Consider the following 72,089-nt stretch of genomic DNA (forward strand, 5'->3'; position numbering starts at 1 on the left):
AGAACCGACCTGGGGTGCGATTTCGAATCCCCCAGACCTAGTTTTTGGGTTTTATTTTTATAATTTCATTTTTTAATAAATGTTTACCATTATTATACATGCATAACATTAAATAAACATTGTTTTTAAAATTGAACCCCGAAACAACTCATTTATTTTCATATTCATGTATTTGTCTAAATTTTGTAATTGAGTATATATATATATACATATATATATAAAATTATATATATTATACACATACATTTAATAACTAAGGTAAGAATAATTTCTTTTTACCATTCGCTTAATGGAACAAATTTTCTTAGATGTTCAAAATAAACTTTATTTCAACTTTTTTTGTTAATATGGTGTTATTTATTTTATTTATCAAAATTAAATGCAAATTAACAATTGAAAGAACGTGTACGTTTATGATTGATACACCGAGTTTACAATCTACTTTTCAACATAATGAGCGGAAATCATTATGAGATAAAATGCACAAGATAGATTTACTTTTAATATACTTTATGTTCCTTGAAAACAAATATCAGTACATAGAGTATGACAAATTTTAGCACAGTACACAATTTGGAAATCTAGACCACTAATGAGAATGGACGTATATGTCTATATATATTGACATTGACATATCCTCTCTGTATGTCATATATACAACGTATATGTACATATATGTCGTATATATACATATCTGTTGGATATGACTTATACGCCCACATTACATTTAAACTTATTTCCAACTCTGTTTTAATACAAAATACAAGATCCTAGCATTAGACATTATGTATTAACAAACTCCCCATTGGATATTGCTAGATCTTGATTGTCTTCATTCTGTCATCCCAAACACTCTTGCTCTGATTATATAACTTGTCAATATACAAAAATTTGATCATATAAACTTCACATTTTGGGTCTATCAAAATAACCATGGATGCTTGATAGTACCCCAACCACTGGTTGAATCAATTATATTGATGGTGAACAAAATTTTTCAAAAGAACACCATCATAGATTCCGATCAAACACAATATATTCGGACAAATTGTATTATGGGAACAATTTCACAATCATCCGGAAATTAGATACAAGACAGAGTAGAGTAATCTTTTCAACCTTTCCTTGTTAATCTTTGAATCATCATTATCTTCATCATCGTCCAAATCATTTTCTTCCTTTGAACCAGACAACATCATCTGCAATAGTAAACACAAACAATGAAAATTGATATGACAATGGAAGACTAATATGATAAATTTTTTTTTTCATAAAATCTCAAATTTTGACTTTTTTAAGAACTTAGACTAATCAATCTAACAAAGTTTAGTGACAATGAAGTTCAAAGACCATTAACCATGTTCAAATACATCAATTTCGTCAAAAAATCATTCAAAATTTCAACATAATCAGTTCAGTTTTGACTTTTCAAATAATGTTTGAAAACTTGTTTTCATCTTAATCAAGAACAACCTTATTTTTGTAAATCAATATTGATAAAGTATCAAATATAATACAAAATCATCAGCATACCTGGAATTGAAGTACAAACAATGATACACAGATTTTCTTATTTTCAGATGAGTAAAATTGAATTGTAAACCTAATTTGCAGAGTAAATAACAAAAACACAGATATTTAATACTGCACCAACTAATATGTCGGCAATCCTCAGAAAAATCCCGTTTACAGTCACCCCACTAGGCACTTTGTAGAATATTATATTTGACAGATATAGCCAAAAATATATGTTCGGATATCTAACATATATGCATTACTTATTTGCCGTATATGTAAAATAGTTATACGCCATATATGTTGGAAAACAAATACGCTGAATGTTTAAACATATATGATGGATATGTCAAAAGTACATATCATGTAAAATTCACAATTTCGAGTTCGATCAAGTCCAAATTAATGACCTTGATTGAACAAATATAACTTAAATCTCATTTTGAAAAATTGTTAATCAAATCAAATTCAAATTAATGACCTTGATTAACCAATTCACATTTAGCCCTTTGTAAATGAAATAAGAACATCAACTCAGTTTGTCATTCTAGGTATTCAATCCCAGTAGATAGTAACCTACTCATCTAGAGTTGAAAATAACTCAGAAATGTAAAATCAAATTGTCTTTTAAAGAAATGCAAAAACTTAAGGCAATGAACTATTTTCAAAATTGTACTCATACATATTTTTGTGAGTTTGAGCAGGGAATCATATTGATCAAATCGCCCTTCCATCACAGATTTATATTTAAGCATTATTATTACTAGTGTTAAGTCAGTCATTGGTATTGTTGTCCACTTAAGTTTTTAAACAAAAATTTCAGTGATATGATTAATTTGGTTCAATTAATCACGAACCATATGTGGCCCCCATCTTTCAGACACAATAAGAATATCTCATACAGTGAAGTTTAACATGTATGTTATTTTTTGTTTCTTAAAAAGAATTAGCTGTGACTCGTGCAAAAATAATAAAGTAAAACAACTTAGATAGTTAAAATTTTCACTTAGGATCAGTATTAGTACACGTATATAAGGTTCCATTTTAACAAAATAAAAAGATAAAATAAGTTGAAATTGTACATGGCCTTAACCTCCAATTCGATACATGACTTTCACACATTTATGCTTATAGTATACGCTGAGAAGGCCAAAGGCTTGTACGAAACACCAAGAAAATAAAGGTGAATACTTAGGTCTTAACCCTCAGATCGGTATTACTACACGCAAAGAGGATCCAAGACTAAAGCAAAAATAAAGAAAAAATAAGTTGAATTTCTTTGCAAAATAAAAAGACAAATAAAATTGAATTTCTTTGTAAAATGAACACATCCACACACAACAATCTTTTAAACATTTTGATACTTAAACATACATTAACTATGCTTCAAGAAGTTAATCCACTAGATTCGGCTAGATTTTATGTTTATATCACTTACTTTTCCTTACTTGTTTCTTTTAAAGCCTACCAATGCACTAATACATTTAAGCACACAAACTTTTAAACCTATTTCTTACTGGATTTGAGACTAGATGATCAATGTACTATCATATTCCCTTTTTGCTTTAAAAACTCTTTTCGAGGAGCAATTTTTTAATGTTTTTGACTTTTTGAAATATTTGAATGATTTTGGGTTTTTTGAAATATTTGAATGTTTCTGGATTTTCAACAAAATATCTTCCCATAAAACCAAAAACCAATTTGAAAAGATAACATATTTACAAACAAATTTGACTCAGATGAATTGTTACTCAAGATCGAAATCCGTAACCTTAGGATCATTCTCTTTCCCACTACCAAATTTCTTCATACCGTTAAGCTTTAGCAAATAAAAAATTTGTTTTTATCAAAAGCTTTAGTAAAAAGATCTATTTTTGCTCGTCAGTGTGAATTTTATTAATGGTTATCTGTATCTTTTCGTAGCAATCAAGAATGAAGTGATACTGTATTTCTATATGTTTCGTTTTAGAATGATTTATCGGGTTTTTCGTTATGAAATAACTGCATAATTATCTACAAAAATAGGAGTGGTCAGAAAATGCAAACGGTAGTCGCGAATCTACTATTGAATCCAAAGAACCTAAGAACAACAACTGGAGGAAGCTACATACTTAGCATCACAAGTTGATAGAGACCCAAACATGAGATTCCATAGACCGATTACAGGACATCCTTTAAGATACTTCATTATCCTCTTCGCTGTCATGAGATGCGAGACTTTGAGATAGGATTGATATCGAGCACACAAACATGTTAAGTACATTAGAGAGCCAATCATGGAACGGTAGAACGTTTGATCAACCTTCTCCCTGGTGGGATCAGGACCAATTCCATGATTTAATGGTAAATGTTGGGTATTATATTTTGGACTGACGCATCGAATCGTTACACATTTATAATAAGAAATTAACGAAAGAAAACAATATATTATAACGAGTAATTGAAGCATTTGACGGGTGAAATATTATATTATATTTTATTCCTTTGGTATTATCCAAGTGGCGGTGGAGTGAACACCAATGCCCAAGATTAGTATAAATAGATGATTTAGGTCATTTATTTAGGTTATGTGTGCATTGTGAGATTTTTCATTGAGTTGAGAGTTTGCCCCCGGGGAAGAGCTCTCCCCGGGTGACCGTTCCTTTATGATTATGTATGTATGAATGTATGTATGAGTGTTCTTGATGAAAATCATTCGGTTAATGAAATCATACTTCTACATCTATCTTTTGTGTTTTGATTACAATTGTTCATCCTATTATTGATTGTTAATCAAATCGAACTCTTCACTTTCGTCCATTATTATCGTTCAATAGTGAATACGTTTTATGATTCGATCCATGAACCGAGCTCGTTTATACATGTCCATTCACGACACACGCTTCCGCACCGGGGCTCGGTTCTGTTAGTTGGTATCAGAGCGGGTTACCAAATCGTTCAGACTAACCGCTAAACTAGATTCAATTCACTCATGAATCCGCCATGGACGTTAAACTTGAAGTTCGTAGAAGTTTATGTGGGTTTTGCATGGATTTGGCTGAACTTTTATGATTGAAGGATGATATATGTGAAATGATGTTTGGATCGATGATTTGTTCAGAGATTCAACATCAATTACATGTTTATGTATTCAGTTTTGTCAACATTTACAATATTCAGTTCGTTTTTGTACAAACTCGCTTTTGTTTGATGCTTTGAATTTGAGTATTTGATGAAATGGATGGTATATTGATGATAGAATGTTGATTTGCATCAATTTTATTGCTAAATTTCGTGTAATCTGTGTTTATTTACTGCTTTGAGAATTTAGGACTCTTATGTTCAAATTTGGGGAAAAGTCTAAATCAGATGATTATCACCTAATGATGACTGTTTGGCGAATTTGTGAAGATAAAGATTTGTTTTTGTGTTCAAGCATTCATTAGAATAAATGAGATAAGTGTTCGGACTGTTAGTGATTTTTCACGTGGCTATTCACGATCAGATTAAAGGATTCAAAGCAGATGTTGTTCCATGTGTTCGTCAGTAGCTTGATATGTTTCTGAGTTAACTCAGCTACTGAATTTCTATAATGTTGAGTTTGTTGGAGCTGAGTTTTAATAGGTTGCTGATATGTTTGTAAACTCATGTGCTGAGTTTGTTGTAGTAGCCGATGTGAAATTAACCAGGGACAGATTTGGAAATAGATGCTGATACTGTTTTTAAACAGATAATAAGATTGCAGATCGGTGTCTTTGCTGTTGAAATAATATGATTACGATATTGATCATGCTGTTCATGGGAAGTTGCTGAATTATTTGTGTCAGTTGGCTGCTAATACTACTGATTAGTCATGAACAAATTATATTCCATATATTAACGAACAGTTGCTACAAGTCTCAGAAAGGTTGTTGTTGATCTTAACGAACAAGGGGCGGAATATTGTTGTTGCATATTGGTATTCAAGACTATTCACAAGCAGATGAAGGCTGCTGCTGCTGCACTATAATAATTGTTGCTGATATGAGGTTACTAAAAAGTAGTTTGCAACTGCTGTTTATTATTCACAAGTACATAATTGTTATAGTTGCAGCAATTGGGAGAAAGATAATACATAATTCAGCAAGGGTATTATGGTCCCGGACACCTAGTTGTTGTTAGTTGTTTATATGTTTGCTACAACAACATAATGGGCTGCTTTGAAATTATTTTTGCTGCTATTTCAGATACCTTGCAGGGGTGTTAGGGTCATTTTGAAGCTGAAACAAGTTTAATGTGTAGAAAAGTTAAGTATTGATTATCTGAGCACATCTCTTGAAGCCCCGAACACTTAAGTTTTGTTTCGAGCACAAAGTTTTCTAGCCCCAAGCACAAGGATATAATTTTAAGGCCTCGAGCATATCATGTCTAATCTCGAGCACATAATCTTTGTCTCGAGTACATGTAAGATCCCCTAGCACATTTCTCCCGAACATATCTTTAACCCGAGCACCATTCATACTCAAGCACAACTCTCTTTATCTCGACATTGTCTTGTTAAGGTTTGTAAAGAAAAATGTTAAGGCATATTCACGAGCATGTCCTTTGCTCGAGAGAATGTCCTTTGCTTAAAGAGCATGCCTAGTTGACTTTCAAAGTCAAACGAGCCAAGATGAACAAAATGATGTATATTTGCTTAACCGTTGACTTTTTGACCGTGTGTTCTTAATGAAAAATGTTTGCCCAAATATGAGTGACCGTTTGGATGTGAATATTCTGGTCAACTCAGTCGTTGACTGTGTTGGGTCAACGAGGGGTATTAGGTCATTTTTGAAGATTTTTGAGCAAAAATTGGGCAAAAATAACGAAAATTTCACAACTTCAACAAGGTTCTTACAAGAACAAGATGGTTGATTTATCCGGATCATTTCAAGAGTTGACCATGTCAAATGTCAACTTTCAACTACAAAAGGTTAAATAGTTTAGTTTGTTTATTTCGAATTTTATCAACAATTCTTGATATGGATGGTCAAGATTGTTTGAATTGAAGATGTTCACCCGCACTTGATTTAAAGACACATTCGTTTATGACATTGCAACGAAATTGGGGGAGAAATATTATATGGAATTTCATTGCAAATTTTGGTCGAATCAAGTGAAAGACTCATTTTAAAGAAAATTTTGAGTTTATTTCCTTTTGTGGTTTCGGATTAACTCGTAGTTGATCATTGAAGTTTGAATCCTTGATCTTATGCCTATACAACTATATCCGAAGAGATAAAGAGAAGATGATTTGAAATAAAAAATGGGAGACGCTTATTGTGAAGGGGAGAATTTCTATGAAAGGCATCAAGTTATGAGGTTATTGTGAAAGTGATTCGATGGCATCGGTCTAAGGGGGAGATTGTTGGGTATTATATTTTAGACCGACGCATCGAATCGTTACTCGTTTATAATAAGAAATTTAAGAAAGACAACAAGATATTATAAAGAGTAATTGAAGCATATGACGGGTGAAATATTATATTATATTTTATTCCTTTAGTCTTATCCAAGTGGCGGTGGAGTGAAGACCAAGGCACAAGACTAGTATAAATAAATCATTTAGGTCATTTATTTAGGTTATGTGTGCATTATGAGATTTTTCATTGAGTTGAGAGTTTTCCCCCGGGGTAGAGCTCTCCTCGGGTGGCCGTTCCTTTATGATTGTGTATGTATGAGTGTTCTTGATGAAAATCATTCGGTTAATGAAATCATACTTCTACATCTATCTTTTGTGTTTTGGTTACAATTGTTCATCCTATTATTGATTGTTAATCAAATCGAACTCTTCACATCCGTCCATTATTATCGTTCAAGAGTGAATACATGTTATAGATCGATCCTGAACCGAGCTCGTTTATACATGTCTGTTCACGACACACTCTTCCGCACCGGGGCTCGGTTTTGTCAGTAAAGTAGTGCTAATTGTCGTTGAATAAGCCATGGGTGAATTTTGCTAAGATGTCATTGACGTACTTTGTTTGGTGAATAAAGATATCGTCGGGTAATTGCTCCACCTGAAGACCTAGAAAATACTTCATCTTCCCCATTGCGCTCATCTCGAACTTTGACTTCATAACATCTTCAAAATCTTTGCACAAATTGTCATTTGTAGACCCAAAATGATATCATACACATAAACTTGAACTATCAATAGATGCCCATCCAACTCATTGGTAAATAGTGTACAATCAATCGTTCCTCTAATAAAGTGATTATCCAATAGATGTTGAGATAAAGTTTCATACCAAGCTCTCTGGGCTTGATGTAAACCATACGGTGCTTTATCCAGTAAGTACACCTTGTCCTTATGGACCGGATCGACGAACCCAGTGGCTGTCCCACGTAGACTTCTTCACCAAGTTTTCCATTAAGGAAGGCAGATTTGACATCCAGTTGATATACTTTAAAATCCTTCCACGAAGCAAATGCCAGAAAAATTCAAATCGCTTCAAGACTTGAACTGGTGCATATACTTCATTGTAGTCGATTCCTTCTTGATGATTGAATCCGAGAATGACTAACCGAGCCTTGTTTCTTACGACAATTCCATTTTCATCACGCTTGCACTTGAACACCCATTTTGTATTAATACTCTTCTTGTCTTCGGGTAAGTCTACAAGCTTCCAAACCCCTAACTTCTAAAACTGTTGAAGTTCTAATTTCTTAGCATTAACCCAACTATCCTCGGTTAGCGACTCTTTGTATGTCTTCGGGTCTATTTGTGAAATAAAACATTTGAATGAGAACCAGTTTTGCAATGGAGACACCTGTGTATAGAAACATCAGAGGATTTGGTCAATTTGACTTCTTGTACGAACCCATGTGTTTAGTTCTCCAATTATTTTTCCTCAGGATGATATGACACAGTTCGAGGAATGACTTCACTCGACACACTCAGATCATGTTGCCGGTTTGTAACATTCTCTTCTCCATTTACTTCATTAAAACTTGGAGTAACTGACTGAACCAACGTTTCAATCACATCTTCATGAGATTCTCCATCATCATCAAATAGAGGACTAGATGGATTAGCAACAGGATCAAGAACACTTTCATAGTATGAGTTTCCTGATTGAATGTTGGGGGAATATCAGTTGATGCAGATTCTTTAGAATAATCATCGCTCAAGTGCTATTTAAGCAATAACGAAGCAGCTTCATCTGATAAATCATCTTCAAATAAGTTGAAGCTCTTCCAAAGGTTATCATAATCAAACAACCATGCATCTCCTTGTTTTGGTCAAAAATCGGTTTAAGGATAATGTAACCAAATCTGATTTAGTGAGGTAGAGTGCTTGAACAAAAATGGTTATTAGGTAAACGAAATAAGGATGAACACAAGGATTTGTTATGAGGAAAAGCCCTTCAATATAAATACAAAAATAATATAACTAATAAGTCCTATTTTACGCCACTATTCCACTATAGCCATTTGCTTGCATTTGACCACGTGCCAACTATCTTGGACTGCGAATTAATAGGATAGACCAAGTCATCAGTCGTTAGACCTGCCAATACATTGATATACAAACAGAACAATCGTTAGTAAATAATAAGTACTGAGGATCCTTGATCTTGATAGAATCTGGAACATATATTAAGGATAACTGATCCATAAATCATGTAAAGCTAACGTATCCTCAGCATAGAATATCCGTGCCCTAACACTCTCGGTCTTTGAGTTGGTACACTGTATCTCTGAAAATCCACATGCTGTACTTGCACGATTCGGTTGACGTTTGGAACAAATACTCTTGTTAACGGGCTTGCATAACGCACAAAGAATCCCACCACTGATTTTACACCAAACTTACCATCAGGATCCAGAACCGTACATTTTGACCCAAATGCTTCGTGCCAATTCAGATTCGGATTTTTTCGGTTCAAGAATTCAAAGGAAGTTTTCCCAAATTTCTTAACTGTGAGAACACGGTTTAGTGTATAACATGCATAAGCCACAACTTCGGTCCAAACACTAACAAGTAGCTTTGAATCGGCTAACATGGCTCTAGCAGTCTCTATAAGAGTTCTGTTGTTTCGTTCAGATACCCCATTTTGTTGTGGAGTGTAGGGTGCACTAAATTAATGAAGAATACCATGTTCGTTGCAGTAATCCAACATATTGTTGTTCTTGAACTCAGATCCATTGTCACTTTGAATTCTTCGAATCAGCAAATTGTACAAATTCTCCAATTTTTTAAACAAAATCATTAAGTTTTGAAATGTCGTATCTTCATATTCTAAGAATATTACCCACGATAACCTTGAAAAATCATCAATAACCACTAAGAAATAGAGTTCACCAGTGATACTTTTGACATTCACGGGTCCGAACAAATCCATATGGACTCTCTCGAACGGTAAGTTGATAGAATTTAACCCTTTTGATGGATGAGGCTTCTTTTTCTATTTTCCCTTTTTACAACTCAAGCATTCGTCACTCAAATGAAATACTTTCACATTCACCCCATTAACAAGTTGATTGTGAACTAAGCAGTTCATCTTTCTTACATGAATGTGACCCATTCTCCCATGCCATAATATTGATTCCTTCTCTGATGCTTTAGAAATAAAACATTGAATAGTCTTGGTAATCGTGCTAGCTACACTTATGTTGAGAACATACAAGTCACAAATTTGTGATATGCTCAACAAATTGTTCTCCAATTCTATGATGCAATTGACCTTATCAAACATTACTGTGTCGTTTGGCAGTATTCCTTAACCAACTATTTGACCCCCTTGGTTATCAGCAAATCCGACATAGCCTCCTTTAATTGATTTGACATCTTTCAATAAATGAAGAGTACCGGTCACGGGTCTAGAAACTCCACTATCCATTATCCAATGTGAATCATCGGATCTTGGAAGCCCCTACACACCAAGTAACCACTCAGCGAAACAAGGAACCAAGCCTTATTGGTCTTGCGTTTCATACAACATTTCCTCAAAAAATTCATCACATTCACTATCCATTGATTAATTATCAACATATGAACAAACACTAGAACATTACACACATTAGGTATCTTACCAGGTCGAGATCGATTCTCAACTCAATCACGTTGTTGTGTTTGTTTGAAAAACTCTTCATTACTTTGTTTTCCAAAAATAATATCCTTTTCTGATTCAGTCTTTTTAACACAAACACAATCATTTTATATGGCTTAACTTGAGTCTTGTGATAAAAACCTGTTTTAGCAAATCTTTTGCTCTCAGTTTTAAACTCGATAAGCACACAAGTTTTACCCTCATCACTTTTAACAGGTACATTCTCATTCAAAACCTTTTCAGCAACTTGAACACATACCTCACTCTCACACTCGAAACTATTTGCAGATTCTTCAAATTTAACATCTATCGAATCAGGAAAACATGTTTTGGAATCACTCTGTGGAGAATTAATCCCTAAGATCTACATCTTATGAAAACCTTTTGGTTCTTTTTGGAATGTATGAATTTCAAATTGGAGGTGCAACGGAGTGATAATCTAAACCAGTTTGTTTTTTACCTCCACAATTCTTTGTAGGAATTATGTGATAAAAAACATACGATGAGGCCGAATAACTCTTTAGCTTTTGTCCAACGCTTTCAGTTTCAAGCTTGACAGATTGTAACTCTTGCTTAAGAATGGCATTCTCGTCAATATGCCGATTAATGGCAACCTGTTTATCTTCTAGAGTGTGTTTAGGCATGAGAATGGTTTTCTCATCTTGTTGAATTCGTTTCCACAAACTTTTTTCACACTTTTGTAATTTCTCAAAAGCTACTTTTACTTTATTAAATTCTTTATCAACGTTAAGTGTTTTTAATTTCACATTCTTCACAAACTAAATCACATTCGTCACAGTTAAACACATTAGATTGTGAACATACCTGGTTTGCCATAAATGCATGTTGATCAATATTTTCAACATCTTCTAGGTTTTCCTTTATTGATTCCTTATCATCTCTTGATTCCTTCTCTTGAGATTGAACCTTCTCCTACTCAATTTCTTCATCGTCTTCCCCAAAATCTATTTTGGCATGAGGCACTTCTTCTCCATTGAACCAAGATGCAAAACTTTCTACAATATCAGGTGATAAATAGATTGGAAATAATCAGAGGGAATAGAATGAATCCTTTCATATGTGCGCGGTTCATCATCTTCAAGTTCTTTCTTATTTCATCAGCATCCAACTCCTCATTCTGGTTTGCCTCAACAACTTTTCCAACAATCATATCCGCCTCAACAGAAAAAAAACACCATTTCAATCTCTACTTTCTTAGCTACCTCATCAACCGGCACCTCCTATACTATTTCTTCAACGTCTTGAAAACTTTCAACAATCCTAGCAATATCCTCAAATACCTTAGCAACATTCTCTTGTTGGACAAAGTTGTTCTAGTTGAACACCTCATCCATTTGAGTTGCATGGTATACTTTTGAAGTTGAAGCATCAGTTGGTTTCTTTCCATCATCAGAGGACTTGTTCGGAGAGCTTTGGTGGTAAATAGGTTGCTGATTGTAACCTCTTTCAAAAGGATTGTCACTACTATCACCAACTTCTTTGTTCGTACATTCTCTTTTGAAATGCCCATTTTCTTTGCATCTGAAGCATCTCACTTTGGATTTATCAAAACCCAATTTTGAAGATGTACCATCAAAAAAGTTTTTCCCGGTGATCTATTTAAACCTTTGAGCTCTTCTGATAACACTTTCCATACACCATTTAATGTCTAGTATCTCCATTTCTTCTGGGTATATTTGATCGTAGTTGGGTACTCGTATTGATCTAAGCACCGCTTATCACCCGCAAACCGATGGTCAATCCAAGCGAACAATTCAAACTCCCAAAGATATGCTCCGCTCTTGTGTACTTGATTTTGGTGGAAATCGGGATACTCACTTACCACTTGTGGAGTTTTCCTACAATAATAGTTTTCACACTGGTATTGGCATGACACTCTTTGAAGCTCTCTATGGCCGAAAATGTCGTTCTCCCAACTTGTTGGAACGAGGTTGGTGAATCGCAAATCACCTGTCCCGAGCTTTTTCAAGAAACTTCCGATCGGATCGCTCTTATCCGTCAAAATCTTCTTGTCGCTCGTAGCCGTCAAAAGAGTTACGACGATAAGTGGCGTAAACCTCTCGAGGTCAATGTTGGTGATCGATTTCTCCTTAAAGTATCTCCTTGGAAAGGGGTAGTTCGTTTTGGTAAAAGGAATAAGCTATCTCCTTGTTTTGTTGGCCCATTTGAGATCGTCGAAAGGGTTAGTAGAGATACGTATCGGCTCGATATGCCCATGCAATGTTCATCCGACTTTTCATGTTTCCAATATCAAAAAGTGCTTAGCCGAGGGGAATCTCCATATACCTCTCAAAGATGTACAAATTGATGAATCTATGCGCGCTATCGAGAAAACTAGTTGAAATCGTGGATCATATGGACAAGGAAACCAAGCGTAGTCGTATTCCGCTTGTAAAGGTTTGTTGGGAAGGGCGTGGTCCGAGTTCACTTGGGAAAGAGAAGACCAAATGAAGACCAAGCACCCGCACCTCTTCTTACGGCTTAATCTCTAATTTCGGGACAAAATTTCCAAAAGTAAGGAATGTTGTAACAATTCGGTATTCCGTTTCTTGTTTTGTAACCGTTACCCAACCCGTCTTGAATTCGGGTAATTTATCAATAAAAACTCGCGTTTATTATTCTATTTATTCCAATTATTTGTAATTAAATAAATTAACTATGAAATATGTGCAAAAACACCCCTTAACTAAAGATAATCCACTTATGTACCTACAACTAAAGTTCAAGGACTTGCTTGTAAAATAAAAAAAAGTATTTCTTCCTATCCTCCCCCACCTATTGGCGCCGATTCCGCCCCCCTCCCTTTTTGAACCTTAATTCATAGAACGATTAATAAAACTGTTCTTACCAGATCATATATTTACCTTAAACACGTCACACCGACACTCTAATATTGGTAAACGATTAACTATTCACAACTAATTTTCCAAAATATGAACCGCGGATTTTGCACTCTTAATGCACTATATAAACACGATTAGAATTAAATTAAACTCGCACACACCATCCTTACTACCAAATGAACCCAAACCCTAACCCAATTTCAGTTTGCAAAGCCATCTAGACCCGTTCTGAGTTTAGGTCAGAGCCAAACCTTATTGTTCTTCGTTTCCTGTCAATTCATTACCATAGCAGGTAATTAAAACATGTGCTATGATCATTTTTAACCAACTAAGGATAACCCCAGAACATCAAAAAATTAAATGGATTTTATTTCTAGGGTTTGTATTTAAAGCTAATTGGGGAAGAACAAGAACCAAAACTTGTGTTTATTAATTTTCGTTTTCATCTATTAAACAAGTCAAGGCGCTGGCCTGCTGGCTAGCGCGTGTTATGTTAGAGTTTGAGAAGCGGCATGGGGCGCGGGCTTGAATCCCTGAGGCCAAGTTTTTGGGTTTTATTTTTATTAATAAGTTTTTACTATTATTACACATGCATCACATTAAATGAACATTGTTTTGATACACCGAACCCCGAAACAACTTATTTTATTCATATATGTATGTATGTATATATATGTGTCTAATTTTATAATTGAGTATATATATATATATATATATATAACTATATATATATTATACGCATACATTTCATAACTATGATACAAAAAAGATATAATAATTCTTTTTACCACTCGCATAACGAAACAAAATTTCTTAGATGTTCAAAATAAACTTTCTTTCAAGTTTTCCGTTGATATATAATGTTATTTTTTTTATCAAACTTAAATGCAGATTAATAATTTATCATAATAGTACCAATAATAATAATGACCACAATAATTATGATAATTAAGATAATAATAATTTTAATCTTTACTTGAAACCCTATTAACTCTCAACTTCGTGATAAGTCTTGTAAATGAAATTCAATTTTTTTATAGTTATTTTTATATTATCGTTAACAAATAGGGCATTTCGTCGACGTATCCCGAGGAGCTCTTACACATTTTATTTGATTATATCGTCGCCAGATCTTCAATTATCCTACTCTATCAGGTGAGTAATTCACATCCCCCCTTTTTATTGTCTTATATTTTGGGGGCGTTATACGTTCACAACCTAAATAGCTTATCATATTCACTACATTTCTATTAATTGTGTTTGAATTATAGTGCTCAAGTAGTTATACATGCGAATGTGACTATGTTTTTATTGTAATGTTTGGTGGTTGGTATCTCATCTTCATCCTCATTAGTATGATTATACGCCGCCGGAGTAACTCGACCCGTTTGGGACGAGGGAAGTGGCTTATTATATGATTGTTATGCTAGTTGTTGTAATTCGTTTTATCGCAAGGAATTGTCATTTTTAATATTATTATGTACAAAAATTGTGATTACTTGCTCAACTTTATATTGACAAACCTATATATATTCACGCATGCCGTAGACGGCTTTATTGGATGAAGAAAGTATTGAAGTTTAGATGATACCTTAGGTTGCTATGATGAATGAAGAACAAATTTATTTTTAAGTTTATTTATGTTTTGAATATTTATTTGTAACGATATTTCTTTTGAGACCATGTTTGTGCTTTTGCAACTTGATATATGAATGAATAATTTAGATATTGACACTTGTATTTTACTTAGTGTCTTCTGATCTATGATACAAAATTGTCGTGCCCTGGTATGTTCCGTTGTAGGATGGAGTGTGACAGCGTGTCATGCCATAATTTTAGCCTACCCGTTTTACGTTAAAAGTCCGGTCAGCATTACATATTTACACATACAGACTTTATGCACGTCTACTGCTGTATTAAGTGCATGTCCCCTCAGGAAAATATAATGATCAATATAATATATGTAACACCTTGGGTGCCACACTGTATACGCCATGCAAATACATGATTAATCATATACCAAATAGTTTTATGAGCATGTATTAGAGGTTTGAAAATGTCAGGATCGATATTCTTTCTCTATCAAACTCGTAACCCACAAATTAATGTTGACAATATGGATTACGAAATAACCAAAGTAATGACCCCTTGATTACTAAAGGCGGAATCAACAATAATCAGGATGTTGCTATTAATAACACAAAATTAACAAACACGCAAGAGACTCAAAAGATTTCCATTGATATTAATCAATAATACAAAGAAATAGAATGTCAGGTGCAGCTGCTTTCCGTACAAAATATTCTGTATGCTTGGAAAGTGTGTAATTAGCCGTTGTCATAAATATGACCTAGTCTTTCCTTATATAGCCACATCTGAGACCTTCTCGTTAAAACATTTTCAAATGTATTCAAAATAACTACAAGTGTCACATAGGTCTTCGAGTAAGATTTTGTCTTTATCGAGCAGACCTTAATCCATAAGTGTGTTGGAACAGTTCTCCTAGCAAGCATTTACTTTGAATATTTTCCTTAGAAAATATTCTTCAAGCAGACTTCAATCTTAATGATATAATCAAACTTTGCTAAAGAATATCCCACGAGCAAACTTGTTTTTCTTGATCTCTTCAACCTTTTGTCAAATACTTATTCTAGCGAACTAAGTGTGCTTTGGGTACTGTAGCTTGCTCAAGGTTGAACCTTGCTCGTAAAAATCCTTATTATAATTCCTTTAACTTCCTACAAGTGTGCTCTATCTTTATTGAAACCTTGCTCGACCCACCAAATTACTTGGTTTAAGCTTGGCTAAGTCAAGGGTTTGCTCTGAAACAAACCTTGATCGGCTAAAGAACAACCATGCTTAATGAAGTGTAGTTTGCTCGAACTTAACACTTAGAAGAATTCCAGAAGATAACCTTACTCGAAATAATATACCTTGCTTGAATAGGTATTAGGATTCCAGAACGAGTAATCAAATTATACGAGAAAGTTCTACTGATCTAGATGTAACACAAAAATACAAGCAGGTTTAATGCGAAAATTGTTATGGATTAAATTATAAGAAATTTTTTAAATAAAAAATGAATCTTTGTGAACAATGTGGATATCATTTGAAAAAGAGTAGTTCAGATAGAATCGAACTTTTGATCAATTAGGCTTCCTTAAAGTGCTTGGTTTGCTCGAATTCCGTACTTAGCATATTTCTGAGGAGGTTGAGAAGATTCCAATTTTCCTTGATCATTTTTTTAGTCCCAACAATAACCCCCCTAGATTGGAAAAAAACTCAGATACACCAAAACACCTAAAGATTACATACACTGGTTTCAAAATACACATCAAAGACTTAAAAGCAATAAATTACATTACTTAAAAGAAAATTTACATATTCAGATTAAAATTCATAATTTAAATCATCAGTTAAGACTCATGAATCAAACCAAAAATCACAAGTTTAGGAACTATTTGTTATTCAGTATTGTCTCTTGCTTCTTAGTTGGTTGATTATTGGATCTACTAGTTCAACTGCATTTTCTTGGAACAAGAAAATTTCAAAATAAATGGGATGGTCACAAGGTAGGTTCCATCTCTTTATGTTGATAAGGTCTTCCAAGTGCAAAATTTTCAAATCACTGTCATGTGATATTTTATCGAGTATCATCCTTTCAGAGTTTCTCAGCAAGAACTTTCCATTCTTGTTATCCTAAATAATTTTAGCAATTCTTCCATTTCTTCGAACTTGTGAGATTGTTCGAGTCATCACCCTTCTCATGTTGATACATTCTTTCATAGTGGAACAAGTTTGCTTGATGCTGCATTAACTCTAGGTCTTTCTGTAATACTGAGCCTTTTTGCATTTTTAGGTTGCACAAAAGAGTAGGGTGTAAGTCTGATTTTCATTAACTTCTCATCCCTCCTACCTAATTTTGCCTCAGTTCCATCCAATCTTCTCCTTTTATTCAGAAAGGGAAATCCCAACCTTGCTTGTTCCCTCAAATATCTTAATAACTCATTTTGATGTGCACTAACAGACCTATGTCTCTTCTGATAATCAAAATGGTGCAATATTGCCATTTCAGTCAATTGTTCTAGAGTAAAGTCACTGAAATCGTCTTTGGATATGATTGACCTTATTTCTCCATCCACTGTCCTTCAATCATAAAATAATCCGTTTGGTGCATTCTTATTATTGACTGAATGACTTTCTTTTGCAACTTTTGCTCCTTTTGTAGGATCAGGCTCCTTAGAAGTTGTTTGTCTTTTAAAAGATGATTTTGATTTTCTTGGGGTATGACCTGACCTTTTCTTTTTTCCTTTCATCAATTAGTTTAGACGATGAAGATTTTGACTTATCTTGAGATATTTTCTTTCCAGAACTCATATGCTTTGATTGATAAGTCTTCTTCTGTGACACCTTCTTGTTCATTTCATTACTGAGTTGAGCAGTTGCTTTTTCTTCTGTAAAGAGTCTTCCTTTTATTTTTTTGAATTTTACCATTTCTTTCTTTGTCATGGATTTCACAGTTTCAAAGGGAACTCCATTGTCCACAAGATATTTAGGTTTTCCACTATATCTGCACATAAACTTTTCTTTTTCAATTTTCTCTTTATATTCATTTGTTCTCTTAGTCTTTCTCCTCTTGCAAACCTTTTTTTCTGTCTTTTCTTATCCAAAACATAGTCAATATCCTTTTCATTTCGATCCTTGATCACACCAGATTGGTATTTTTCTTCAATTATAACTAATTCTTTTACTCTTTCACTTGCTGAATCATCATTCTTGATAGTCTTTTGATCATTTTTATCATATGATGCCTTGGTGACCTTTTCAAACACATTGTTTAGATTTTCTTTTACAATCTTTTCTGTTTCTTCATTTAATTTAACGTTAGTAGTGACACAACCACTCCATGTGGGATCTCTTCATCATTTAATAATGTTCCACTTACTTCTTTTGGGATCTCCTCATCATCTCATTGTTACCTTCATCAATTAATCTCCCAATCTCAATATGTTCCTTTATAATTCTTTGCTCTTCCATCTCTTTCTCAGACAACATCTGGTTCAGGAATTTTCTGTCACATATCGTTGTTAATCTTTGTTCATAATCGATTCTTGCATTTTTGGCAGATTCATCAAACAACAGTTTTCCTTCATGATTGATTGGAGTATTTATGTGCCTCATTTGATCATCTTTGGTTGTAATACCCTTTCCATTGGATTTCCTTCTTTTCTCCTCAACATTCATATGTTTAGAAGTCCCAATTTCATTCATCCTTGGAGTAGACAAATTCTTTACTACAGATGCCTCCTAGTTTTCATTTGAGATTCTTTCATAGAATGACATAATGTTGTCAAGATCACCATACAATAAGTCCAAGTCATATTGAAAATATGGATCTTAAATCTCCATATCACTTGTATTTTTCTCAACATCTTCTATATAAACCACTATATAATCATCTTTTTCATGAGTTATTTCATTTTTTTCTTTATGCATGACTTCATTAGTTCCACTTGAAATTATTTTTTTTGATGTATCATTATAAACATTCAACAAATGTAGCATTCTCCTCTACATCAACTATTTCATGATCTAAATCATCATTTTCATACACATACATAATTTTTAATGCATTCTCTCCATGTTTTGATGCATCTGAGGTCTTCTCAACCTCAAATTTCAGAGTTTGAACCTCTTTCATTGCCTCTTTCAGTTCATGTTCCAATTTTGTTACGTGATTTATGTATGAAATTTCTGTATTAAATTTCTCCTTCATATGCTGATTGTTTCTAGTTTACTGAAGCAAATCACATAGGTTGTTCTTGGAAACAGAGTTGTTAGCCATTGTGATATGCATAATTAACGGTAAAATATGATCAAAATATGGATTAGCCAATTTAGTATCATTATTTGATAAAAAAATGATGAAAAATAAAAGATAAATCCTTTTGAAACCTATTCTTCGACAATGTGTACATACATGAATACCCAACAATCCCATTTTCAAATTTCTAAACACAAAGCTTGCTCGAGCTACTATTTCACCAAAGCTTGCTCGAAAACAAAGTTTGCTTGATTTTAATTTTTATTAGAAATATACAAGATGGCTCGAGACGTTAATCACAAGTCACATAATCAAGTATAGTTGTTCAAATAGACTAATTTGCTTGAGATCAATAATGTTCTTAATAAAATAACTTAGAGATATTCCTAAATGCCAAACTTTACTCGAATAGTATAAACTTTTGATTTTACTCGAAAGAGCTTAATTAAGCAAAGAGTTAACTTTGTTCAAAGATATACAACCAAGTGTATTCTAAGAAAAAATTTTAGTCGAAGGTACTACAAAAACATCAGTATGCTTGAGGACACTTAGAATGTCAAATCTTACAATAAAAGTTTTCTCTAAGCATAAAGTGCACTCGAGAATCAAAGTTTGCTTGAAAACACTTATGTTTCAAAAGTTGGGATAAAAAATGATCAAGGAAGATTGGAATTCTCAACCTCCTCAAGAAATATGCTAAGTATGGAATACGAGCAAACGAGGCACTTCGAGCAAGCCTAATACTTATTCAAGCAAGGTATCTTACATCGGGTAAGGTTATCTTCTGGAATTCTTCTAAGTGTTTAGCTCGAGCAAACTACACTTCATCAAGCAAGGTTGTTCTACAATCGAGCAAGGTTTGTTTTAGAGCAAACTCTTGACCATAACCAGGCTTAAACCAAGTAATTTGGTGGGTCGATCAAGGTTTCAATAAGGTTGATCTCAAGCACATGCACTTGCAGGAAGTTAATGGAATTATATTAAGGACTTCTACGAGCAAGGTTCAACCTCAAGGAAGCTACAGTTTCACATGTACACTTAGCTTGCTAGAATAAGTTAGTAGCAAAAGTTTGAAGATATCAAGAAGAACAAGTTTGCTTGTGGGATATTATCGAGTAAAGTTTGATTATATCATGAATATTGAAGTCTGCTTGAAGAATATTTTCTAAGGAAAATATTTAAAGTAATATCTTGCTCGGAGAACTGTTCCAGCACACTTATGGATTACAAGGTCTGCTCGATAAAGACAAAAGCTTACTCGAAGACCATTTGACACTTGTAATTATTTTAAATATGTTTGAAAATGTTTTAACAATCATTAGGGTTTCTAGAAGGTCTCAGGTATGCCTATATAAGGAAAGACTAGGTCATATTTATGACAACAATGCAAACAGTGAAAAACGGCATATTACACTTTCTTAGCAGATATAATATCTTTGTATGGAAATAAGCCGCACATGACATTCCACCTAGAAACCCTAAAGATATTCCTTTGTTTTATTTTTTAATTTCAATGGAAATCTTTCAAGTCTCTTGAGTGTTTGTCATCTTTGTTTTATTTTAGCAACATCTTGTTTACTATTGATTCCGCCTATAGTAATTTCTAGGTCTTTACATTAGATTATTCGTAACCATCTTGTCAACATTATGTTGTTGGTTATGAGGTTGATAGTGAGATAAATCGATCTTGACAAGTGGTATAAGAGTTGTGTTGTGCTCTTGTGAAGACCGACGTGTTGCTATGAAGATTGATTGTGAAGCTTTTTACCAAATATTATTTGATTTTAAAGATGAAGATGATGAGATCAGCACAACACTGCTACATTGAAATGTGACTTCAGCTGAAAAGTTCTTTATTCTTCAGATCTGAAATCATTTAAGGTTTAAAAGTATTCTAATTATTGTGTGTTTTGAGTGTAGATCTTGGTTTAATCCATATATTTTCATCATATTCAAGCATTTTATCCTCAGATCTGAGTATTTTCAAAGTCTGTTTAAAAGTTTAAGTGATTTTCATTTCAAAAGCTTATTAAAGTACCAAAAATATTTTCAAACAAATGGATGACCAAGAAGTGTCTACTAACAAAATTCCAAGATTGTTAGGTCAATAATATTATATCAAGTGGAAGGTTTTATTGAAGGCTGTTGTTTGCTACAATAATACTGAGATGTGGAACTTTATAAAAAATGGTCCATATGTTCCCACTAAAGGTGCAAACAACAACCTAGCTATTGAAAGACAAATGAAGAAAAGGGATTAAAAGTCTATCTCTATGTTGAATATGGGTTTGTCATGGGAAATATTTACAAGTGTGAACCATCACACAATTTCAAAGGCAATGTATGAAGGAGTGGTAGAAATGTTTGAAGGCAACACTTAATTGAAAGACATCAAGAAAGATAGGCTGAAGCAACAACTTGACATATTTAAGTTCAAAGAGGGAGAAAGGCTGAAGTCAGTCCTGCAAATATTTGTAACAATAGTCAATGAAATTATGACAACTGATCTCTAAACAAGAAACTGCTTTTCTCATTATCTGGTGAATGGTATACAACAAGCAATTTTATCAAAGAAAACACAAATTTTCCCAACTTTAATTTGGATGATGTTATATGTTTTCTATAAGCTGCTGAACATGAAATGATTGAAAACCACATGATCAAAGAAGAGAAGCCAAGTTTCCAAGTGGAAAATGCCCTAATTTCTCTATTGGGAAATAGGTCAACCAAACAACAAATTCCTATCATTGAAGAGCCTAGTGACTTTAATTTTAAAACTAGAAGAGTGTATGCGGCAAGCCAATCCGGGAGCCAATCTGGATAGCAAAGATTTAATATCCAAATAATAGATGATGGTGATACATCTTCTTTGGAAAGTGGACATGCTCCATATGTTCCTGGAAATTCAAGTCAAGGAAATAAATATCAAGCATCGTTTTCAGTGTTTACTAAATCTGATAATGATTTGTGGCTAAGAACTTGATTCATACAAGTGTTATACAAGAATAATTGGAGCAGATTGATGTTGATGATCTTGAAGATATGGATTTGAAATCGCAAGCTGCCGTGTTAGTTGTGAGAAGTAAAAGGTTGTACAATAGGACTAGAAGGTCTACATTCTCTGGACCAAATGACAGGATTTGACAAATTCAAAGCAATTTTCTACAATTGTCAACAACCTGGTCACTTTGCAAGAGAATGCAACCAACCAAGACAATTCCAAAAGAACAACAACAACAATCTTCAAAGAAATTTATCCCAATATCAGAATAAAGGTCAAGGTCAACAACAGAGAGAGTTCTAAAATAACAAAACCAACAACAAAAGCAACAACAAATCATTCCCCAACAACAAAAAATCCAAAGAAACCAAGAAAACCCTCCTCACGGTCTTGCAAATCAGAACAGAAACAATGGTACTCAACCAAGAAATCAAGGAAATGTTGTTGTAGCTCAACAACCACAAGATGGTTTGTTTGACTAGAGTAATCATGCTGAAGAGATTGAAAAGAGTTTGGTAAGTTGCAAAATGAATGCTTCAAGTAAGAAAGCATAATCAATGCTTTTGAAATCAGTGAGATAACTTATGAAAACTAGATCAAGGGTCTAGAAAATGACTGTTTGGATAGTTATGAAACTCAATCAAGGTATACCACAAAAATAGAAGGTTTGAAAATAATGTATTTAGAAGAAAGATTGTCTCAAATTAGTAACACTTGAAGAAAATATAACTTCAATTTGAAGTTGAGTTTCTGAAGAACATTGTCTCAACAGATAACATTTGCGGGAATCTGATGAAGATTAAAGAATAAGACAATTATAAAGTTGTTCCGCCACCTTTTAATGACAATTACTCAATAAAAGTTTACAAGGAGAAAATAGATGCTTATCTAAAACAGTTCATTAAGGTTTTCAAGGAAAACGAAGAATTTGTTGAAAATTACAAGATGGTTGGTGTTAATCAAGAAGGAGAGTTTGGTTAATAGATGATGACTTAAAAGAAGATGAAAATGATAAAGCTGGTGTATGTGAAACTCTTTGGAAGATCAAGAATCAAATTATTCATTTGAAGACAACTCAAGTATCTCAAGTGGAAAGTGTTCAAGTTGTGGAAGTATCAAAGGTAAAGAACATAAAAGAAATAATTCAAAGGACAAAATTCCTAGATTACCCGAGATAACACCTAAAATGAAGTAGCATCATGAGAATATGAGAAAAGAACATACATAGTTTGACATCTGTGATGGTACCTAAAGACAATCAAACAAAGTTTTCTCAGAGTCAATGATCCAAGATAACAGAAGAATGAAGTCTCTAAAGAATCCAAATTCCAATAGTGAATAAACAAAGAGAGATTAGTATTATCTACCAATTTTCTAATCATGAGTTATTTGATATTGGGGATGTGGAAGATTACTCAAGAAAATGGTCAAGACCAGCAAAAGAAAGGAACTCAAGTGAAAGTTCTTTAAAATTGGAAAAGATCATTTTTGTAAAAGGGTCAAGTGACAGAAGTTCAGAAATGATTGAAGAATTTTAAACCTTTTCAATCAATTTCAATGAAATCACTTACCAAAAGACAATAGGAATTGATCCTACAAGACATAGTGAAAGATTCAAGAAGGGAAACTCCATGTCAATTCTTAAAAGTCAAGTGTTGTGCAAAACCTGTGATACTTATGGGCATCACGCTGACATATGTTAAGATACATTTTCCCCTGCACCATTCCATGGATCAGATTGTACCAAGTTTGGTCAAGATTTGGTTTTGTATAACCAAAAGTATTCTGAATACTTAAACAAGGGAAAGAAGAAGAAAGAAGAGCTGGTTGAGAAAAAGGAAGAGTTAGTTGAAAAGAAAGAAGAGTTAGTTAAGAAGCAAGATGAAGTGTTAAAAGAGAAAGAAATGTTGATTGTAACAACTGATAAGAAAAGAGAAATCCATAGGAAAGTTCTCAAAAAGAAACAAGGGAAAGAATTGAATGGTGATGAAAAGTTCTTGCTGAAACACGGTTATGAACCGGGTTTCTTTGGAAGCCCAAATATGATATTCCAAGAAAAGAAACAATAATTGGAGAATGCACAAACATAATTCCCTAATGCGGAAATTTGTTTGAAATTGGTTATGAGACTGATGAGTCTTGTGAACTAGTTTATGAAGATCCAAAACCAATTGAAACTTTACTTGTAGTTGCTAATGATTTACAAGCCAACATGGCTTGTGATTCATCATTTAACTAATTACTTTGTTTTTAACTATGCATGAACAATCCACTGAAGTCAATTACGTATGGTATGTGGATAGTGGATGTTACAATCCACTGAACAATCCACATGACCTGTGATAAAAGATCAATGGTTAATTATGAAGACAAATTTGAGGCCCAGTTGCTTTTGGAAGTGATGAGAATGTAGAGAAAATTGTGAGCAAAGGCATACTTGCAAATGAAAAAGTTTCGTTTGATAATGTTTTTCATGTTGAAGGCCTCAAATATAACCTTTTGAGCATCTCTTGAATGTGTGATAAAGATTATAAAGTTGATTTTGATGAATCCCATTGTTTCATTTTAAAACCTAAGTTATTTATTCCACCTGAAATAATAATGATGATGGCACCAATAAATGGTAACTTGTATGAATTAAAGATAAAAGATGCTGTTTCTAGAGGTGATACTTTCTTTGTTTCAAAAGCTTCTGAAATGAAACTAGGGAATGGCACATAAAATTATGTCATATGAATCTAAAGAACATGAACAAACTTATTATAGGTGAACATGCTATTGGTTTGCCAACGAGAGAGTTCAAGCTTGATGACAATTGTGTTTCATGCCATAATGGAAAACAACATAAATCATCTCACAAAGCGAAACTTGTAAACTCTATTGATCAAGTGCTTGAAATGCTTCATATGGTTTTTTTTGGTCATGTAAGTGTTCCAAGTATTGGCAAAAAGAGGTATTGTTTGGTGATAATAGATGATTACTCAAGATTCACTTGGGTGTATTTCTTGAATTCAAAGGATGAAGCTGCATAACTGATGAAGAGTTGTGTGACCATAATTGAGAATAAATTGGATGCAAGCGTAAAAGTAATGAGAAGTGACAATGGATCTGAATAAAAAATGGGGTTATGACTGAATTTTGTCTTGCAAAAGGAACATTTCAACAATTCAGTGCTCCTAAAACTCCTGAATAGAATGGTGTTGCAGAAAGAAGAAATAGAACTATTGAAACAACTTACAAGCCAAGATCTAGCCGCTAACACGATACATCAATATGTTACAAGATGAATACGTTAAATAAATACTTTATTGAATATCTTATAGTGAATACATTATGGTGGATAACTTATGGAGATCTAGAGAGAATCCGGCACGGTAATGACACATGATAAATTTAGGCTCGGATCTCTACCTAATTATGAATAGGAATTGCCTACATATAGGCTATCAGCTACATTCGTTAAATTAACCCCATTCGTTAGAACGTGTTTCATTCGTTATATTATAGTAACGAATGAGAAACCATTCATTATGTCTCCATAATGAATGGGTAAATACCTTAACGTATGAGCATCCATTTGTTATATTTCCATAATGAATGGGCTCCTAACTTAACGAATAGCCTAGTCTATAATGAATGGACCCATTCTATATACAATCCATATCGAGTGGCCATATTACATTAAATATAAAGACTAGTCTATCTATAACTTATTCGATCGGCTACGGACACCAAATCATGCACTTACAAGAACATTAATAGAGGCTGCAGGAACCATGCTTGTAGATGCTTATCTGCCTGTAACATTTTAGGCATGATCAATCAACACTACATGCTATGTTAAAAACATGGTCCTTCTCAACAAAAGACAAAACAAAACTCCTTATGAGATTTTGTAAAAAAGAAAACCATACATCAAGTTTCTCAAACCTTTTGGAAGCAAATGCTCTCTATTAAACACCGAAGATTACTTGAACAAGTTTCAATCAAAGTCCTTAGATTATTTCTTTGTTGGATCATCTGAGTGTAGTTGAATCATCTGATATCATCTTCAATGAGAATCAGTTTAATACTGTTGATGGAGCCAGTTAGTTGTTTGATTTAGAGAAATTGATTAAGTCATTCAAGATTTATGCTGATGACATTGAAGAATGTTTCTATAAAACAAGTGTTCCTGTAGCAACTTCTAACAAGAAAATTGATTTAGACAAGTTATGGTCTAAAGTTGTTGATGAAGATACTATGTTCTCTTGTAAGAAGAAGACTTCTGAAGACATTGAAGATGAGTACAATGAACAAAATGGTAACACACAAGAACAAGAGGGCACAAAAACAACTGGTGATCAAAATGATAATCAACAAGACCAAACTCAACATGACAAACAATCAATGTTTGAAAATTTGTTTCAAAATCTGAATATTTCAAATGATGTAGGATCAACATCCAATCAGAATGTTGAAGAAGAAATAATGAACAATGATGCACAAGATTTAAGCATTGAAGAACCTGATCAAAATGGTTCAAAGCTGGATCCTATTGAAAACTTCTTTGTTCAAAGAAATCATCTTATTTAAAACATCATTGGTGACCTGCATGAAAGAGTGACCATAAGTGCCTCTGAAACTCCAAACATTTGTTTATATTCCTGCTATCTATCCCAAATAGAACCAAAGAACATTGTTCAAGCACTAAAGGACAACAACTGAGTAGAAGCAATGTAGGAAGAATTAGCTCAGTTTAGAAGCTTAGAAGTCTAAGAACTAGTTGATAAGCCAAGAGGAAAATATGCTATATGCACCAAGTGAGTTTTCATAAACAAGAGGTATGAGAGAGGGATTGTAATGAAAAACAAGGCAAGATTAGTTGCTCTTGGTTTCTTACAAGAAGAAGGAATTGATTTTGAAGAATTGTTTGCTCCTGTAGCAAGGTTGAAAGCAATTAGAATCTTCTTGGCATATGCTGCATCAAAGAATAAGAGTGTTTCAGTTGGATGTTCTGCTTTCTTGAATGGAAAATAGAAGAGGATGTGCAAGTAACTCAACCTCTAGGTTTTGAGGATCCGGATTATCCAAATAGAGTGTTTAAGGTAAACAAAGCTCTATTTGGATTATGTCAAGCTCAAAGAGCTTGGTATGATGAGTTGTCAAACCATCTATTTGGAAATCGCTTTCAAAGAAGGGCCATCGATAAGACTTTATTCTACAAGAAAAGAGGAAGATATTTACTTCTACTTCAAGTTTATGTTTATGATATAATCTTTGGATCTACAAATAAACAAATGTGTTTAGAGTTTGAAGAGGTCATGAAGTCAAAATACAGTATGAATTCTATGGGAGAGATGAATTTCTTCTTAGAATTGCAAGTTCAAAAGAAGATGAATAGAATATTCATTAGTCAATCCAAGTATGTACAAGACATCTTAACCAAGTTCAAATGCCAAAATTTGAAGACTGCTTCTACTCCAATGGACACACATGAAAAGATGATAGTGGATGAAAAGGGGGAATGGGCTATAGATCAACGTGAATATAGAGCTTAGATTGGATCGCTAGTGTATCTGACGGCTTCCAGACCAGATATCATGTTCGTTGTTTGTGTGTGTGAATGATTCCAAGCTAATACTAAATTTTCACATATGATACTTGTCAAGAGAATCTTCAGATACTTGAAGAGAAAGACAGATTTGGGATTTTTGGTATCCAAAGAACACTGCGTTTAATCTTCTTGCCTACACTAACAGTGACTATGATGGGTGCAATATGAACATGAAGTCAACATCTGGTGGTTGTCAATTCTTGGGAGACAGGCTGGTTTCATGGCAATGCAAAAAGCAAACAACTGTGTCAATTTCAACTGCCGAAGCTAAATACATTGTTGCATCGGATTGTTGTGCTCAAGTCCTCTGGATTTAGAATCAACTACTTGACTATGGTCTGAATTTCTTGAGCACTCCAATTCTCGTTGATATAATTGTTGCTTTATTCATTGTGAAAATTCCAGTTCACCACTCAAAGACCAAACATATTGAAATCAGACACCATTTTGTTAGAGATTGCAACAACCTTTGAATCCACTGTAAGGGCAACCACATAGTGTACTAAGAGCAGGGTAATCATTAATCATCCATAAACACAACCGCACGTAGTGTAAACATTTCTTGTTTATATGCATCATATGTTGGCTCCCCAACCTCAAATGAATTTGCCAGATCGTCAATTGAAGGCTGTAAAAACACATTAATATTGTTTCCTGGCACTCCAGATATCAATAAGGAAAGCATGATGAACTTTATTTTCATACACATACAAGGTGGAAGGTTGTAAATTACTGCTAAAATAGGCCACACAATGTAGTTTCTGTTGCCTTTATGTATGTCGACCCCATCAGTGTAAATCCCTAGACGAAGATTTCTTGGATCACTTCTGATGGTATCGGAGTACCTGTCATCTATGGCTTTCCATGTTGGTGGATCTAACGAGTGGTGTAAAACACCGGGTTTATTGGTACTCGTGGCGTGCCTTGTTAAATTCTATGTTGTGTTCTTTGATTGAAAGAGGTGCTTGAATCGTGGAATAGTGGGAAAGTACCACGGTACCTTAGCGGGCATATTTATGTAAGTTTTGTTAGTCTTCTCATCCACCTTCCATCTTGACTTGTTACAAACTGGACATGCTTCCAAATCCTTGTAATCCTTATAGCAAATAATGCATTCATTGATACACACATGTATCTTTTCGTATCCTGAGTCCATTACCTTCATCATCATTTTGCCCTCATACATATTATTTAACATTTCGTTATCTGTAGGTAGCATATTTTTCAACAATTTTAGAAGTTCATCAAAGAACTTATTAGATACCTCATGCTTGCTCTTCAAGTTGAGTAGTTGACTAATGCAGGCAACTTGGTGAAGTCAGGACATCCTTTATACGGGGGCTTCTCAGTGTCAGCAAGTAGTTGTAGAAACTGTTGATGCTTCTTGTCTCCTTTGAAATTGTCTTTTGTAACATTTACCATTTCTACAGTTTCACAGGCATCTGGTGGAATGTTGGTGTCAACAAACCTAGTATTATTATCAGTCACGTTAGTTAGATTGTTCGTGTCAACAAACCCATTATTATTATCATTAGTTGGAATGTTTATGCAAGCAAACCCAGTAATATTAACATTAGTTAGAATGTTGGTTTCGGCTTCTCCATGTTTTATCCAAGTAGTATAATTCTTATCAATTCCAAACATGTACAAGTCATGTTCTACATCGTATTAAGCTAAGTGATACGTGGTTCACACACCAAACACATGGACATGAAATAGAAATTGGTGGTGATATTTCCTTGAAATTACGAACTTTATAATCTAGAAATGCCTTAACACCATCTTTATATGCTTTACTGCACCTGTCGCCTACTGACATCCAAGACCTATACATCTTCAAAGGATTTTTTGTTAACTGCACCTGAGATTAATGAAGCTTTTTGGTAGGATTGAGTAGCTGACAACAGATTTATCAGGGTTTGGTGAGATTGTGAGATTTTATTTGCTCAGAGTTCAATTAATTGATGAGAGTTCAATTAAAAATATTAGAAGAGGTTCTATTATGTTCTCAGGGTGTAGCTGAAACAGTTGAGGTGTTTGTGATTAAACATAGATTGCAATTGTCGCGGGTTCGAAACTCAGGAACATATTTTTATTAGAATTTTATATTAACCTTTTTGCAGCTACATTAAAGCCCTAAAATTAATTAACAAAACTTATGGAAATACAGTTTGTTACAAAACTAATTAAAAGCCCTAAATACAACAAGCACAAAAAAATATAGTTTCTTAGATTTTTACTCACATTATAAAATTAATTAAAAGCCCTAAAAACAACAAGAAGCAAATAAAATACAATTTCTTCATTTTTTATTCTGATTCAATCCGTGAAGCTACTCTCCTTGCAAGTTGATCCTCTAATGAGTTATTTGCCCTTATCAAGATACGAATTATGCCTGTACATCTTGTGCACACATCAGATCTTGTGGACGAAACACAATCAGACCATATAAAGAAGTCACATTTTTTGCCCTAAGTTAAAAAATATAGAGTTTAGGGTCAACAATCAACATAAAGACGGGATGAATTCCAACTTTATTTTCAATTTCACTTACCTGAGTTGCACAATTGAGAACCTCCGACCTGGATTTTTGGAGGTCCTTGATGTTCTTAGAATGGCTTCTTGACTACAAAAACAATAAACCTGAGATCGATTGTTTCTGTTATTGGATGTTGAGATCGAATCCATGGAGATCTAAAAGTGGTTATTTTAAGTGTTTTATTTTAGTCTTTATGGGGGTGAAATAGGATTTTTTAGTTTTTACTAAACCGAGGCATTTATTTATATATATATATTAGTGGGTGGTGGTGGGTTCGTAGTGGCAGATGTGTAGTGGTGGGTGGTGGTAGCGGGGTAGTGGGTGGTGGTGGTGGAGGTCGGTGGTGGTGGTGGCGGAGGTGGGTGGTGGCGGCGGTGGTGGCGAGTGGGTGGTGATGGTGCGCGGAGGTGTGGTAGGTGGTTCTAGTGGAGTTGGGTGGTGGTGGTGGTGGATGGTTGTGGTTGGTGCTGAACATCTTTGTGGTTGGTGCTAGAGGTGGTGGTGGTTGGTGCCAGTGGTTGTGGCGAATGTGGTCGGTGGATGGTGGCAGTGGGTGGTGTGTAGTAAGATTGAGAATATGTAACCCATGAGACGATGATGGTGCTATCCCGTATGATGCCCAATTATGATGATGACGATGCTAATATAATGATACCCACATGAATATATGGATAAGACAACCCGTGTTGGTGGTGATTATCATAATGATGCTGATAACCTATATGGTACAGTTTAATGATATGTAACCCATATGATCAACGACAACCATGATGACGTATACGATAGTCATACTGATGGTAGCCCGTACGACTGATGATGTCGTTTGATGACGACAACAATTCATAAGATTGTTCCGATAGTGATCGCTAATATTGGGCGTTTTGTTTACGAGATAACCCATACGATGCTGACTACATCCCGTACATGGTAATAGGCCATATATATGTTGGTGTTGATGATGATGACACTAATAACGAGATATATGTTACCCGTATGATCGACGCCGAATACGATAGCCTATACAATGTCCACGTTGATTACCCGCACGACTGATGATGATGATGTCGTTTCGTGGTGATGGTGATGGTGATCGATGATTATGATGATGATAACCACTATAACACATGATAATGATGAAAACTCTACGATGTTGATCATCTGCTAACACATATGGTGATAATGATAACCTAGAAGATGATAATGACGACAACGATGATGATGATTCCGATAATTAAGATGATGATAATGATTATTATAGCCATATATATATCGGGATGACGATACGATAATGCCTTAGTCGTGTAGTATATACCATATATAAAACATGTCACCCATAGGTCACATCCAATAAACTGACTGATAGTGCGATCTCGACATCTATAAACCTAGCTTACAGGTCTTATGGTCCATGGGTGCTATAGGATGTTTTAACACATGGTCATGTGTTATAAGCTATATTATGTAACGCTTTTATGTAACTTTGTGTATAATGTTATATATATGTTAAATTTATTATTATTATTTTCTAGTGTTAACAATGTGGTTCATGTTATATTTTTATTTATTTCTAGTTAAGGTATACTATAAAGTTTATAACATGTCCATTGGTAATATTGTGTTTTTATAACTTATTGAGGATAAAAAGGGAGGCAAAAGCTCAAATTAGTCCAAATTAGTTCAAATTAGCTCCAAATTAGTTCAAATTAGTCCAAATTATTCAAAAACTCCAAAATATTTGGCGGTAGAATTATTTTTGTATTAACACTCCAAATTATTAAAACTTTTCCACTCCACAATTCAAATTCTTGCACTCAAATCCTTACAGAAGAAACAATCGAAGATGAAGCTTATTGATGAAAAAATCAGTGAAGAACATGATTTATACTCCGATACGGATGCTCAATCAGACGACACTGGAGGCTACTCCAGCGAGGAACCCAACGATGACGACGCTCAAGGAGATGACGATATGGCGATGAAGGCTATCGAACCCATAAACAGTTTGGATGCTATTGAACCCATCAACAATTTGGCTACTACGAAAAAACCTACAAGGGGGTTGACGAGGTTAGCTAAGCTACGTACCGATTATGAAAACTCTGGTGGTGTCAAACTGGTAGTGGAGTTTGATAATCTAGGTAGGTTCACTAGCCAAACCAGATCAAAATTTCCAAGTTTTTTAGGGGATGTTGTAAGGGAAATGGTTGGCCAAGTTTTTTAGGGGATGTTTCCAAGACATTTAAGTTGGAGGAAGGTTACAAAAGAGCTTAGAGAAAAGCTGCGGGAACAAATAACGGTTATTCTTTATTTTTATTTGTGCATTTTATGTTGTTTGATGATTCATTTTTGTAGCCTCTTACGTTTGTTTTGCCCAAAGTTAAAGGATTTTTGAAAAGGACTCCTTTTCCCAATACTTTTTTTAATTTTTAAAAATCATTTATGTTTGGTAAAAGTGGTTTTCCAAAAATCTATGTAGAAATATTTTGAGAAGTAATTTATGTTTCATGAGCTGAGCCACTGTTTGCAAAAGTAACTTACCTTCACTGTATTATATTATACAAAAATATTTTGAGACTGAGGCGTGTCACAGGCCTTCTGTGATGAATCGGCTCGGACACCTTCTTCGGAATTTCTGATGAAAAATGTATGCCAAATACATTATGCCGAACATTGGTAAACCTCTGAAGCTGAAGGCAATACCCAACGGACACCACGATGATCAAGCAAGAAGACTGGGATCGCTTCGTTGAGTACACACAATTAAAGCAGTTTCAGGTATAAATCATCTACTCTGCAAACGTAGATTGATCACTATATAAGGTTTATGTTTTTTTTAAATATAATGAAGTGATTATAATGTGTGGTTGAAGAAACACTCGGCTTCAACAAAGGGAGCTCGAGCAAACAATGTTTTTCATCATCATATGGGACGAGGGGGTTATTCCTACCTTCGAGCGATACTGGTAATCACCTCATTCTCTATTTCAATGATTTGTTGGTTATGTGTCTAATGCATGATCGTCAGCTGCTTTCTCTTGAATATTTTACAAGGTAAAAAACAATGAACTTGCACCGGATGAGATGCCCGGCCATGCATTAATGTGGAGGAAAGCAAGGGAGGACAAAATGGTGCATACAAGAATGCTGTTGTCGAAGACGTGGCAACCAAATTAGTATGTTTTAGTATTAAAATTTTTAAATCATGTTAAAGTCAATTCATTGACACACACAGACCCTTATAGTGGCGTCAAACAAACTTGAGTCTGTCTAACTTGTCTCAACACTTGATGTGGATACAACTAATGGTTAGAATGGTCAACAGTAGTACTACCAAACCAATAGTTGTTTATTTATTTACAGTAGTTTATCAAGTACTAGGGATATTAGACGGGATATTTTTTACTGGGTGTGATTGGTTTATTTTGTTAAACAAGTACTAGTATCATTTCACTAACATGAAAGAAATGCACAGAACTGCTGTTTTTTAAGAACTGCTGGTTAACAGCTTCAACAGCAGTTCTTGAAATTTGACGTTTTATGCTTGTAAGGAATTGGCAGTTTGACATTTGTTTTCTTGCAGGTTCAACATGAACAGCAGATCCCCTCCGGAGCCCTGACACTTGAACCGTGCACAGATTTCGTCACCTTAGTACTTGGCAAAGAGAAAGGTGGGTTTTTAAAAAGGTTTGGGTACAAATTGACAGCAGGTAAATATTTTGGGTGTGAGTTGAGTAAAATGCTCGTTTAAGGAACGGATTGCCCAACTTAAGTATGAGGTGGCGCAGAGAGATGAAGTGGTGAATAAGTTGACGGTTCTACTTGATACCACGATTGCTATACTAGCAAGCCGTGATAAGGACCGGTTAGCATTTGAGGCCAGGTATAGACATCTCGAAGGAATGTTGCCGCAAATGTCTGAAAGTCAAGTAAGTGACGTATGTTACATATAAGCATATTAATTAATGCATTCAGCATACATAATTGGCACTGTTTGTTGTCACAATTCGTAGGTAAATCTTGTTCCCATTCTGGTTGGTTCTAAACAAAGTACTAGTGCTGTGGGACAAAATAAAATGCCAGCACCAGTAAGTATTTGACAGTTTTTCTTTGTTTATTACAACTTTCCATGTGAATTTTCATTTTCCATAACCTATAAATTGATTTGCAGGCCAGTTTTGTGGGAAACATCCTTACCTCAGGTGAGGCTGTGCAACAAGAATCCGCTCCTCAGGTAAGCATTTGACAATTTGATTCATTTTTTAATAATTAACTTTCCATGTGAGTGTGCTGATTTTACGTAAGTTAATTGTAGACCAAGTCTATGGATAAAATAGTTGTCCAAACGGTACTCACTTCCCAGAGCGCGACATCAGTAAGTATTTAACATTTTCGGTACTTTTTATAATTTGTTTCCAATGTGAGTGTGCTCATTTTCTATTACCGAATTGTAGGCGAAGTCGTGGACAAAAATGTTGATCAAATGGTAATCGATCCCTAGAGCGCGACATCAATAAGGCCATTTTAGTTTTTATATTTTATAACCTAATAAGTCTAACAATTCCAATTTCTTTTATATTACCAAGGAAGCCTGTAGAGAACAATGTTGACCAAACATAAACACAACTACACCACACTCCGGATAGTCACGGCTCCAACAAACCAACAGTACTTGACAGTTTCATATTTTTTGTTCTGAGTTTTCCATTTAATTGTTGATTGATTTCCATCCATAAGTTGATTTATTGAATGGTTTTTAGGTAAAACGGAGAAGCTATAAAAGAAAAGGTGATGTATCTACGAATGAAGCTTCCCCACCTCCTGAAATAAAGGTAAGTACTGTGCGAAACATTGTTAATTTCCCACCATCATGGTATATCCATGGGTACTTACTTATATATTGACTTCAACTAAGCCATCTTAATTTCCCATGCTTGTTTATAGGTGTATGAGTGTGGTTTATGTCTGAATTCGTTGGTCACCGGTTCCACAACAGTTGCATGGAAAAGCAATCCCAGAGGGTTGCTATAAAAGTTAGTATTGATGAAGCCATAAAGGAACATCCAATTATTCCGTGTGTGTCAGGTGAAATTATGACTGTTGGTGACGCAACTGGTACTTTTGTTGCTTGGCCAGAATACCTAATCACATGTGACCAGGAGGTTTGTTCCCTTTTATTTCTATTCAAGTACAAATATAAGGGGTGTTCACGGTTCGGTTTAAAACCGTTCAAACCGGTCATCAGTTTGGTTTCATGGTTGGTTTTTATCATAACTATCGGTCGGTCGGTTTCAAAAGATTCAAATCGTAGCGAACAGTTTGGTTTACTGTTTACAACAAAACCAACCGTATAGACCGGACCGGACCGTGTATTAATTTATTTATACTTTTGTGTATATATATGTATTCAAATATAATACTAGACATAATTAACTTAAAATTGTTTTATATAAGCGAGCTGTATTGCTAAACAGTATATACTAAACAATTTAGAAAGGGATGGGCAAAGCCCAAATACCTACTATATTGAACTTAACAATTTGTGGCTAGATTGTGTTTACTTGTGTGTATACTTGTTAAAATTTACAAATACTTGATAACTTTACTATAATATATCATACGCTAATTTTGATATCTTGTATAAAACCCGAACAAGCCCAAACCATGAAACCACACTGGAACCAAACCGTTACTAACGGTTTGTTTCGGTTCGGTTTAAGAGTCCTACGGTTCGGTGTTGGTTTATAAAAAAAAAAACCGTTAACAACGGTTTGGTTCATGGTTTGACTCAAAATCCGTGAAAACCGAACCGTGAACACCCCTAACAAATATCACAAGAGAGCCTATCTTTTGTGACACGAAGGTTTGTTCCTATTTTGGTCTATTCAATTACAAAATATCACAAGAGAGCATATCTTTAGTGACACGAAGGTTTGTTCCTATTTTGTTCTATTCAATTACAAAAATATGACATTAATTATACATATTTTTTTTTCATATTCTGTTATTCCAACTACCACCACAAAGGTAAAGTACACAATGATAGACAGGGTGAACAAACAGAATACAAGGAGCAGTGCCATGAAACCGACGCCTTAGCTAGTCTATAGGTAGTCGTTATTTTGTATATATATATATGTATAGCTTATTTTGCATATATCTTACAAAAGGATGGATAAATTTGCTTAAGTGTATATTATTGTTAATATAATTTGTTTCTTATTTTGTTTTGTCATGCTTGTTTACAGCTATTTTATATTACTACACAAATAATAAAAATAATTATATATTGCCTAATTCCACGGTATTGGCCACATAGAATCACATTAAATAGGTGTGGCTAAAAGTAAGAAAGTAGCCACACTTCAAATTACAAAACTTCGAGTCTATAAATGACCATTAGCCACATCACAAACATTGTTGTGTGACGGAATGATAGTAAAGTTGATGGAGATAACAAATTATGTGTCACTAAAAGTGTGACATAGCCACACCGAAAACACAAAAAATCGTGTGGCTATAAATACCATTACCCACCCCATGCTTGCTTCGTTTTTGTGTATGTGATGGAATCATATAAAACATCATATAAAGAAATCACTAAGTGTGACCAAATGGCATAAAATAACCACACTCTACATATTTCCGTGTGTCCATCACTAGCCATTGGCCACACTTTCATCACTTGGTTTTTGTTTGTGTGGCAGAACGAGATCAAACGTCATTGGAAAAAATCACTATGTGTGACCAAAAGTATGATAATAGCCACACTTTATATTACAAAAGCATTATGTGCGACAAACGGTACGACAATGGCCACACCATAAACTACAAAAGAGTGTTTGAGTGGTAAGCTCACATTTTTAGCCACATTGACAATAACCTCCAGTGTCTATATGATACGATTAGCCACACAATACATCACTATGTGTGACGAAAAGTTTGACAATTTCCACACTTTAAATTAAGAAAAGCATTATGTGTGACAAACGGTAAGACAATGGCCACACCACAAACTACAAAAGAGTGTTTGAGTGGCAAGTTCACATTTTTAGCCAATTGACAATAACCTCCGGTGTCTATATGATATGATTAGCCACACAATACATCACTATGTGTGATGTAAAGTTTGAAAATAGCCACACTTTAAATTATGAAAAGCATTATGTGTAACAAACGGTAAGAAAATAGCCACATTATAATCTATAAAGGTGTGTTTGAGTGGAAAGTAAACATTTTTAGCCACATTTAATGTAACATCCAGTGTCTATATGATATAATTAGCCACACTATTATTAAATTCAAGTGATCATTGCTTTGCTATAGCCACACATTATAGGTCACAATGCTCGCTTACCACAACCCTATTGGTCACATTATTATAAAATTCATGTGGCTGAAAAATGAATTCATGTAGCTCTATACGTGCAATGGTCACACCTAGTAAATAGTCATGTGACCATTTTCTACCTTTTCAACCACACTTATTGGAGAGGCTTCTTGATGGCCAGCAACTAATGCCGGTACCCTTCAACCACACTTATTACCACATAAGGCCACTAAAAAATGTGTGTGGCCATATGATACCTAGGATGTCGCGACCTTTGGTCACACATGACCTGAACCAAACGTGTGTGGCTAAAGGCCTACGGCCACATTTTTTTCGTGTGACCGAAGGTCATTTTTCACATAGTGTAAAGCGAATGGAGATTTGGGTTTGAAGGTCCATATGCTGAACTAGTCAGCCTATGACGAGTGTTTTGAAGAAGCCATTTCCTGTCCAGTCGGCGAATTGCTTGGCGAATAGGAAGTCCATTTGCCTAGTGATTTGGCGAATGGCTCCTACTACTATTTAAAATTTGTAAGTTATGATTATGGTAAGGAATCGAGCTATTATTATTGAATCATGTCCAAACTCTGTCCGATTCTCTCTAGAAGACACACAGTACACACACTTAACCCTAATTGATCTATTAACAATATCATAGAACTAAATCATAAATATCTTTACATTTGACCTCGTCACACATCTTCATGAACAACTCAATCATTCAGCATCTTTCGCTTCGGTTTTCCCTCTCTTGATAATGTATATCCTAAAATATCACTCTTTGAAAGTTCCTCTACATCCCATTCGCTTAGATGCACAACTGTCTTTGGCATATGATACATAGATACAACCTCTATTAATTAATCCTGAACGATCTGATTCCTCAATAAGATCAACTCGTTCAACAATTGTCCCTTTCAACATAAGTAATCTGCCGAATACTTGTAGCCAACATTGTCAGAATAAAAGTCCTTCAAAAAGAAGTAAACGAATAGAAACTTGTAGCTTACATAATCAGGTTCCAATCTCGAACAAATCAATCAACAATCGAAGAACAATTGCAGTCTTGAATTAAGTCAAATGTAGCTTTGCAATCATGAGTGACCACCCGAATTGCAATAATTTTTTAAGAAACCATTGCAAATGTAGGAAGACAACAATCAAAATAAACTCCTTGAAAGTTTTTGTAACGATTCCGACGAAACCCGGTATACCCTAACCGGTAGACAATAGTTACGTCATATTTAATGTCGGAAACATGAATTACCATGGTAATTATACGAGAATACATGGCTCACTGTATTGATTGTACGTGAATATGTAATTCATCGTATTGATTATGCGATTAATCGATCGGTAGTTATTGAAACCCGAACGAATCGAGGGTTCAATTATAGACGATATCTATAATATTTAGTGATGTTACGAAGCATTAATGCTTCGGGATAAGTAAAGTACGGCACAGAAAAAAAAATTTCGATTTAATGGTACGTCGGTACATTAAACGAAACCTTCAATACCAAACCGAGCAAGAGATGATCGATCAAGCCGAAAAAGATGCGCAATAATTAATAATATGATGTTTTAAGTTAATAAATGTCATGGTTTGAGTTTTTAAAGTTTTTAAATCGGTTTTATATAAATTTCATTTTTAAGCCGAAAAACGACCGTTTTAGCCTCGTTTTAAGCCGAATTAAACATTTAACCTAGAAACGAGCTGAACCAGATTATCCAAAACATTATCCGGATTCCCGAAATCCAAACATGTGGCTAAGATTGGAGAAGTGGGTCCCACCCCACCCCTCCTAAATCCCGATCGGACTAAGGTGAGGGTATAACCCCCTCATTTCTTTTTTTACAACAAGCCATGGCAACATCCATCAATCCTCTCCACACTTTGATCAAAAACCGAGATTTGTATCAAGAAAACCGAGGTAAAAAGTCGAGTTATTTACATTTCCACCTTTGTTTCTTGAGTTTATTTGCAAGAAAATGAGGTTTCAAAGATGAAAACCGATTCTTGCATGATCAAGTGATGTATACGGGTTATACAAGGGATCTTGGTCCAAGAAAGGAGTTAAACGAACCAAAAACGAATTTTTACGGTTTAAATCTTTGTTTTTGAATCATAACCGAAACTATAGTGTAAGAGGCTTGATCGTGAGTGTAACTTGCTTGGTATTGTGGTATGTTGGTTGTAGGTTCTGTATTTAGTGGTAGATAAGGCGGAAAGACGAGTTTCTAGCTTGTAGTGGCGGAAAACGAAAGGTATATTCGGTTTATGTCGGTTATGGAATTTTGGGACAGATTGTGATGTGTTTAGAGTTAGGTCATGAAATTTTACAGGGATGTTCTACACATGAACATAAGAGTTCTGTGAATTTTTAGTAATTTTTGGATAAAGGATGAATATTTGGTGAATTTAATGCTCGGTTTTGGCTAAAAATGGTGAAAAATAGTTAAATATTATGAAAAATTCTGGAAAATTGCAGATAAGCTTTTTATATCATGTATAAGTCACACACAAATATTGAGGTCAGTTGGAGAAGTCTAAGTAGGCTTTTCGGTTAAACGAGTTCTAGGGTTTTCTAGCTCGGTTTTAGTGAAAATGGCATGTAAAAGAAGATTTTGGCTCTGGAAAAATTACAGGGGACTATGTGGATGGCAGGGGACATCCAGGAGAAATTTGGGATTTTTCTAAGATCGTTTGGTATTTACGACATATTTAGTGTTTAAATGGTGTTTAAAAATAGATAAATAAATTTTAAATATAAGAATTAATTCTGGAAATATTTTTATAAAATCCCCCACTGTTAAAAAGTGATTTGTGCAAAATTTCAAGATCCGAGAGTAAACGGATAATTATTTGTGCTAATTATCAAACTTTTAAAGTTAAAACGCGTAAACCGGTGAAGTTCGCTTAAGCGAGCTGACTGGTGTATAAAAACCCTAAAAATGAACTATTTTCATATAAATGAGTTAAAAAAGTAAAAATAAATCATCCGAAAATAATTCGGATGATTTGAGTAATTTTAACCTATTTTAACAGTTTCCGGTACGCTAAAGACGGAAACGGGTCCCGCGGCCAAACGGGGCGTCTAAACCGAGCTCAAATTTCACAACTTTACTTAAACTATCAGTCAACGACTATTTTCGGGTCGTGTGTGACCAAACTCATTTTTGAAACATAAAAACGGATAACCGTGCTAGGCACGCAAAACGAGAAAAACGACTAATAGTAGTTGTGACCATGGAACTCTAAACGACATCACAATCTGAGTCCGGAGAAGTGTTTCTGGGTTAACCTTGCCCCCCAGAACGGGTACAGTGCTGGGTTAACAGTGTCCCCAGATGTACCGGTTAACTTGGTTAAAGTTATATTAATAATGAGTGTATAGTAACGATCGTATGGATCATATTACAGATTGGACGTGTTAACTGATAATGATTGTTCTTACCTGCTTGCATGTGCTAAGGTGAGTTTCATGAGCCCCTTTTCTGAACTGATTTCGAATATTTTCTCGGGGCGGAAGCATGTTTTTACTGAAATGTTTAAATACATACTGAACGCATGGACTTGCGTGGATTTATATATATTTTACTGTACGGGAATCGTACGGAAATGTACTAAGATGGTAATTGTCTGAGTTTCTAACATTCTAAGGCCCCGGAACACGAGTGATTAACTGAAAGCCGGTAGAGTGTGGATAGTACTATTGGTCTGACAAACCCAACTGGTCCGGCATGGATTTGCTGATGTTTCCCAGCCAGTTGCACATGTCTATTTTGTTGTTGATATATATTTTGCTATGTAATGTTAGACATAGCGGTTTGGGGTAGTTTCGTGGGCGGGGGATATGCCACGGGGGTTGTGTGTGATAGTCAGAGGTTTCACTTGTGGGCTCAGCATAATTACATCGTAATTCTGGGTTAACATTGCTCCCGGAATGAGTACGGTACTGGGTTAACAGTGTCCCCAGATAATATTATATTTTGATATGGATTTATCATGGTTTACTCAAATTGTGAAACTCACCAACTATTGTAGTTGACCCGTTTTCTCACATGCTTTTCAGGTACAATTAAGATGAAGTGATTGCTTACGTGCTAAGTGCTTGATGTGTGTAAGATTTGCGTGCAGGATATTAGGATACATTATAACAAATAGAATTATGTATCGTATTGTATGATGTGTGTATCACCTAGACGGTAATGAAATACAAGATAATGTAATTTGAAGTATATTAATGTATTCAGTTTTCTTTATAAACAATGTGGTTGATATCAGACGAGTCTGTCGCACCCCGTTTACGTTTCCGCTGCGGTTGCGGGGTGTTACAGTTTTATCTCCCCCTTTTCTTGACAAATTCGGCAAGGTCTTAAACAATCTTTAAAAATCTCTACTAAACACCTCTTTAATTTAATTGTGTTTCCCCCCTCGGCCAGTAGATACGCATGAAAAGTCGGCCGGAAAATATTGTCACCAAAATTTCAAAACGAATGTCCCACTTAATAGAAATATCCTAGAAAAATTCTGATCAAGAAATTTTTCAAAAATTCTGATCAAGAAATTTTTCCCATAATACTCTATTTTTTGTATCGGGGACACCCGTCTTCCATGTGATACACGGAACATACCCCCATTGGCTAAAACAATATCGTCAAACATTAAACTTGTGTCCTCATTCGTTCTAATTAAATGAATGAATCTCATACGCTAAGGATGTCACACCCCAACCTAAGGCGAAAACGTCGGGGCGCGAACCGTTGGTTCACAGCTCACAATGTACTATCATTCAATTTAAAAGGTAACAATATCTATTTAAATAAATTTAAATAACCAAATATCCAAACATCATCCAAGTACATCAACTTTTAAGAAAAGGCAAAACAATCCCAAAAAAAAATAAAAAACAATTTGTGTTGTTATAACTTTTATAACTTAAAGACATCTCTATGTTTTTCTTCACCTTGATTATCAAGCCAACTGAAAACCTGTGAATGCGTATAAAATACATATATTGTCAACACGAGGTTGAGTGAGAAAAATCACCAGTATTTGATAAAATGTAACTATAAAAATGCAAAACTATCTTTTGTGAGTATAAGCAATCAAACCATGAGCAAATATGGGTGTCGGTAAAACCATTGCCTAGCGAATCGGGCTTTAACTACTACGACGGTCGTATGATTATACTATACTGAGATTATGATGGACCTCTCCGAATGCGATAAAATAGAACAACTAAACAAGTAGCAATTAATCATTCAATTGATAAAAGCACATTATTCACAGTTTTCTAGTGCGTAGATAATATGTAATATATAAATACGAGTAGGTACGCGTAAGTCCCCAAAACGTTTAAAAATAGTAAATAGCGGGGAATGACTTCTCACATTATTAAGTGGATTAAGGAGATGATGATAAATTTAAGATAACACGATTAAGCTCCTTGAGATACGCCGACAAATATTCCTAGTTGTTAAACATAACATTCGTTAATTTTTAACGAAGAAATATTACGGATTTTGGGTTTCGATGAGGTGCAAGAAGAGCTTGTAATTAGTTTCAATCAATCAATCAACCATACCCAGTGGGATCCCACCAATAGCAAGCTATAAGTAGGGTCTAGGGAGGGTGGGATGTAGGCACACCGTTCCTCTATCCAAATGGGATAGAGAGGTGGCTTCCAGAGAGACCCTAGGCTCTAAAAACATATGTCTGAGGGAATATTTGAGGAAATTAAAGCTCAACATAAATATAATTAGTAATAGCACGTAATAGAATTAAAACTACTAATAAATAAAACTATATAATATATGACATGAAAGTAGCATAATGGTGTGTGACCAAAATAAGGTAAAGAGTAGCCCTTAAATAATTCATATCGCCCTAAAATCCTTAGCTTTAATTCTACGTCTCCAAGAACTCCTATCCTCAACAATGTCCTCTGAAAGGTTTAGGTCTATCAAATCATGCCTAAGCCACTCCTCCAAGTCAATCTAGGTCGGCCTCTACCCCTCCTCCCCTCTATTGTAATGTTTTCTATGATTCTAATAGGATTCGTCGTCTGTCTTCTCTTCACATGACCAAACCATCTCATTCCCCACTCTCTTATCTTGTCGGATATGTTAGCTACCTCTAATCTCTCCCATAACACACCGTTTCTTGTTCGGTCTAACCTTGTGTGTCCGCACATCCAGCATAGCATTCTCATCTCTGCTACGTCCATCTTCCGTACTTGTGCCTTCTTGATGGCCCAACATTCTGTTCCATATAACATTTCGGGTCTGACAGCCACCCTATAAAATTTTCCCGTTAGTTTTGATGGGAATCTCTTGTCGCACAATAGGCCTGTGGCTGCTCTCCATCTACACCATCCTACCTGAACTCGATGGGCCACATCACTATCTAATTCCCCATCACTCTGAACAAATGATCCTAAATACTTGAACGTCGTTACCTGCAGAACCACTTGTCCTTCAATGGTGATCTGGATATCCTCATGATTCCACCAAAGTCACAGTAGAGGTACTCCGTCTTAGAGCGACTAATCTTTAAACCTTTTGTCTCTAGGGTTGTTCGCCATTCCTCTAGCCTCATGTTTAGATCTTGTTCCTCTCAGCAAATAACACTATATCGTCTGCGAACATCATGCACCACGGGAGTGTCTCCTGGATCGACTTTGATAACTCATCCAAGACTACTGCAAAAGGAAATGGACTCAGCGCTTACCCCTGGTGAAGGCCTACCTCCACCGGTAAGAAATCAGTATCCCCCACGGGCGCACAGACACTTGTTGCACTCCTGGTATACATATCCATAATTATCTGTATATATTTCCTCGGTACCCCTCTACCCTCTTGGCATTCCCAGAGCACTTGGCGTGGCACACTGTCATACACCTTTTCTAGGTCAATAAACACCATATGAAGGTCACGCTTCTTCTCCATATACTTTTCCTTCAATCTTCTTAATATGTGTATTGCCTCTGTGGTGGAACGGCCCGACATGAAGCCAAATTGGTTCACCGTAACCTGAGTTTCCCGTCTAAGTCTAACCTCAATCACTCTTTCCCATAGCTTCCTAGTATGGCTTAGTAGTTTGCTTCCTCGGTAGTTACTACAACACTGGGCGTCTCCTTTGTTCTTATAGATAGGGACTACGACGCTGCTCCTCCACTGGTCTGGCATCTTACCAGATTTGAGGATAATATTGAACAAAGTAGTTAACCACATGATTCCTTCTTCTCCCAGACCCTTCCACACCTCGATGGGTATGTTGTCTGGGCCAACCGCTTTAGCCCTTCCAATCCTTCTAAGTGCAGTCTGCACCTCTTCCCGTGTGATCCGTCCGCAGTAGCACTTATTCGGTTGTTATCGTTGAAAGGTTGTGTTGTAATCTTCTTCTTGGTAAGCTCTCCCATTGTTAAAAAGGTTGTGGAAATAGGTTTGCCATCTTAGCTTGATTTCCTGCTCCTTAACTAGTACATGTCCCTCTGTAACCTTTATAAACTTCACAGGCCCTAGGTTCCCCCTCTTTTTTTTCTAAACGTTCATACATCCCTTTATAGGCCGTGTTCTTTGCTTCCGACACCGCCTTTTTCGCCTCTCTCTTGGCTGTTTTGTAGGCCTCCCGCAATTCCACTCGCTCATCCTCCTCCATGCACCTCATAAGCTCCCTAAAACTTCTTTGTTTGTCTCTTATCTTGTTTTTACTACCTCATTCCACCACCAAGACTCCTTACGCCCACCTGCCTTTCCTGTTGTGATCCCGAGAGTCTCCGTTGCTACTTGAATGCTCTTTGTCGCCATAGCTTCCCATATCTGCGTTGTGTCCCTATTTGGTCGAGCCAATGTCTGCAACATGAGTTTATCCTTAAACAGTGTGAGATTTTCGTCCTTCAAATTTCCCCATCGAATTCTTGGTGTGCATTTCCTCTCTAGAACGGTCAGCCTATTTCTGAAGCCTATATCCGCCACCAGCAGACGATGTTGAGACACAACCGTCTCCCCAGGTATGACTTTGCAGTCCTTCCACCAAAGTCGGTCTCCTTTCCTCATCAGATGGTAGTCGATTTGTGTATTGCGTCCGCCACTGCTAAAAGTGATCAAATGTGAATCTATTTTCTTAAAATACAAATTTATAATACCTAGGCCGTGAGCCATCGCAAACTCTAGGAGATTTGTGCCGGTCTCATTCCTATCACCAAATCCAAAACCCCCATGTACTGCTTGAAAACCATCGTTAACCTTACCAATGTGTCCATTAAAATCACCCCCTATACAAATTCTCTCACCCCTAGGTATTCCCGCTACCACTGCATCTAGGCAATCCCAAAATTCTCTCTTTTCCTGATCCCCTAATCCTACATGAGGCGCGTAAGCGCAAACTATTGCCAATACTTCCTCTCCTAGTACTAATCTCAACACCACAATCCTGTCATTATGTCTTACCACCTCCACCACACTAGTGTGTAGTTCCTTAGCCACTAGAAACCTCACTCCATTCCTAGCTCCAACAGACCCCGAGTACCATAACTTATACCCATTACATTCGGCTCCTCTATGTCCTTTCCACCTAGTTTCCTGAAGGCACGCTATATGGCAGCTTACGTCTTTTAAACACATCTACCAATTCGAGCAACTTACTACTTAGTGTTCCTACATTCCAAGAAGCTAAACGCAATATATGCTCCCTATCTTTACCCTTACCTATACCCCTCGATTCAGGACATGGTCTCAAGTAATAATCATGGTTCCTACGCTCTATGATTGCAACTAATCACACAAACACAAGCAATAGAACACCCGATGTAAATAAGTAAAACCGCGTATTGCAAGTCAAAGAACACCCAGTCACACACAAAACGCACAACTACGAACACAAAAGTGCTCCCCAATAATAATAATACTAACAATAATAATAATAATAGTAATAATAATTGGAGTGTAAGGAAACAAATCCCTTATCTTTATTGTCAAGGCAGACCAATGAAGGAATTATGTTTTTGATTGTTGAAGTCACAGATCAGTTTACGGAGGACGGTGAGGTCACCGATCTGTTGGTTGAGCATAAATAAGTAGTAAATGAACGTTCCCAGAGAGCGAAACGGCCGGAAATTTCTTGCTGGACTGTTGCCGGAAAACACACAGATGGGCAGATCTTATGTGTCCACACAGTGAGTGGTCACTAGATCTGTTATTTGTTATTTCCGGTGAGTTCACCAGATCTGTTATTATTTTCGGCGAGGTCACCTCAAAAGAAGAAGGAGAAGAAGAATCGTCCAGTGCCTTCACCAGATCTGTCTCAGGCTGACTGTTATTATTTCCGGCGAGGCCGTGGTTGCCGGAGACTCGAGAAAGAATCAGGGCGAGCAAAGGACCAAGAGAAATTGAAAACAGCAATTGCTGCACAAAAAACAATCAAAAGTACTACTGTTGACAAAGCAATTAGCTTATAATTAGTTTAATTATCATTATTATTATTATGAGCATTATATTTGTTAATATCGTTATTACTATTGTACAATAATGATATTCATATATGTTTTACCGGGAAAGTTAAACGGACAAATTATTTTAAATAATATATTTTTGGTTTGTTAAGTGGGCCGTAAAATATTAGTATCATATTTATTACATGTTTATATATATATAAAAAGAAACAATGGTTCAAGAATGAGGAAAACGCAAATCGGATGTTTCGGTTTCTTAAAAACAACGTTTATTTAGTTATATAATCAAGTATTAGTGATTAAAACTCTATAGAACATGTTAAAAATATATAAATATCAAAAACCAGGCCTGGGGTACTTGAACCCGCGCCCCAGGCCGGTTCAGGTGAACATCCAAATCATGCACCTGCCACTGGAGCAGGTGTCTAACCTAACCTATCTCATCAAAAATATAAGAACAAACTAGCAGTTCATCCTCTAAATCCCAAACAAACCCTAGAATCAAGTTTGCTCGATTACATTGGTGTTTGATGAATTTTTTACGAGGTTATTGTTAAACAAGGATGAAACATCAAAACCCATATAATAATTACCTAACAACGATACGAAATGAAGGTTAACGATGAACACCAAAACCCGCGGCCAACCTTTGAATCAAAACAGGTCTTGGCAGTATGTTATGATGCAATTGTGTTAGGGTTTAGTGTCGTGATATTGCAGAGATGATGTGGAAGATTTTAACTGAATTATAATGGTGTAATTTTAGGGTTATTAAGGTAAGGACAGTCGTGGTTAGAAATTAGCGGGGTTTGGTGTCAATTCGTTAATATATTCTTGAATTAGAGTGTCGGTGGTGATACGATATTGATTTACCAATGATTTGTTGTGATTAATTGCCTTGATTAATCCGAAAATTGAGGTTTAATAAAGGGGGTATATGCGACAGGATGATGAAGATGAAGATGATAATATATATATTGCAAACTAGTCCCTAATAAATGAGTGGGATACATATTTGGTTTAAAGTAATTAAGAGGTTGAGTTTGCACAAGTTTAATAGTTATAAACAAATCAATATTAAAGGTGAATAAAACATAAATACTAAAAATGCGGAATTTATTATTGACGAAGGAGTCGGGTAATGGCTATAACAAAAAAAACGAAATGTTACAGCATCCCCTACTTTTGGAAATTCCGTTCCAAAATTAGAGAATTAGTTGTAGCGAAGAGATGAGATACTTCAGTTTCATCTCATCTTCACGCTCCCAAGTGAACTATGCGCCTTGTTTAGAATCCCAACGGACTTTAACCAAGGGTATGCGGCTTCGTTTGGTGACTTTGTCCATGTAATTCATAACTTCAATGGGTTTTTGAACAAAATACATGGTCTTATCAATACGAACTTCATCGAGGTGTATGTGGAGATTACCCTCGGCAAGACACTTCTTGAGGTTCGACACATGAAACCCCAGATGAACATTTGGGAGCTCGATAGGGAGTTTGAGTCTATCAGCAACAGGACCAACTCTATCGAGAGTTTCAAAAGAACCAACAAATCGTGGAGCTAGCTTTCCTTTCTTTCCAAATCTAACCACTCCCATCGATGGGGACACTTTCAGCAAAACTTGGTTACCAATATTGAATTCAAGAGGTTTCCTTCTCTTATCCACATAACTCTTTTGGCGGCTACGAGTGGTGAGAAGATTTTGACGAATTTGAGCAATACGATCAGTCATTTCTTGTACTAATTTCGGACCGGTTATCTGAGATTATTCGACTTCGTTCCAACAACTTGAAGAATGAGATTTACAACCATAAAGGGATTGAAAAGGTGCCATACCAATGCTTGAATAAAAACTATTGTTATACGAGAATTCGATGAGCGGTAAATGAGTATCCCAATTGCCCCCAAAGTCGAGGACACATGAGCGGATCATGTCTTCTAGAGTTTGAATCGTACGCTCGGACTGACCATCGGATTGCGGATGATAGGCAATACTGAGATCCAAACGAGTTCCCAAAGCCAATTGGAGAGATTTCCAAAAGTGAGACGTAAAACGTCCATCTCGAACAGAAATAATGGTTAACGGAGTTCCATGACGTAACATTCGTTACTTATCAACCCGAAAATCCGACCTATTTTAAATTTTTGGTTTTTTTCTATTTAAATTTACATATTTTCGTTATATATACATATATATACATATATATATACATATATATATATATACATATATATATATATACATATATATATATATCTATATCTCAAGTTTCGTTTCATGTATGTTTAGTTTTTGGTATTTATATTCGTTAAACCAACATGTTTTGTCGTATCAATGTATTCTATTTCTTTGCTTATCAATAATATATTATCCTCGATAATTTACAATTTATTTAAAGTCTTTATATAATCAAATTCCAAACTAGCCGGGTATAACATGAAAATAATCCATAACATACTAACTTGTAATCCATTTATTAAACATTCAAACGTTCAAGGGTTATTAATATAATTATATTTTTAAATTCAAAAATTAAAACAACTGGAAACTTGAGGGACCTAATATGTAAATTTATTTAAAATATAGTATTATTATACTAAAACCAGCCCCCCAGCCCTCACCCCCATCGTTTTTCCGGCCACCACGCCGCCGGTGACCACCATCAACTACGGCAACCTCAAACGCTCGTCTAACATGCGTTTTAACTCAAATAAAAACTCGTAAACTCAATCGACCGTGACGACAAACGCAAATCAATGATTCTAACTCGTTATAACAACCTTTAATGGACAAATTAATTCACGAAACGGCCGGAATAATTTATAACATCAATCACCATCATTTAATAATATACGACCCAATTGTGATTATTAATAGGCTTTTAATCTTCAACTAAACTGGTTCCCAACATAAACCTACACTAAAATACTCCCTGTAACCCAACTTTGATCTTCAAAGTTTGTTTTCCAGCCATGATTCGTTCACCATCAATAAAGAACATAACCAAGTAAGTAATATATGTTTAATCACGTTGATGCGTCTAACAAAACCCCTAAACTAATTTGTTCAAACATGGAATGAATTAATGGATTTCAAATCTAGGGTTTTGAATGTAGAAGATGAAGTTGTATATTAATATATATATTTATTGTTTATGTCATAAACCCGAGTAGCTAGCTGGTCCAGCTGGCTAGTTCATGAATGTGTCAATCGGAGCACCCGGGTTCGAACCCGGGTCAGGGCATTTTCTTTGTTTTTATTTAAAAAAATAATTTTCTTTTATATAATAAACAAACTAAAATCTATAAAAAAATCTATACTACTAAATAAATAAAACTTTCTTTATGTCACATGGCATCTTCTTACCACGTTGTTCCTCACAATTCCCGCCTCCCATAAAATACCTTTTCAATATCGGGTATCCGACCCTATTCATCTCATAAACAACATTCATTTTTCAGAGAAACCCTTAAATCTATCTCTCCTTTCAAATTGATTCAGTTTATCTACAAATCAACACTCAAAGTCGACATGTCTTCTAGATCCGGATATCATTATCACACTGTGTTATCATCATCCAAGTCTCATCGTTATGCCTACCGGAATCTTTTATTCCATGTCTCATCGTTACCGCCTCCCACCATAGTCCATTTAGAAACCCATTTCATATACCCGGCCCGATTCATCTCTACTAACCTATCCGTTGTTGATAAGCCAGTCACCGTATTCTTCTTATTCGAACAGATCCGGCCATCTTATTCCTCTGTTTCTTATCTTAATTGCTTTTTTCTATGTCTAGGCTTGCCGATTTTGATAATTGTTGATTGGTAATTTTAGGTAGTAGCTTATTATTGATTGATGTTTGTATATAATATAACTTCTGTTAAAATATTCATGGATTTTATTATAGTTTACTTCTTTTGCAGCATAATCTGAGGCGACATTGAAAGCTTTGGACCTTCAGTTGCAGCATAATCATAATCAGGTATCTGTTTCTATTTTCTCATTGATATAAACCTAAATCGATTGAATTGGTTTCTGATTAGTTATTTGAATTCATCTACAGATTTATGAATTCATTTAGTTTTTCAGATGGTTATTCGTATTTGGTTTCAATTACTGCGTGTGATTGTGCTGAAAAAGTAACATTTAATTAAAATGAAGATGAATTTAGAAAAAAGATTCTTGATCCTAAATCAATTTCATAACGTCGTGTTTTTACTTATAAATGTTTCTTTTTGAATATTATCCATTCATGTTTCATTTGTTAATCAACTATTTATTACCCTGCAGAATAGTGTGGCATAAAAATCTTGAATTCTTAGGGAATGCATCATCAACTTGGTCAAGGTAACTCGGTAAACATGCTTCTTTCACTTACTTTTATTTATTTATTTTATAGATCTAATTTAGTACCATTATTTGTTCTAAAAATTAGCAGGTTGGCATAGTTTTTCTGTATGTACCAAGTTCATTTGTTAAGGAAGCTCAAAGTTGGTGTTGGATCCACAGTAAGACATCTATAAAATTTTTTATTATCTTTATGCTTTGTTTTCTTCATCTTCATGTCTCTACTAATATTAACTTTTAAATGTTCAAGACTTTTAAAGTTTTAACAAAGTTGTTAATAATTAGTTGTTTTGAGTCAATGACATTTATCACAAATGAACAACTATTTTCATACTAACTGAACAAACTCCAGGGCAAATTTTGGTTTTGTGTTACTGAAAACATTATTTTTACACTTCTAAGTAAAAACTATATGTGATCACAATTGATTCAATATTTGATATAAGATATATTATAGACTGTTTGCATGTGTATAGGTATCACTTCATCCGGGAATCAATGGCAATGTTTGAAAAATGCTATTTATCCAACCTGGTATGTTTCTTCCTGACCAGTTTATACTTGAAAGAAAAGTTGTTTTTATTGTATTTATTAACTTACTTACATATGTGCAACAGTTGATCTAAAGACATTAAAGCCAATGCATATATCCATCCTTTTGTCTTTATACATATTGTAAAGAAATATGCTATCTAAAGCCATTTAAGTTAAGAATATACATATTATAAACAAAATCTAGAACCATGACGCAATGAGTTATTATCACATCATGTTTAGACTTTGAAGAAAACATCTAAGCTCATGATCTTAGTATTTGTTTCTACTACTTTCTTCACAGGGATGTTATGGCCAGTCTTGACCCCAGCATGCAAATACAAAGCAGAATGTTCTTCTCTTACTGTGGTATGATTTTAAATATAATGATGTTTCATATATTCATAAATACATGTATATAACCTATAAATTCGTGATTATGTCAATCATATAATTCACGGAGTAAACCATGTATGTGTGCATGTTATTTGTGAACCATATATGCACTAAAACACATAATAAGTTTTTCCAAAGGTTTGCCCATTATAACTTTGGAATGGATTAATACAAAATATTATTATTCATTTCCTTTAATATTTATGTTTTATTTTGATTTGTTTTGAATTTAACTAAGGAAATTATTTGATTTTAATATTGCTGAATCAAATTTACGTTGTACATTTTGACAAATTCTTTGAATTTAAATTTAAATTTCACCTTTATATATTTTGGTTAACTCCTTATGTTTTTGACAAATTACTTTAATTATGGAATTTATTTTAATATGTAATCTGTCAAATTGAATGATTTAAGCTCAATATAATCTTTTAAATTGATTGATTTATAGTCAATCTAATCCGTTAAATTGATTGATTTATGCTCAATATAATATGTTACCAAAATACATTAAACTCATTCAATGATTGTTAATTATATATAAGATCGACTTCTCTGCTTCTTTTGTTATTCAAAGTTAGGTACTGATTTTGTTATTCAAAGTTAGGTACTGATTTTGTTATTCAAAGTTAGGCACTGAATATAACAAATAATCTCTCTGCTTCTTAATTTATAAATTATGTCTTGCTTTATGATTTTGTTATTCAAAGATAGGTACCGAATATAACAAAATAATCTTTCATCACGCAAGCTTTCTGTCTAACATTGGTGAAGAAACATCCTCTCATCGGTCCGTTGGTACCTCTATGGTCTCGTCACTGGAAGAAGAATTTCTTAATGAAATTAATTCCATCAACATTCGTGAAATTAATGAAATAACAGAGGTATGTTACATTTTTAAAATTATTTGTTTTTAAATCCATAAAAATACCGTTATTAAAATTTGATTAATTCTGGACAGGTTAAATCCCTTATTTTTGTTGGTAAGATCAAAGTTTTTTGCAATAAAAACTCATGGTATTATCGTAGTTGTGATTTATGTAAAAATGGAGTTGAAACCAAACTGTCAGAATTGATAAGGAGAGGATTCAGCTGATTTTGAAATGAAGAAGCAGTACAAATGTGTCGATGACAATTGCACTTCTATGTATCATCTCCTATAATTAGGTTCTCAATTCTTTTTAACATTTTATTAATGGTAATGACCATGCTTTATCTTTTCAATTTATTTTAATAATTATTTTTTTAGATACAAGATCCCCATAAGAGTCATGTGATTCTTACAATGTTTGAGCGGGAGGCAAACAAGATGACAGGACAAATTGCTAAAGACGTCCTGGACGAACACTTATTGTCTTTTTCAATCGTTTATAATAACATTACTATAATAGTGAAATTCTATAACTTTTAATATTTGAAGTAAATACATATGATGCTTTCCACAGCCAAGGCTGAATTATTAACGCTCCCTGTTGCTTTCAACGTTTTATTAGAGAGAAATTTCGCCCTATAGGATCGAGATCAAGAACTATAATCTTAATAACAATGCTGAATAATTTTCAATTACTAAATTGACTGATCCGAAAATAATTTCTAATTAGTTTAGGTATTTTTCAACGTTTAGGTTGGGTACTCGTGTAGAACAATAATTTATATCGTGATTATTTATCTGGGTATTTTTCATTTATATTGTGTCCGACCATATTATATTTTACATGTTTTATGATTAATGTGTTCTATGTTTCTACCTTTATATTTAATACCCAAATTTTTGTTATGATATTTCGAATGTTTTTAGACTTATAAAATTGAATTTGTTAAACCCGTGTTGTACATGGGTACCTAATCTAGTATATAAATAAAATAAAGTTATATTAAGATAAATAAAATTATTTTTTACACCATATCTATGATTTGTCACCTAAAACCAATCTTTCAAACTCAATAAATTAGTTTTAAACTCGTTTAAATTATATATATTATGTTTCGTTTGTTAAACTTTATATTTCGTTAACACTTTCGTTTTCAAGATAAAATAAATCGTTAACACCAATAGTTCCTTAACCTTTATAATATTCAAACTTAATATTAATCTTGTAATTTAAATAATATTAAATTAATAAATCGTTAAAATATAATATTATAATATCAAACTTCATAAAATAATAAAACATATATTAAACACTTTTAATTTCCGACAAACCAATTTATTTACTTTTTATAAGTCGTTAGTTATTATTTGATTCTGTACTTTTAATTCTAGTTCGGGAAGTTCAATTGCCTTGGTTTCATTTACGCTCTTTTGGTTTTATTTCAAGTTTGTCTTCAACTTCAAGGTGAGTTTCTCACAACCCTTTTACCCTTTTTTAACTATTTTGGGGTAGCATATATATCCTATCAACATTACAATTTCGTTTATTCATTATTTACAAACTACAAAACATGAACTTGTGTGTTTATTTGTTTATTTGCTCAATAACTACTTGCTCATGGGTTTCTCAATAAGTATGATCATACGCCCCCTATGCACTCATGACCTCGATGTTATGAGTGGAATAAATACCACCGATCCAAGTACGTTGGTTGTTACCAACGAAAAAGACACTTACTTGTGCTATTATCCGAGTACGTTAACCAACTGTAAATCTTATTTTCTCATTTACACTTGTTCATGGAATTGTAGATTTTTTTGTACTTATATCAAACTGTGGAAGCTCACCAACTATTCATATAGTTGACCTTTATTTTATAAATATGCTACATGTGCTTTATTTAGAGGATCCTGTCATGACGAATACATTAATACTTAGGATTTTCAACATAAATGGACAAATCGCTTAAATGTGAATTTCTTTGTATTTCTTTTACTTCCAAGCTTGTATACTTGTTGTTTAAATCAATTAATGGTAATATTGTCACTTAATAATGCCACACATGTTTTTAGCAATCTGTACATCACACCCGGGCGTATTCCGCTTTAGTCGGGGTGTTACACAAGATGACAAACAATCTTCTCCACATAAATTCGCACCAACTAATCAACAGAATACGTTCTTTGATGGGTATGAAATGAGCAGATTTAGTCAAACGATCGATGATCACCCAAATACTGTCATGTTGCTTTCGAGTTGAAGGGAGCTTAGTAATAAAGTCCATAGCAATATCTTCTGACTTCTACTCGGGAACGGGAGGCTACTCGAGTAAACTAAATGGTCGATGATGCTCGGTTTTTTCTTTAGAGCACGTGGGACATTTTGAGACATAACGAGCGATGTCTTTCTTCATTCCGGGTCACCAATAGAGGGAACGAAGATCCGCGTACGTATTATCTGCACCGGTATGAATGGAATATCACTTATGAGCTTCGTCCATGATAAATGTGCAAAGATTGTCATGATCGGGTATCCACATATGATTAAAGAAGTATAGTTAACCATTAGGCTTAGATTCCAATTGAGTTTACGCACCACACAACATCTCATTATACATATTTCCTTCGGTGATGGATTTGTGTTGGGCGTCAAGAAAACGCTTTTCGAGATCACTTTTAATAAGAACACAAGTAAGAAGAATGGATTTGACTTGTTTCTTTCAACTGAGAGCGTAATTCATAACATTCGCTTTACCAGATAGTAATGAATTTTGCATTCATAGTCGCTAAGCAACTCGGCCCATTGGCGTTGTCTCATGTTGGGTTCTTTTTTATCAAAGATGTGTTGGAGACTCTTATGGTCAGTAAACACTACGCGTTTGGTACCATAGAGATAGTGCCTCCAAATCTTCAAGGAAAATAAAAAGGCACCAAGATCGAGATCGTGCGTCGTATAATTCTTTTCTTGAACCTTGAGTTGTCTCGAAGCATATGCGATAACCTTGCCTCGTTGCATGAGTACACAACCGAGACCTTGGTTAGAAGCATCACAAAAAACGACAAAACCTTCATTACCCTCGGGAAGATGTTCTGTAAGTTTGTTTTCGGTTTTCAAGTAGATCAAGATATCATTGATGAAGACGATTGTGAATTTGTCAAAGTAGGGTTTACACACACGATTCATAAGATCCATGAAAATCACGGGTTCATTGGTTAGCCCAAAAGGCATAACACGAAAATCGTAATGCCCATATCGAGTACGGAATGTGGTATTGGGAATGCCATCTTCATTAACGCGAAATTGATGATAACCCGAACGAAGATCGATCTTCGAGAAGCATACGGCTCCTTGAAGTTGATCAGAAATATCATCGATGCGAGGAACCGGATAACGGTTCTTGACGGTAAGTTTGTTGAGTTCTCGATAATCAATGCACATGCGGAAAATAACCATCTTTCTTCTTGATAAACAAAACAAATGCACCCCATGGTGAAGAACTCAGGCGAATACAACCCTTGTCTGAGAGTTCTTGTAGTTGGCTCGAAATCTCTTTCATTTCGGATGGTGCTTGACAGTAAGGTACTTTAGCAACGGGGTTAGCTCCAGGTACAAGAACAATACGAAATTCAACTTGGCGAATAGAAGGGAGTCTAGAGACATCATCGGGAAAGACGTCGGGAAATCACGTACCACCGTGATATTGTAAATCTTCCTTTCTTTATGCTCTTTCTCCACCACGAGAGCTATGAACGCAACATACTTCTTACGCAAGTAACGTTGAGTTCCAAAACACGATATGAGTTTAAGTTTAGATGTAGGCGTATTACCGAATACGTTAAGGATGAGCCCATTTTTTAGGGGTATACGAAGAAATTTCTCGAAGCATATGACATCAGCACGATTTAGAGTGAGCCAATCAATTACAACAATAACGTCGAAACTACCCATTTGCATAGGAATTCGATCGATACGGAACTTGACTTTTAAAGAGTTATGACACAATCCCAAATTACTGAATCAATAATAATAGAATTCCCATCGGTTACTTCGACAGAAAACGGCTTAGACAACTTATCCCAAGGCTTATCAATCATATACACAAAATCCAAAGAAATAAAACTATTGGCACCTGTATCAAATAACACCAAAGTAAAATGATCATTAATAAGGAACGTACCATTCACCGCATCGTTGGAGCTTTTAGCTTGCTTAACGTTTATCATAAAAGCACTGCCACTAGAACCTCGGGATGCTTGAATTACTTGATTCAATGGAGGGGCTTGGATAGTAGGAACCTGAACCTATGGAGCTGGAGGAGCCATAAATTGAGGAACTTGGGGACCATAGGCTAGAGGTGCAAAACCTTGAGGAACTTGGGGTTGATAGGTTTGAACTTGATAAACATGTGTAAGTAAGGTGCGGGTATAACTTGGGCTTACAGAGCATGGGTGGCATAGTAAGGTTTAGGAATGGCTTGTTCTTGAGGAGCAAGGTTAAGTTGAGGACACATATTGCGAAGATGACTAGGATCTCCACAATTGTAGCAAGCTCTTGTATTGGGTACACCGGGTTGAGTAGTAGCATGCTTAGGAGCAGGAGGTGCAAATGCGGCATTGGGATTGAGCATGGTGATGGGGGTTACACTTAGCGCATAACGGGTGAGGTCCGATGTAGGGTATTTTGTTCGGGCCATTTTGGTTTTGTTGAGATTAGTGATTGGGTTGGTTAACGGCATAGTTTTGGTGATTAGCTTTATGTTTGTTGTTGTTGTTTTTGTTGTAGCAGTGAGCGGTATTGTGGTTTTGAGCGGGTTAGGTTCGGATTTAGCATCAGTTGAAGATTCGGTTTTGGTCTTGTCAGGGCTAGGTTTGGAATCCTTTCGGGACAAGGACCCGTCTCTAACATGGTCATCAGTGAAGGAAGCAGCTAGGTCCATTACCTTACCAATCGAAAGAGGGTCACGACTAACCATCGCATCACGGAAAATCGTTGGTAAACCACAAATGTATTTCCGAATGCCATGGGATACGGGGGTTACAAGGTGAGGTACTATCCGGCTAAGTTCCCGGAAACGGTTGGAGTAGGTAGAGTTATCAGCGCCGATTAGCTTGAGTTCACAAAACTCGGTCTCAAACCTTTGCAATTCATGTCCAGGGAAAAATTATTTCTTCAGACCTCCTTGAGTTCGTCCCAAGGCATAGCCACAACCAACTCAGTTCCTTGGTTAGCGTTGAAATCATTCCACCAAGTGAGAGCTCGATCTTCGAAAACACTCGAGGCGAACTTAGTCCGTTTGGTGTCCAGACATTCGCAATGGATGAATACGTTCTCCATTTTCTCGAACCATTGAAGGAGTTTGGTGGAATTCTCCTCACCATAGAAGTGGGTAGGTTTAGCACTCAGGAAGTTCTTGAAGTCAATGTTGTTTGGAGCAGCAGATGTAGCAGAACCATTCGAGTTGAGGCTCTGGATCTAAGTCATGATAGTGGGCATAGCAGCAGCAAATTATTTGGTGATCCTAGCAGCCCGTCGGCGGTCATGAGAACCAGAACTACGTTGATGAAGACAGTGGTTTCTTAGAGAAGACATTCTACGAGGAACAAAGGTAAATGTTTGTAAGATAAATGGTAAGTTATGTAAATGTTTATGAGTTGACATATATAATGCGATCAATGTGAGATAACTAGATGAGGAGATGAGGTTTGTTTAAAAGTTAAAAATTATTTGCATAAGTTAACTTTACGATCAATTAAGGAAACATATTTTTGTGTGTTGGCCTCCCATGAGCCTTCCATGGAAATTTAAAAGGTCCAACAAATTAACAAATCATAACAGCAATCGAGATGGACGGCCCATGAGCGTTCCATGGCATTTTAACTGTACCAACTAAATAACGAATTAAAGAGAATAAAGTATGAGAAGTTGGAGCATCTCGTGAAACACCACATATGATTAAGCTCCAACAAAACATATACTTCAAAACAAGTTGAGAAATGGATAGTTGGAGTGCCCATGATTCCATGGATTGTTCACCCGACTGACCATTTAAGAAAAAATAACACAATAATCGGAATTACCGAATTTAGCCACGAACCACCGTGAATTAGGTTTGTAAATAAGGAATGCAACCGTTAATGTGGTTACGGTTGGCCGCTTAAGGTGTCGGTCGTATGACAATTGTGTCCCACTCTGGCCTATAAGATCGAGTATTGTGGCCAGGTTATCCAATATATAAATAAATTATTTTAACGATAATAATGCGTAACTAATTAAATATAATATGTATCGTATTAAATGAATAATATAAGTAAATAAATGTGTAAATTGTTATATTATATGTGATAAGTTATGATATAAACAAATAGTTTATTTTAAATCGTTTAACGACTATTAGCCGTAAAAATATAGTTAACCATTATAATACGTTTATTATACTTTTAGTTTAAAAACAAATAACGCATATATATTAAAGATAAAAGTTTGTAAAAATGCTCAATGTCAAAAATCTTCAATAATGATGTTGGGTTTTAATAAATTAAAGTTTATTATTAATATATACTTACAATACATACATATATGTATATATCTATATAAATATATAAATACATACATACATACATATACGAAAGATTCAAACGAGATTAATTTACAAGAAATGTAAACTTTAAGATGTTGGTTTAATAAAAATAATGTTTACTCTAAATTTAATAATGATTATAAATGATTTATATTTTCTTTAAAAAATTAAAAACCATAAAAAACACAAAATAACATAACTGGGCTGGGGAGGTTCGAACCTACGCCCCCAGCCAGTTCGTGACCAGAGCACACACACACCAGCCAACCGGGCTGGGCTGGTGTGTCAGCTGGTTAAACTACGAAAGCTAAATTTTTAATATAGAATATCATATAACCCTTACATTGATAAAAACCCTAGCATCTCAAATTCGTTAATCTGTTAATGGTTTGCTAAAGTAATGTTAGGGTTATTGTTATGCGGTTAAAGACAAATTATAAACACCCTTCAATAACCTTAAATGATGATTAGATGATGGTGAACGATGAACAATACCCAACGGTCTGAACGTAACAATGGTTAAAGGTTTGAACGGCTTTGATTAACCCAATTGCATGAGGGGTTTACGTCATGATGATGTGTGGAAAGTGCATATAAGTTTAATTGGATTTTGGATGCATGTATAAAGCGTAATACGAATCCTTTGAAGACGGTTTTTATTAATATCATACACTATATTATTACACGATGCTCTTTCCTAATCGTTGAATCAGAATAGCTCGTTTTTGGTATGAGAAAGATTTGCAAGGATCAATTCTTAGTATAATGCAAGGATTAAGATTCAATAAATCAACCGGGTTGTGATCAAGAGCTGGGTACGGGTCACGGGTTTCAGATTTGCAATATGGGCTTGGGTTTAAGATTATATATAATAATATAATTAGTATACATATTTGCAATATGGTCCCTGAACTTTAGATGTGGATATATATTAGGTTAAAACTTATTTTTAGGTGAAAATTGTATATAATTCAAAGTTAAGATAATATATATATATATATATATATATATATATATATATATATATATATATAATATTAATATTTTATTGATTAATTTACTAAAAACGAAAACAGGTAGAGTATTAGGCATTAATAATTTAAACGAAAACCCAAGTTGTTACATAAAATATGGTGTTTATACGCAATCCTTCTATTACTATGAGTCAAGCCTCATGCCGTACACAAATATTCATATTTTCGCGGAGCATTGCATGAGTCATATGTCTCTTGTGGTTTACAACTTGTCTTGAGTGTTCTTTTCAAGACCAAAACTAAGTGTTGCATAAAGAGAGAGGTAATATACTCCCTAACCACACAAACCTCACTTCAAAGAAAAACATCATCACAACCAATTCATGTCTTGTCATTAAATTCCTTCTAATTTATTAGAACTAAAAGAATTCCATTTAAAACATCTCATTGCTTTAGTTGAAAGATTCCATTTGAATTGGAATCTGGTCATTCACAATGACCCGCTAAGCATAACCGATTGCCATACCTAAACAAACACCTCCAACATTAAACATTTACCAACCCATTCTTACATTTATATTTTAAAGTTTTCAAATACGAACATTATTAAGCTAAGGTTACATTTAGAAGCTGGTCATCTCTTTTTATATACTCTTGAACTAAAAAAACACTAGTTAGAAGAAAATCACCACACAAATTAGGTGATAAAGAATGAGCAAATTGTTGAGCACAAATTTGAAGACATTTCAATAAGCTCCTAAATTAGTTTTTATATATATTTCTTTCAACCATTTTAAACCATCAACCTTGAACTATCATAAATCCTTACCCTCACAAAGCCAAACACCAACTTATATTACATCTTAATTTAAGCAACATTTCACATAGGTGGAGAATTGATCTCTTGGCAAGCTTATTTTTCACCTGTTACATTTTGGCTAAGAATGTTCATATACATACGACGTTACATGTATAATCAGATATAAAGTCGAGAGTATGTGTGTGTGTGTGAACATTGTGAGAACGTGACGTTTTGCATAAAAAGAATCTCATAAAAACAAATCCTCTTTTCATATACTATATATATATATATATATATATATATATATATATATATAGGCAGAGGATCATGAGAGAACTCCATTTTATGGAGAGAACTAGAGAACTAATAATGAAGTATTTTTAATTTAATTAAAAAAATATTTTTTAAATTTTTTTTCTTTCATCCTTCTTATATATTGTTATTCTTCACCACAAAACAATATAAAAATAAAAAAAAATTAACGAGTAATGCATATATGCAATACACCGACTTTTTTTATTATGCATATGTGTAATAGTATGCATTTTGATATTCGAAATAGTGTTGAATAGCATATATATAGTTGTTTGTATTGTTTATTTGCAATAGTGTTATATTATATACAAAAATTAAAAAAAATCGATATAGTGCATATGTGCATTAGTGTTGTATTACATATATGCGATAATGTATTTTGCATACAATTAATAGTGTCGTATTTGCATATATTCAATAGTGTGTGTAGGATAATGCAATTGTGTTGTATTATATGCAATAAAACACTATTGTATATATGCAATAGGCATTAGTGCACATATGCACTACAGTACTACACCGACAAGTTTTTTTTTTTTGTATCAATATCATCTTATTAGGAGGAAAGAAAAAAAATCACAAAATAATTTTTTTTAAATAGTTAAAAATAATTCTTTACTAGTTCTCTAGTTCTCTTTTTAAGAAGAGTTCTCTCTAGATCCCACCCCTATACATATATATATATTCTTACGATTTCAAGTTGGTTCTTTTGTTCTTTTTGTCTCTCGAGACTCTTTGGGGATGTTTTAGCTTCGTTTTTACATTGCTATTTTGGATAATTTTTGTGTTTAGCTTGCTTGAGGACAAGCAAGGTTCACGTGTGGGGATGTTTGATGTATATAAAAATAAATATCTTTAGGCATCAAATAATCTCAAAAACAATATCTTTTATTATAATATTTAGTTCAAATTACTATTTATTATGTTATTTTCTATTTTAGGTTTATTCCAGCCTAAAACGAAGAAACGAGTAGATTAAAAAAAATGAAGAAAAATAAAGAAACTGTGTATCAGAAGACAAGGCACGCCCTCGAGCTTCATCAACCACGCCCCATGGTCACCTTTCCAAAATAAGACAAATTCTGATTAATGAAACATGGGGTCGCGCCTCATCAACCATGCACCCATGGTCTTTCCAGAATAAGACAAAATCTTGTGAACAAAACATGGGGCCATGCCTCATCGAGCACGCCCATGTGGTCACCTTGCTCAGATGAGACATAAATACCAGAAATAGGCTGCCAAACATAGGGCATGGCCCCTCCTAACACGCCCACGTGCTTACACATCGAAGATCAATCAATGTTTTGGACGGGATTATCACATATAAACACTAAGTTTGCACTAAAGTTGAAGATCAATCGAGGATTTGAAGGCCTAAAAGCATCCATCGTCATCTTAGAAGAAAGATACATCAATAATTTGGTTAGATTGTTCTAGTTAAACATGTATTTAACATCTTCATCTTCTTTGATGTTTATCCTCATACTCGCTATAAGCTAAACTTTCATTTACCATCTAAATCTATGATGAAACGCAACTCAATTTGATGATTGTATTGAATATGTGATTTAGATTTGGTGAAGTAATGATTATTTTGCAGTTATGTTTTCATGAAATAGATTTTGTCACCTTAATCCAGTAATTCAAGATTGATGATTAATATTTGTAAAACAAACTTTTATAATCATTCATGATTCATTCATGATCTTAGGGACTAGAAATGGTAAAAAAAAAATCTTGATATTTCATCCCAAACATGTTTCCTTGTATGAACTTTGTAAAGATGCAATGCATGCTATGATCAATTTCTCTAGTTTTGATAATTCTAAAATAAGATTCTTAAGTACGATTGATTAGGTTGCCATGATAGTTAAAGGAATGTGTAATTCTAAAGGCATATGTTAAAGGAATGTGTAATTATAATATACTTAAATAAACCAAAGGGGATTATGTAATTATAATCTACTAAAAGTTGTTAGGATTAGTGTTTGAGAAATCAAAGTTAATCCTAATCTTTCTACTTCACGAAAGCTATTTACATGATAGACATGAAGTTATGCATACTACTTTCTTTTATGTCATGGGATAATTCACTTAGAAATGAGGGATTATTCTATCTTATATTCTTATAGCAAGTTTATCACATATTCATAATATTAAATATCAAAGAAAAGTTAAGTAAATTCTTGATTTAGATGGTAACCTTCATATATTGATTCTCTCGTCTAAAATTCGTCTGCTTGCATACTTTAATATTAAATCAAAACAAAAATTTAGTTTAAAAACAACCTTTAATGAAATTTACTTTCGGTTAATTTAGTAACAAATATTTAGTATTAGAAATCCTTTGTCTCCTTGGACCGATATTTGGTTTTTATCAATACTATCTTACATATAGGATAGTAGAAATCATTTTATTATATTTAAAACCCGATTTTGTGTGAAAACTGATTAATATTTTATATAGCACTCACGCACGACATCACTTGGTGACTAAAGATCTAAAACAATACTTCTAACACAAGTTTTTGAAAAAAAAATTAGTTCTAATTAAAATGAACGTCAGAACGTGTAAGAGTATGTGGTTACATACTGCTTAGTTCCATAGAAATAATAATTCAAAGATGTATGAGATGTATCGCATCCAAAGATGTATGAGATACATGTTACTTTGAATTCATCAAGTACAAGTCTATATCTGATAGCGCTTGCAAGCCCCGCTCAACGCTAGTAGCTGCCACCAACCCGCTGCCGCTAAACGTCCCGCTTAGTTTTCGGTCCGTGTACTAGCGTCACTAGTTGAACCTCGACGTCGCGAAGATTAATTATTAACCACAAGGTATATATATCTCATTGGCAGATTAGATAGATAAATTTTTATACCGTGTTCGCATTGTATGTAGCTGTATCCTGTCAGGTTTTTATTTAGTGTTGGTTACTTGCTTTTGTATTTGGATGCGTAAATGAATTACTTATTAATTAATTAAGAATTATCAAACCGGTTTTTGTTAATAAATTTTATACTGATCATCATTGAACCCAACAAGAGTTTCCTAACCCAATACAGAAACATAACCAAAACATGCCACAAACCGCTAATACGATAAAGAAGGTAATCAACTATGTGGTTGGGGAGGCACAATTGACTTATATTGTAGGTCATGACATTTAAGAAGGCTCGTTAATTAAAAACTGCAAAATCCAAAGCTATGCTTTTCAAAGTAGTTTAATAAGGCATTCGACACATTGAATTAGAGCATTCTTGATTCAATACTTGATCAAATGAGTTTCCCGATCATAGATGAAATGGTATTGATTAAGTCATCTTTGTGGTCCTCCATCCTTATGAATGATTCCTCGCAAAAGTTTTTTTACATCATTTAGGAGTGTTAGGTAAGGTGATCCATTATTACCTTTCCTATTTGCTTTATGTGATTCACAAGTTTTAAGTGAGTTAAAGATTTTCTTTGGCAACCAAAATGATAATTCATTAATATACATTAGTACAAGTTAACAGGGGTGAAATACACACTTGTCCAAGAAAATTGTGACTTATGTGACATCAATATAATGAGTTGGTTCCAAAGGGCACCGCCCTCGGCCCCTTGTTAGGTACAAGAGACAATGACCATGGTTGACACCTACATAAGGAAATCACTTGATATATTTTTTGTCACAGCCCCGAACCCTATCCCTTTGGAGGGGAGCCGTGAACATCGAGTGGTGATATCGGTGTTTATTAAAACAATATTTTTGTTGCGGAATATTTCATCATGATCGTAGTTAGAAAAAATGATCAGAGTTATAAAAACACCATGATTCTTATTTCATAAACTGGAAACAAAACCCATTTTTATACAAACATAAGTTTTATAGGGATAAACCCTAATTTACAAAACACATTTCTTTATTATGGTGACAAGCCACTTTTTAAGCTGGAAGCCCGCAAGCATCATTCATTTGTCTCTAACAAGCCACCTGAAACATGTTTAGGAAATAGTATTGAGAGCATTCATATGTAAATGACACGTTATACAGTTACAACATTAAAATGTTTTTACATCTGCGTGCTTACAAATTACCGAAAGGTACTTGTCACTCAACCGTATCTATGAATGTGGTCATATTACTTATTGGCTAACACTTGTCCAATAAGTAACGTGTAATAGCCCAGTAGGCAAGCATTGTATACAAAAACCCATAATACCAGTAGTAGCCATCTCGTAAGTCTACAGAGACTTAATCACTGTAATGTAATTAAAATCCTTTGAAAATATATTTGAATGTGTTTGGATCATTTGTCATGAGTTTAATAGGTTTTTAAATCATCATGATGGTATTGAATAACTAGTTGTCTCACGCAAATGTGGGTTGTACAAAAACTCGAATGTCTCACATTGTAAGTCGTACAAAAACTCGAATGTCTCACATTGTAGGGGATACTGTTACAACTCGGATTTTAGTTTAATAGTTTCTACCCGTTACTCGACTCGTTTTTATGTTTGGGAAATTTTATCAATAGATACTGCATTTATCGAGTTATTATTTTATTTTTTATACTATTGTTTAATATATTTATTAAATATTCATAATAACTTTGAACTAAATACATTTTTAACCCTAAACTATAAATTAACCCCATTTTGTACCCATGTCCATAGTACAATGACCTCTTTGCAAATCTGTCAAATTATTATATCCAAACACATAACCCAAACCCGTATCCATGTTCATACCCGTATAACCGTATCCATTTTCATTTCTTGAATATTAATCTTCGTTTTAATCTTAGAATTGATTTGTGCTTATTACTCCTCATGCAAAAACGAGCTCACCAACGATGTGAATTAGGAAAGCAAGATCTTTCTTGATACGAATAGTTATAATTTGCAAAACGTCGGTTGCTTATTCTTAAAAACATCGTCAATTAACCCCCCAATATTAATTAGATTAACACAACTTGATTTTACATGTTCTAAGTCGCGTTCTGGTCGGCAGCTGTTCTTACTAATTAACCAACAATTCAACATCAACAAAGGTAATTGATTACATTAGTCAGTGCGTTTTGATGTCTGGATCAATAACCCTATGAACAATCGGTCAAACATCAAGTGTTTTGGCCGATTGATGATTCTAGGGTTCTTATCAGAATTTGGATTTTTGTCAATATGTATTAAATTATAAGTTTTATTCATGGCTTGAGTCAGCCACGCCCAGTGGTTAGTAAAACTTTGTTAAGTCTATGGACTGCTTGGCGGGGGGGGGGGGGGGGGGGTTTGAATTCCCCGGCCCTTTTTTGATCTATTTATTTTTGGAATCTTTTATTAATATATATTAGTTATTTTAATCAATTAAAATACATTATACTATAATAATTATTCTGTATTTTTACAAAACCGACATGTTGTTTTTCCGAGTCTTTGTTAATATATGTATGTATGTGAATATATAATAGTTATTCAATATATATATATATATATATATATATATCTTATTATTTTAGATGCTAAAATAATTATTGGTCAAATATTTTTATAAAAAAATATTTATATATTATTTATTACAACTTTAAATAAAAATAATACTCATAAGTAAAAGGATTTATTTTGTTATATATTTTTTTAATAAACTTTTATAAGATAAACTTTAAATATATTATTTTAAACTCTCAAATACTCGTTCATCTCTCAAGTCTTTATTAGTTAATTTATTGATCCATAGTATTCTCCGTTATCATTATTACATAGGATTTGTCGTTGATACAACTCGACGTGCATAATGTTTATTACCATTCTTAACGCATTTATTCCTTTGCTTTATTGATAAGGTGAGTAATCACTCCCCTTCTTTTTACTTGTTTTCCAAACTTTTAGGGACATAGGCGTGTTTACATTATTTACATACTATTAGTATTAACATTAGTAACTATTAACCTTGTGTACTATCAGTAATGTGCCTAACTTGCTACTTGTTCAGTTGTTTATTTGAACGCATTCTGAGAGGTCCATCATATTCACATTTAGTATGATCATACGACCGTCGTAGTAGCCAAAGGCCACTTCGCATGGCGATGGTTTTACCGATACTCATTTATTTGCTCATTTGGCTTGATTGTATATCTCATAAGGACAGTTTGCTTATTTTTCTCATATTATATTATATTGAACTAACTGGTGCTTTACTCACTCAACCTAGTGTTGACAATATATATATATATATATTTTATACGCATATGTAGGTTTTAGATTGTTTTGAATAAAAACATTGGAAGAGATTTAAATGTTGCTTTAAGTTAGAAGAATATTATCAAGACACAATATATCAAGACATAAATTTGAATTTATTTGTTTCCGCTTTTAATGATTTGTGCTTTATTTGACATTGTTTGGATTTATTTGAATATTTAATTTAAATTAATAGATATTGACATATTTTAAATTATTGCACGATAGTACCTTGAGAGCTGTAAACAATCCATTCGCGCCCCGACATTTCCGCCTTTGGTTGGGATGTGACAGATTGGTATCAGAGCCGAAGGTTTAAGATAGGTCGTTAGTGGTGCCTTAGTAACATGCTTATGATCCCCATGCGTGCTTATCTGCGTGTTTTATGTGTTCAAATTATTTGTTTACAGCTTTCCTAGTTAATTATTTAATTATTGTTTATTATTATATTGTCATGTACACACACAAAACTCCAAGGTTATGCCTCAATCTCAAAACATTTTTCTTAATTAATTTAAATCAAATAGATTGCCTTTATTTTTGGGAAATTTCTTAAGAATTCCATACTGTTGTTTTTACTTTCTCACCTTAGGGCTAGGTTGTGTGATAAGTCCTGTAGTAACTGGAAGGGGGGAGCGATGTCACACCCCAAACTACGCCAAAAATGCTGAGGGCGTGAGTTGATTGTCCACAGCTCTGAAGGTACTATCATACAATATTAGAAATTTCAATATCTATTAAATTATATTCATTTAAAAAATCAAATATTCGATACAATATCCAAAATCAAATAATTCACCAAACAAACATATATCATGAATCAAAAGTCTTGTTTATTTTCTCTATCTTTATTCCTAAGTGATTTTCCAAAACTTGAACTAACTTCACGTCACATGATGACCTGCATATGCGTTAAAAATAAAATAGTTTTGTCAACACAATGTTGAGTGAGTAGCACACAAGTTTTGATGTATATATAAAAATGCGCAACAAAGTCAAATGAGTTAAGCAATTCAACCAATGAGTAAATAAATGAGATGTCGAAAAGCACAAAGCTATTACGACTGTCGTAAGATCATACTATTCTAAGGTTATATTGGACCTCTTCGAATGCGGTTCACGTAAAGCAAATAAGCACATAACAAGTAAGGTACAAATCGTAAAGCACAAGTGACGATAGTTGCAAATATGTGTATTTAATAGTAGGGAAATAAATATTAAACGCATACGTCCCCAAAACGATAAAAATGAGTAAAATAGGGGAATGTGGTACTCACCTCAATAGACGAACAAAAGTGAAAAAAGAAATATTAAGGATGATGATTCGCGGAAATCACGCGTTGACGATAAAGCCTATAAAGTAAAATGGAATATGGATACGCTAAGTTAATGAACTAGATCGATTATGAAAGCTCGATAATTATAATTTTTAAGTTAATATTATCCCCTTTTTAATCATAATTAATATAATTATATATAAAGATACTATATGTAAAATTACTAGTTTGTTAATTATAAATAAAGTATATTGTATATTTTATTATATAAAAGTAAGATACATCTTTTAAAAATATTAGAGTTTATTAATTATATTTATATATAAAGTTTACTTGATTTATATATTAAATCAACATATTAGTTTTTATGTTATTATATATATATATATATATATATATATATATATATATATATATATATATATATATATGTATGCTTACATATATACACGAACAAAAACATGAGAAAATAAGTATTATAAAGTCGGTTTTACAATAAAATAGTTTAATTAATTATTATTATTATTAATATATTTATTAAATGATTTAAAAGATAATTAAATAAAAAAAGCTAAAAACCCGGGGTGGCAGGGGTCGAACCTGCGACCTGCCCCCGTGACTCATGATGTTTAACCAGCTGGGCTACCAGCGGCGTGCAATTAGATTTAGAAACCATCATTTAAATGCCTAAGCAGATCAATTCAGTTTGAATCCTAGCCAATTGATTTGATCAAACCCAACACAATTAATCAAATCAACCATATGGCTTTTGATCAACATGTTCTTACGATCAAAACCCACTATTTATATACCTTGATTGATGACCAGACGAGGGTGAATTGATTGCTACAACTGCTGGCCAGAATAGTTTGTGGATGAGCAAGTAAATGAAGATCAAAACACAATTATTTATAGGGCTTTGAAAGGTTAGGGTTAGGGGGTCGTATCAGTATAATTAATTGGATTATCTCGACTGTTTTCGTGTCCAACAAGGTTAATAAGTTGTCGACTAGGTTAAAAGGAAAGACAGATCAAGAACGATTACGTTAACATAATAGAATCGTTGGTTATGGCCGAAATTAAAATAATTAGATGATTTAGAATATCAATTACAACAATTGAACAAAAACTATGGTACAAGTTAACAATTTCTAAATTCGGGTTCAAGAAACTAAAAGTGGATACGGGTTTGGTATTAGATATCCAGTTAGGTTATATGAGTTATAATGATAAGTTACAAAAGAGACCCTGGAGTTCGAAGGTGGGTATAATATAAGTTATAAGTTTAAGTTTGGGTTGACTTCGTAAACTTAAGAAAGATATTATTATAAATAATAAAATAATATAATAAATCAAATTAAACTTGATAAATGCGGGAAAATTTCCCAAACATTGAAAAGGGTCAGGTTTTCATAAAGATATAGTTTTTGAAAAGTCCGAGTTGTTACAAGAGAACTGTGAGTCGGACCTTGGCAAACTGTTTCCGAGAACCCAAGGTAAGACGCTATTCCTTACCTGGAGGATAACTTGACCACATTACTCGATTATATATGGCAAAGCGGGACACAACTATCATACGACTGACACCCTAAGTTGTCAAACGTAACCGCATTAGCGGTTGCAATTTGTTTATAAACCGAATTCACGGTGATTCGTGGCTAAACTCAGTAATTTTCAATTATTGCGTTATATGTTATTTTAAGTGGTTAGTTGGGTGAAAAATCCATGGAACTCAAGGGCACTCCTACTTCCCATTTCTCAACTTATTTTAAACATTATGTTTTTGTTGGAGTTAATCTTACGTGGTGATTCATGGGATATTCCAACTACTTATATTTTTTTTATCTCGTTAGTTCGTTATTTAGTTGGTACAGTTAAAATGTCATGTAACGCTCATGGGCTTCCCAACTCTCTTGCATTGATAATTCGTTAATTAGTTGGTACAGTTAAAATGCCATGGAACGCTAATGGGTCGTCCTACTCAGTTATTTTTATTCATTAGTAAGTTGGGCCATTCAAACTGCAATAGAAAGCTCATGGGAGGCCAGCACACAAATTATGTTTCGTTTCGTTTGTTAAGTTAACTTTGTTAAATAAATTTTAACTTTTAGGTGGTGTTTGGGATTCCTTATTAAGCCCTCCTTTTGGCTTTATTAACTTCTGGAAGAAGTTAATTGTTTAAAAGATGTTTGGCAACCCAAAAGTTCTTTTGGGTTTTAACTTCTCAGCAAGTGTAAAACGGAAGGTTTTTTAAAGTTAAGAAATCCTGACTTTATGAACTTTTGGGTTTGATGAGAAGGCACCTTTGCCAGCATCAATTTAACATCCGCATCTTTCAACTGCATCCCTACCATCATCAATTTAACACCAATTTAACATCTACGGCTCTCAACCACATCCCGACCATCATCAATTTAACCTTCGCTGTTATCCTTATCACAATCAATTTAACCCTACCATCAATAATATAACACCAATTTATCATCTACTGACTTATTCTTTATAAGTTAATCCAAACACTTTTCTTGAAAACTCCTTTTTGAAAAGTTATATTTGATAAGTCCTTTTATAAGAATTCCTTTT

General features: G+C 34.3%; 1 protein-coding gene and 1 long non-coding RNA gene across 3 annotated transcripts; one reads left to right on the top strand and one right to left on the bottom strand.

Annotated features, from left to right (window-relative positions):
* Window positions 1-48,451: 48,451 nt before the first annotated feature.
* On the bottom strand, window positions 48,452-48,913 carry LOC143609384 (uncharacterized). Its single transcript, XM_077084149.1, has one exon. The coding sequence runs from the start codon at window positions 48,911-48,913 to the stop codon at window positions 48,452-48,454; it is 462 nt and encodes a 153-aa protein (XP_076940264.1).
* Window positions 48,914-51,029: 2,116 nt separating this feature from the next.
* Window positions 51,030-53,899, top strand: LOC143609386 (uncharacterized). 2 transcript variants are annotated; one of them, XR_013149413.1, is made up of 6 exons: window positions 51,030-51,167; window positions 51,476-51,540; window positions 51,624-51,693; window positions 52,009-52,066; window positions 52,371-52,435; window positions 53,492-53,604. It is a non-coding gene; the product is annotated as an uncharacterized LOC143609386 (long non-coding RNA). The 2 variants fall into 2 exon arrangements; XR_013149414.1 differs by lacking the exons at window positions 52,009-52,066; window positions 52,371-52,435; window positions 53,492-53,604 and adding an exon at window positions 53,712-53,899 and having other exon boundaries at window positions 51,476-51,532.
* Window positions 53,900-72,089: the final 18,190 nt, after the last annotated feature.

The sequence above is a fragment of the Bidens hawaiensis genome, unplaced genomic scaffold, assembly GCF_021521415.1.
Source record: "Bidens hawaiensis isolate Kalapana, Puna unplaced genomic scaffold, B.hawaiensis_p1.1 tig00419591_1, whole genome shotgun sequence".
Taxonomy (NCBI): Eukaryota; Viridiplantae; Streptophyta; class Magnoliopsida; order Asterales; family Asteraceae; genus Bidens; species Bidens hawaiensis.

What these genes read in the sequence shown, in the direction of transcription:
- LOC143609384 (XM_077084149.1), bottom strand. Translation starts at nt 48,913, where the DNA reads ATGACTGATCGTATTGCTCAAATTCGTCAAAATCTTCTCACCACTCGT.